The sequence below is a fragment of the Eleginops maclovinus genome, chromosome 18 (genome assembly GCF_036324505.1).
Source record: "Eleginops maclovinus isolate JMC-PN-2008 ecotype Puerto Natales chromosome 18, JC_Emac_rtc_rv5, whole genome shotgun sequence".
NCBI classification, from domain to species: domain Eukaryota; kingdom Metazoa; phylum Chordata; class Actinopteri; order Perciformes; family Eleginopidae; genus Eleginops; species Eleginops maclovinus.
In genome coordinates, this window is record NC_086366.1 from 14770146 (window position 1) to 14831093 (window position 60948).

The 60948-nt window shown below is 39.6% G+C and overlaps 3 protein-coding genes across 4 annotated transcripts; 1 reads left to right on the forward strand and 2 right to left on the reverse strand.

Annotated features, from left to right (window-relative positions):
• Positions 1-7636: 7636 nt before the first annotated feature.
• igsf10 (immunoglobulin superfamily, member 10) lies at positions 7637-18982 on the reverse strand. The gene is made up of 10 exons (XM_063906260.1): positions 18874-18982; positions 18278-18556; positions 16955-17084; positions 16239-16629; positions 15036-15806; positions 12965-14851; positions 11326-12855; positions 10210-11113; positions 9424-9790; positions 7637-9337 (listed from the first exon to the last, which is right to left on the reverse strand). The coding sequence occupies exons 2-10, from the start codon at positions 18478-18480 to the stop codon at positions 7805-7807; spliced, it is 7716 nt and encodes a 2571-aa protein (XP_063762330.1). The 5' UTR covers positions 18481-18556; positions 18874-18982; the 3' UTR covers positions 7637-7804.
• A 13716-nt stretch (positions 18983-32698) lies between these two features.
• Positions 32699-39315, forward strand: aadac (arylacetamide deacetylase). Its single transcript, XM_063906277.1, has 5 exons — positions 32699-33145; positions 34313-34541; positions 35074-35143; positions 36013-36184; positions 37431-39315. The coding sequence occupies exons 1-5, from the start codon at positions 33005-33007 to the stop codon at positions 38049-38051; spliced, it is 1233 nt and encodes a 410-aa protein (XP_063762347.1). The 5' UTR covers positions 32699-33004; the 3' UTR covers positions 38052-39315.
• Positions 39316-41653: 2338 nt separating this feature from the next.
• Positions 41654-44337, reverse strand: LOC134879828 (succinate receptor 1-like). Of its 2 annotated transcripts, XM_063906356.1 has the most exons (3): positions 44236-44337; positions 43694-43762; positions 41654-43420 (listed from the first exon to the last, which is right to left on the reverse strand). In XM_063906356.1, the coding sequence occupies exons 2-3, from the start codon at positions 43694-43696 to the stop codon at positions 42464-42466; spliced, it is 960 nt and encodes a 319-aa protein (XP_063762426.1). In that variant the 5' UTR covers positions 43697-43762; positions 44236-44337; the 3' UTR covers positions 41654-42463. The 2 variants fall into 2 exon arrangements, with proteins under 2 accessions (XP_063762426.1, XP_063762427.1); XM_063906357.1 differs by lacking the exon at positions 44236-44337 and having other exon boundaries at positions 43694-44141.
• Between the last annotated feature and the right edge of the window lie 16611 nt (positions 44338-60948).

Below are 60948 nucleotides of genomic sequence, written 5' to 3' on the forward strand. Positions count from 1 at the left end.
TTTTTTTCACCGTGTGGCGATGACGTAGCTGACGGGTGAAGGGGGAAAAACTTAATTTCCTCTTTGCATGTGGGGTATTAGCTTTAGTAGACCTGCTTTGTTCAAAAATAACCTGTCTTTACATGGCCTTTGGAGAGTATTTTTTTCACAACAGTGAATATGAGGTCTTGGAAAAGGTTATGGAAAGAAACTCTGGTGTTTGAAGGCAAACATCAAGCTAAAAGCAGACACAGAGCTGTAACAGCTGTGGTCTGAAAAGCATGTTTGATGCAGCTGAACTGTGACCTCTGACCCTTACAAACAGCCAATGGTTGATTATGTTGTCATTGTGACAGATAGGAAGATCTAAGACTTGTTGAAACTTGTTACCTCACAGCGCGAAAAACGTAACCAGGGTGGTCCTTGTGGTTTGTTTGTGGCTGTCTTTGTCTTTATGTGTGAATGTTTACATGTGTACATTTCCATTGGCAGGCTTTCAAATTAGCTTCCACTTGGATAGTTGAAATGCGTGGGCCACACTTTGTTTTGACAGTGTAAGGTTTCCTTGGCTACTGCTGCTGGTGTGCTGTTCAGTGTAGGTTCCAGCGAGTCTGCCTCCCATATGGTTGTCCATACGGACAAATCTAAAGCAGCTCGTACAGTGTGGAGGTGAAGGGGGAGATAACCAAAAAGTAGTGTGAGCCACAGTGATTCTATCGTTTATTGAGGCTGAAACCACATTTACTGTCATGTACCCTGAGAATGTAAAGCATTATTCAAAGCCGATGATAATAGTGTATTGAAATGGTCTATCTCCTACTATAGCTCTTAGTTTTACTTCTTTAGGGGCGTTGTGATGACTTTACATTGGTAACTGCTGACTTACGTACATTCCTTCATTTCTCATGAGACCCCCATGTGTCCAGTTTGGGTGTGCGGACCGTCTGCATCAAAACTGCAGACACCTACACGCACCCAAACACGCACACTTTCAGACCAGAACACACACACAACTGGCGTCTCAGCTTTAGTTTCTACCGGTGAATGATGTAGTTGATTCCATCTTGAGCTCCATTTTTATTGCTCACATAGATGTTTTCCTAGCAACTGCTTTTATTTGGGCAGTGCTACAAATCACTGCTCATCTCTTCTGTCTGGCATATCCATTCAGTGAATGACCTATAAACTCTACCTGGCCTACACAAGAGAACTTTTCACAAATGTATCCCTTCAGTTTGAAACAAGATTTAGTGATAATTTATTTGAACTGCATACATGTTTGGTGCAAGTTTTTTTATTTTGCAAATATTAAGTTGGACTAATCACAATTGATCAAATCACTATGCAATATTAAAAGTCTCATACAGTTACTAACACACCCTATCACCTAATTTCACAGTCCTCCTCAAGAGTGTTTTAGGGTTTTTCCGCTTATAGTTTTGGTGTCATAAGCCACAACTTTAATCTGAGTGATCTCATCTTTACACTACCTGTCAATGCGACAATTGTCATAGGAATTTGTGTGCATGTGCAAAACTATTTTAAAATCGTAAATTAGCTGAAAGCACAACCACCCTGTGGTGAGGCAAGGGATGATCACCTTGGTAATAAGGAAAAACTTAATTAACCCAAAGCAGGAACAGTTTTGGAGTGCCTCTGGCATTCCTCTTTTACATTCTCATCCAGGGTGCTGATGTTGTTTTATAATCCTCCACCCTGCAGCCAGAGAAAGCAGGATTCAGAGCTGTAGCATGAATATTGGGAAGGAAAGGGATAACAGCTCCCTTTGAGGGGCTGGCCAGTCTAGGATACCAGGCATATTTGACAGGGTGGCTCTGTTTGCTCAGCAGATAACCATGTGCACACAGAGGGGCAGCAGATAGACCATAGGACAAGGGCACATGTTCAGATTTGGCTGTTAACTCATGTGTGAAATTTCAATGTCATGTACAGCAAATCTAGAAGATAGGAACATACTGTGAGTGCAATTTCAGAACCCATCAGCGATTGATTCGATGAGAAATAAGGGGGGCTTGATTTTGAGGGTTCTGAGGGATATCTAACTGTAAAATGGCCTAGCAAAATTTTGTCTGTACCCTGCCTAATTCAAAATTAAATTTGATTAAATCAAAATATGTCAGGAAATGGTGTGATAGAAAACTGCTTTAAGGAATATCCGAAGCAACTTCTATGATTCAAGAAGCAAACATGACTTCATTCACAGCCAGCTGTAATGAGGGCGGATTTTTCCTATGATATCATCGCACTGATCACATCTGAAGTTGGTGGGTGCCATAAAGACATTCATGTAAAGCAGGCAAACCGCAGCAGGTGGTTTAAATTATGTCATGTAAATTGACTTAAATGTGGCACTTGGTGTGAAAATGTTTTGAAGACTTTTACATTTCAACTCTAATTCATTTTGAAATACAGTTTAAATGTTAGAGCTCTTGATGCCATCTATTGGTTCTCGTCGGGATAACAGGATATGAGTGATCAACTTGAAAAACAAAATCTGAGTAGACTCTCATAGAAATCTATTTTTATTGTGTTCTATTTATATAAATGCTTAATGTGTGAATATATAACAATAGTGAAAATACATTGTTATTTAAAGGTTAAGAGATAATTACATCACAGCTAACATATTTATATTCATTATGGAAAATACCTTTCTACAAAATTGTCTATATGGAAAACCAATACACGAGTATGAGAGAAAGCTTTTACGCAGTGCTGTCCAAGTCTAAGATTATTGCTCCTGTCTCGTTATTTTATTTATAGGTGTTTAGTTTTTCCTCAGCGGTGTTACAGCTCTTCCAGATTGCATCTAAATTACACATTGACTTTACTGGAGAGTGGTAAATTAAACTTTATTTCCAGAAGCACAGAGGAAATGCTGACCCCGTACGTGTCTGGGTGAAGGAATGTAATTTGCAAATTCTTAACTTTCTTTTCACAACAGACCTACAACTTGGGCTTTGTGTTCTTGTCCTGGAAACAACAACATTTCCAAAAAGTATAGGAAACTGTCAAACAGCAGAAATACAGAAGACCTACTTTTCACAACCAGGGGAACAGAGAGGTGAATGACATTGTTCCCTCATTTCAGTAAAGATGTGCAAGCCTACATTAATAAAAGAACTCATCCCACTTAGCTTTACTAATTTATCAGTGAACTTCGTGTCCTGGAAAAGCTTAACCTGTCAGACTGAAACATCATTCTCTTCTGTAAAGTAGCAGTGCCACAGTGTTGATGCAGCCTAATTTGGTGAGCTGGCTTGTTTAAAAGATTTTCCCCCCTTTGAGACTCAATCATTTAAAAGAGCTTTGATGTTTTTAGTTTGGTGTTTGTGTGACTGAAGTGAGGAAGGTTAGGTATATAGCAGTGGGCTCCAGCAGTCAACTTGGTTACTCTCTTGGGTCTAATGGACCACATCTGCACCCAATCACTTCTCACAACCCCCACTGACGTACTTCGACTGCCCTCAGGACAGAAACTGAGGGTTGTGGTCCAATTAAAAAAAGTTATCCCATACTTACACAACCTGTGTACCATGTTGGACCTTTCTTGTTATTTTATTTACTAGGCCCCTCTTAGATTTAATGGTTGCAGGATCCATTTACAGTTAGCTTTGGAGAATTTTATGGTTAACATTGGTTTGATTTGTGATCACACCTTTGTGTTTGTACCTGGCTCATTTACCTGGCTTAAGGTTCACTTTCAACACTAACAGAGAATATATGAGGAAGACAAACACATTGAAGGCTTTCATTAAAAGACTAAAACTACTATTTAACAATCATTTAAACGCAATTGGAAGACGTTGACAAATGATGTACAAACCTTATAGTCAATGTGTTGTACTATCGGTAAATCTGCATTCCTCTCCTGAGAAGAAATGGTTTTAGAAACTTGGATTCACTATCACAGCATGATTGATCCAACCTGGGAGAGAGGTGCAAAGATGAATCTCTCTCTTACTTGTGGGTAGAAGGTAGGTGTGTGGATTCTGAAAAGCTGGTGTGAAATTCCAGCATCACCAGAGGTACTAAAGGAGACACCGATCAACTGTACAAGCAAATGTGTGTGTGCATCAACAAGAGCTGGGGTGTATCGGAAAACCCACTTAGGTTATTTGAAAATAGTTTCTCAGACTTATAGGCTTGGATTGCAGCAAAAATGAAGTAAGCGCTTGACTTCATTTTTTGGAGGATTTTACTAGTTGCCAAGTTTGCAGCATCAAAATAATAAGACAGACTCTCTGAGCTCACAGAGAAGCACTGTCTCAGACTGCTGAGCTCCCAGGCATCCTCCCTTGAGATCTTAGTTTCCATGTTCAGACTGCTCGCGTTCAGGTTTAAGTATGCAATTGATACCAAAGAGTAAGAAATACATCTCACCTTCTCTTGTTTGCCTCATCTACCAACTCTATCGTTCCTTTTCACTTTTTCTCACTCAACTCTAAATCTTCCTCAGTTTGTCATTATTGATTCACGTATTCTCTCTGACCCAGATATACGAAAACATAGATTGCACGTTCAATTTAAGCAGGTATGAATTCCTACATTTCAATATCACTATCAATCTCAAAGGTCAAGTATCATATTGACAACTAATTCAATTCCGACTGAGAAATAAGGGCAATGACAGAATATCACGTATAAGATAAAAACCCTGGCACACTAAATAAATATATAAATATCACCAAAAATAGTTGAGGAGAACATATTTTACTTGAATCACTGACTTGAGTGACTATACAGATGTGGCCTCATCTTGGTTCCTGGAGTGGAGATGGACAGCCTTGCTGTTGGATGGAAACATGGAGAGTACGAAGGCAGGAATTGCTGTTTGAACAAAGCATCTATTGTTACATTTTCCCTGCAGTTTGAAGAATAGTGTAGAACGTTTTTGAGGCTAAGGTAAAGGCGTTCTAAAGTTAAGTTGACATCTGAATCGAGATAGGTAATAATGTGAAAATCTACAAACCGCCTCCAGAGATATTGCTCAATTTGATCTCTGTCCCTTGGAGAGTGAATTGTGTGGTAATGAGGACAATCTTCTCAGCAAGAAGGCATTTGATTATGTGCAGATTTGGTCTGTTTTCCACAATCTTCGAGGTGGCCAAAGATTGGCCACAGTTTTGCCTACCTCATCTGCAGTAAAAACAGGTTTTGTTTATTCATCTTGTGAAAGGGTTGTGGAAGTGCAGCTCTTAATATTAGCATGTCTCACTTTAACAGCTGCGACCAGAAATGAGGTTCAGGAGAACAGTTTATTTGACCTGGTAAAAGGGACCTTCATACAAAACACATATACCATTCATTTCAGCAGCCTCTTATAAAACCATATTTTAAATAATATGTGTTGAACTTCGACTCTTTCACTTTAAAGACCCAAGGGGAAAGGAGCAAATGGAGAATACTTACAAATCCTCATAAATATCCAAGTCAGTGGACATATCCAAACATGAACTGCAAAACCAGAACCAAACAAATAAACTCACCATCCACAGAGGGCACATGGTGTAAAGAATGAACTGTCCTTCAGATTGAAGACCCCTATAGAATATAGTGGTAATTAAACATTTGTTTAATTTGTGTGTAGTTGTCACACATCCCCCTTACAAAAGCACTTTTCTCTTAAATCATTGAGTAGGAGTAAAACTACATTCCTAAGTTTATGGAAGAAAATTCCCTCTCTCCCCATATCTATCTTGGCCATATCACACTGTTGTGGACTGCCCTAAACTCTAAAAAATTGATCTATTGAATAATATACACCTGACTGAGGACTGTCCTGTGCTTTTCAATTAAAATGCAGCTGTTAGGTTTATGAAGCTACTTTAAATTAAAAACCTCCTTTAATGACTAAAGCTGTGCTTTATACTCCAGCATCGTAAAAGACTCTAAAAAGCCTTCTTTAGCAGAAAGTTACAATATGGCCCACAAACAAGTATAAATAATGTACTTAGAGAATTACATTTTATATTCATTTAAATCTCAACAACATTAAGACATTCTTTAGCTGATTCAAACGCAAAACTCTATTTTAACCTATGATTTAATCTCATGGGACACAGAATTGAGAAATGATCTAAGTTTAGCTTTTTGGTTTTCTCTCTTGTTTTCCTGATTAATGCAAAAAAAATAAAAATAAACTCAGTACAAGACAAAGCATAATTGTTCAGGCTTTGCAAAAAGGAATTTGTTGCATTATTTAAATGGGCACCATTACAGGAGATTCCCAATTAGGGCAATTTACTAAGAAATGGGTTCCAGTTGTTGACTTAGGCATAGGAGTGTATTTGTCTCATGTAATGCCTTTAAAAAGGATTTTAGTAGAGAGGAAAAATTGCTATATTGTAAAGCATCTCACTTTCACCGAATGTCAAGACCATTGATTTATATTTATTAATTTCATTTTTAGTTTTTGTGCTGTATTTAATCTATTTATATATTTTCTCAAAATATAGCTTTTCTAAAAAAGGAGTACATATCTTCCCCCTTTCTGTCTCAAACGCTTCCATCATCACGCTGTTTAATTTGTAGGAGGGTAGTAAAATCAACACTCAGTCATAGAAAATCAAAGACTCCCCTGTGGGTCTTGCTGAATGAAGAGCTGGGTAAAGAACTATTTTAACAGCTGGGGAGTTAAAACTGTTTGTGTATGGAAGGTTTATACTGCTACCAGAGCCATGACCTTCTTCTTGTAGGGTGAAGTGCAACTGGATTATCCTAATGACCTTCATTACAACTGCAATGCTAATAGCATACAAGTACCAACAGTCAGTTCTGTGCACCTTTTACAGGGATGTTTCATATATATGATGCATGCCTTATTTAAAGGTTGATTGTTTATCAAATAATGAAATAAAAACATTAAAAAGACATGAACCTTGTTTTCTTTAGAATTTTATTTTGTCTCTCATACTGGTAAAGTAGATACTACAAATAGGTACATATACTGTATCATTACAAATTAGCATAATGTATAACATTACTGTATATTCTTGTGTACAACACAATACATTGATATGAAAGTGTGTTTTTGACCAATACACTGCACTGTGAAAAGAAATAGCAGATTTCTGCCTTGAACCTGTCATCAAAAAGTATAATGAAGATATCTGATCTTTTAAAAGTCCATGCAGTTATGTATCCAGTGTAAAACAAGCCTCCTTTTCAACACATCTGTTTACTTCCTCTGTGAAATTTGATGAATAGCTCATGTAAGATGCTTTACCATATACAGTTCTCCTGCCTGTCTTTTTCATTTGATGCTAAACAACAAATCAATGTGTCATGACAGCAATGACATCTGGCCAAAGTCTGAAGGGAACAAAAAGTCTCTTGGGATCATTTTTACCTTTCCATCAATCTCTTACACACTTTCTCCCTCTCTGTATGTATTGTAATAGTATCTCCATGCACAGCCAGCAATGCCTGGTCAGAGAAGTCACTTTAAGTTTGACTCATTCACTGCTCGTTCTGTTCCCATGAGAACCACCCCAAATGAGGACCTCCTATGGTTTTCCAGATTTCCAGATCCAAAATTACAATAACAACTTCCCTGGCTGCCCTGGCTGTCTTTTCACAAAAAGCGTGTTTTTTTCCTATAAAATGTCTGTTTAATTTCTCTGCTTGAGTTCTGTTTATTTTTTTCATCTAAATTTGTCGCTTTTTTTTTTTTTACAATGTTCCAGAAGCCGTAATCATCATTAATCCACATGTGAAAATGTGCAATGTTCCTCAAAGACAAATGCCTTATTGTCCGGTAATGTTGGTTATGCCATAGTCCTCCATTGGTCTTGTCTTTTTCTCACAATATTCGCACATATGTGACCTTTGAGTCTGTACCCAGGCTGTTCTTGGCCAGGCACTTGTATGTGCCAGAGTCTGTGGCTTTGGGCCTCTGAATGATAAGTGTGCCCTGAGGATGAAGCAGTTCGCTACCCATGGGCCGGCCCTGTTTTGCGGTTGACAGAACTGAATGATCGGGCAACTCCCAGATAATCTCTGGCTTGGGGATCCCAATGGTGGCACAATTGAGTTGAATAGGTGTCCCGGTCACTCCCATCACACTGGGCGGTGGACCTGTTGTGATCCGCGGAGGGTAGGCGATGACAATAACAGGAACAGTGAGCACAGCCTCTCCAGCACTGCTCCGAGCCTTGCAGATGTAGTTCCCTTGGTCATGGATAGTTGTATCCTGAACAATTAAAGTACCATTCTGTAGTACCTGGAAGCGCCCAGAGACTTGAGGCTGAGTAAGAATGTGGCCACCAGGAATGGTCCAGTAAATGTGGGGTCTTGGACTTCCATCAGAAAGACAATGGATGAAAAGAGGTTCTCCAGCAACACTGCGTATCATGCCTCTAGGTCTTGTTAGGATGTAAGGCTGCCCGACATCCAAAATAATTAGCTTCTCTATGTAGCCCATGAAATTCTTAGCACCACAGCGGTACTTCCCAGCATTCTCTTTGCCAGGGTTGTAGATAACTAAAGTCCCGTTTTCACTCACTTGGGGGTGACCTCTAGTCAACCGTGTTCCATTTGGCAAAGTCCAACTGATCTCTGGCATTGGGTACCCATCAGCAGAACAGTTTAGAACTGTGGTTTTCCCAATCCGAGACACAATGCGTTCGTTGAAAGGGTTTTTGAAGATTGGCCTCCTGAGAATACTACTAACCTCGAGCTGCACCACCATTACTGCCTCTCCTCCATCATTCCTGGCCATGCAGATGAACTCAGCTGTATCAGTTGGCCGCACATTACGAATCTCTAATGTCCCATTATGGTGGACATTAATCCTGCTGCCAAAGTATGGAGCTTTTATAAAAATGTTATCAGGCATAATCCAAGTGATACTAGGCGTAGGATCGCCATCAGCCTTACAGTCTATTAATTTCCTGGAGTATTTGGCAGCGACTTCTTTGATTACTGTCCTGTTCTGCCGGTAGCCATTAATGACTGGTGGATTTCCTTCCATATCAAGCTTGTATACTTTTCTATTTTCTCCAGCAGGGTTTCGAGCCATACAGATATACTCCCCAACATCAACAAGCTTCACATCCCTAATATCCAGGGAGCCATTGACATGCATTAGGTAGCGTTCATTAGATGCTGCAATGACGTCGTTGGTGGGCAACATCCACAGGATTTTGGGTTTGGGCTCACCGAGTGCTTCACAGTCAAAGCGGATGTTCCCTCCAGGCTTCACTCTTGCATATGTCTGGTCAGTTGGACGTATTCTTGGGGCAGCAGTCACCACGGTTATATGTAAATGCATCTCATCCTTACCCACCTGGTTCTCAGCATAGCATGTGTAATCCCCTTCTTCTGACATACTGACCTGGAATAGCATAACAAAGTGATGTAAATCTTTTGGATGTATTTCTTTTATCAAGAAGTACTGTAACATGACATATCATTGCATACCTGGTTTAGGTAGAGAGTTCCATTGTCAAAAAGTGTATAGCGCCGTGCTCTTCCTTGTCCACTGCTAGCATCAGATTGAAGAGCGCTGTTGACCACTGTACCGTCTGGTAGACCCCAGGAGATCTCTGGCTTTGGTGCACCAGAGGCTTTACAGTCGACCTTAAAGTCGTTACCATAGGGTACATTCTTCTTTCCATAGTGCTTCGGCTCTATCTTGGCTGCCTTCATTGACACACTGACCTTCATAAGATGGAGATCATCACCAATCTTGTTTCGCGCCACACAGAGATAGTCTCCAGCATCTTTATCACTCATAGCGGTTACAATAAGAGTACCATTTTCCAAGACCTGAATTCTGCTGCCCATCCTGAAAAAAAAAATGACATAATGAGTACCAGTCACTACAGAGCATGGCAAGAACAAATAACACATCCTTTTGCCACAGTGTGAGTATCTTTTCTGTAATAAAACAGGATTTTTTAAATTACAGAACAGTATCAGTAATCTTTCATTCCTGGGGTATACTTTATAAGAATTATGCTTGGACAAATTTAATATTTCGCTGTTTGTTGTTACCAGCTAAATAGAATTGCCAATGCCATGAGAAAAAAAAATCAAATCTGTTCAATACAGAATCATATCCAAAATAAACAAGCCTGCTTTTCAAATTATGGATCAAAAATGTTATGTCTTTTTTAGCTTTTAGGTCTAAGTATGATGTACAGGTACATGCTATTTTTTCTTCTTCTTTGCTTTACTGCCACTGATCGACAATTTATTTTTTACCTGTGCCACTGGTCCACTATAGCTTTAGAGGGCAGCCTCCATAGGACTTGGGGTTTGGGGTCTCCTGTAGCTGAACAGTTTAGTCTCAGCTGGTCCTCAAAGAACAACACTGTCAAACGCTGGGATGTCTCCACTATTTGAGGTGCAGACTCTTGCCTCTCTACTGTCAGGGTCACTACTCTCCTCTCTGAGCCGGTAGAGCTGGTAGCAATACATTCAAACTTGCCACTGTCTGTTGGAGCCACATCCTTGATGTATAGTGTTCCATTTCCATACACTGATATCCTTGTGTCACTGGCAGGTCTGTTATATTGTACCATTGTTCCATCATGGACGACCCAGTGGATAGTAGGCTGAGGGCTGCCTTGACCAGTACAGGGTAGCCACAAATGTTGGTTTACACCTGCTTTTACCTGCTGCCGTTTGTCCTCCACAATACCTGGGGGAGATGCCACCACCTGCAGACGGACTGTAGCAGTATCAGCCCCAGCTGGATTGCTGGCAATACATTTGTAATGACCTCTGTCATAAACAGACACCTCCTCAATGACCAGAGTCCCGTCAGCAGAAACTGATACCCTTCCCTTCTCTGTGTTTTGACCCTTGACCTGGGTTCGGTTGGCAAGGATCCAGGATAACATGGGTGAGGGGCGACCCTCTGCTCTGCATTTCATCTCAACAGTGTTACCTGCATGTGTCTTTATCTCACGCATTTTTGGCTCCAGGATGCGTGAGGGGTAGGCCACCACAGACAGAGTCACAAGAAGTTTATCTGATCCATAATCATTCTCAGCTAAACAGATGTACTGGCCACGATCCTTAATGTTGGCATTCTGGATAAACAGTGTGCCATTGATCAATACTTCAAACTTGCCCATCCTCCCTTTAACAGTAACGGTGTTTCCTGGAGGAGAAAGAAAGATAATTTATTATAAGTAACACACAAACTTAAGACAATTTCTTTTTAAAAATGACATTTAAATTGTTGCACCATTAATGACATGGATACAAATTCAAAACACACACATAAAAAAAACTATATATTCACTTTAAGGTAACATCCAAAATGTTGTTTTCACCTCAATTTCTTTTCCATTACTTTAATTGTTTATGTACCTGTGGTTGAGGAGAAGCGTTTCCAAGATATAGCTGGGTCAGGATTTCCAACTGCCTCGCATGGCAGGAAAGCATCAGAGTTGGATAACACGGTGAAGCTTGCTGCATTGCCCCCAACTATCTTAGGTTTGTTGGTCATAATATTTGTAGTGGGTTCAAAGCCAGCTTCATTGCCAGTGACATGTTCATGAGCAGTCGAGATCTCATAGCGTGGGCCTATGTTGTTGTACCGGCCAGTATTGTCAGGAAGTCCGTGTTCCTCTGTCAGGATGGTCATTGTGTCAAGTTCTTTATCTGCAATGTCACCACTACTCTGCACAGTAGGTCTTCTTTTCCTCACTGGTGGTCTAAGAGTGGTGGGACCAGTGTTCCTCTGTGTTGGTGTTCGGATGGTGCTGTGGACTTCGTTTCCAGCCGTAGTGTAGGGCCATTTTTTTGTGGTAATTGGCATAAATGAGGTGGTAGGGCTTAATGTGGTTGAAGGGATCAAAGGGGGCCTGGTTGTAGTATAGGCAGGTAAACTGCGAGATTTGCTCCAATCAAATTCCTCATAGAAGTCAGTCTCATCCGTTGATGTTTGGTCAGCGGAAATAACTACTGGAGTTCTGTCCTCTTTCCTAGATGGTGTGTAAAGGGGGTTGTAGGGTGAAAAAGTCAGTTTTGGCAGTGTTGTTGTCTGCAATGTAGTTTCCATAGTTGTAGTTAAAGCCTCAGTTGTGCTAGTAGGGTTCAATTTAGTGATTGCAGGTTTCTTGAAGGGCCTCCTGCCTCTGAAGGGCCTCCTTCTACGCCCTGGTTGTCTTCTTGTCCCACCAGGCGTCTGTCTGAATACAAACAAACTATCAGGTAGTCCCCCAGACCCAGATGATAAGTCTTCATCAGGATTTTCAACTAAAGGTGGTTTGACAGGAAGGGGGGAAGTTAGTGTCTGTGATGTGGGTGGTGTTTCAGCAGTGGTGGCAGACTTGGAGGTATAGTATGGGCCGGGAGTAGTTAGATGGTGAAAGCTAGGTTGCAGTGTTGTGAATTCAAAGACTGCAGAGGATAAATCTTCATAGTCGTCATCTAATGAGCCCTTTTTGCCTTCTGCGTGTCTGGTCCGGGACTCTGATAGGAAGTTTGCAGTAGAGGGCGGCAAAGCATCAGGGGTTGTGGTTGTTGTCTCCATTGTAGTGTCAGTTGTAGCTATGTTTTTTTGGGTGTTAAGTGGCCTCCTAAGCCTGCCAAGTACATTTTCTCGCTCCCTGCCTCCAAACAGCCGGTTCCATGGTATTCTTCCAAGGATGACATTTGAGGCAGTTGTAGTAGTGGTTGAGGTGGAGATTGACAAAAATGGTTCTATTGTAGGGTCAAACTCAGGGACAGAGGTTATGTAACCACTAATGTCATATTTTGTGGTAGAAGCTGCAGTTCTTTGTGTAGAGGAAGGTCTGTCGGTCCTGTGTAAAAATGAACCAGATGGAGCTGTTGGTTTAACCATCTGCAAATCAGTGGTTTCAGTCTTCTTTTTGTCTTCATCACACTCAAACGCTGGGGGAAAAATGAAGAAAACATGAAAAGATATACAAAAGATCAGCTCAAGAAGCAAATAATACTGCATACATTTAATGATGACACTTCACAAAACAAGGTTCCTCACCTGTGGTCAGTTCAATTCTATATGGCACTGTGGAGTTCCCTTCCTTTTTTATTGAGGGCTGTTTCACTTTATTGATGAAGGACTGTATGTCTGTGATCCTATTGGGTTTAATGATCCTCCTGCGGCCATGAAAGGTCCTCCTGCGCCCCCCACCTCTGCTGTTCTTGTGTGGGATGATTTGAATCTGCTGACGGGAGATGATGGTGGATCCTGGTGGCAGGCGGGGGGATTTGATGGTTTGGGTAGTGTGGAATGTTATCTCATCTTGCTTTCTCTCTGTGGTGCTGACGGCTATGAAGGTTGTCTGGCTTTCTGGGTCTGTGGATGTGTGAACAACGAGCTCCAATGGTCCTGGACCATCCATCGTGGGAGTAACATGAGGGTCTGTGGTAAATGAAAGCAAAGCCCCAGTTGACGTCTCTGACTCTGCAGGTTGTTCTCCTGAGAACTGGACGTGAGTTTCTTGTGACGTGTCCGTCACAGTGAGTTGGAGTGTGACAGGGTGCCGGCTTGAGCCTTGCTTGGTAGTACTTTCCTGGGCATAGAAATCAGTAGTTTCATCCAAACTTGAAGGCCCTGTGTTGAAAATTGTGCTAAATGGTGTTGCTGCGTCACTCTGAGTTTCCCTGTTTTCTGATGGCTTGTGTGTAAATGTGGACTTGATTGGAGTCAAATCTGACTGCATATATAACTCTGTTCTAAGTGTGTTTGTGTTTTCTATCACTTGACTTAAATCTATATCATTGCTGACAGTGGTTTCCATGCCAAATGTTTGATGTGCCCCCATTGTTGCTGCATTTCTACCCTGACCTGCATGAGTTATTGTTATAGTTTCAGGCTGCCTGTTCTCTTGTCCAATTATCATACCTTTCTTTGGATTTTCTGTGGTTGCCTTCACTATTCTTATCAGATGATCTTCACTATGACCCTCACCAGAGCCAAATTCACCATCACCAGAAAGAACAGTATTCAAGTGATCATAGTTTACCCCCTCTCCCTCTGTACCAGCCTTTATTCGCAAACCATCTTGAGCCTTTTTCATGAATACTGCAAATTTCTGCGGGTCCACTTTCCTGGAAGATTTATCAAACACCCTCTTACTCCAGATGCGTCTGTTGCTGACTGAGCCCTTCCTTTTCTTTCCGAGTCTACCTCCAGCACCTACCCCAACCTGTGACCTGATTCTGGGGTATGGCCGATCTGAGGTAATGGTCCTGGATTCCTGACTTGTTCCATCTGAGGGACTGGAAGAGGGGATCTCATTGAGGGTGTCTGGGTTTTCAGTTAGGCTAAGGTAAACCTCGTCTTCCATTTCCACCCCGGATCCATCACTGTCCAAAACTGTCACCTTTTCAGCTGTTTCTCCAGTCACTGTCACCTGAGAAATGAGCAAATCAAATCCGAGGTGGTTAGAAACTAAACATCTATAAAATCCACTGTCCCTTGCTGTGAGACCATTAACCAGCAAGGTGCCATTATCATACACTTTTCTGTTCCCATGAGATCTGCCCACTACTGAGTGGTCAGGGAGTATCCATTGGACGAAGGCGTCAGGGCTTCCTGAGGAGCTACATTCAAAAAACAGATTTTCTCCAAGTGGCTGTGAGAGTTGGACACCGTTAACCTCAGATTCTTCCACATCAGGGGACAGAACTGTCACTCGAAAGACAAGGACATCTGCATCCAGGTAGTTTGTGGTTATGCACCGGTAGAGGCCAGTGTCTGAAGCATCTGCACCCCGTAGAGTGAGCTTCCCCTCAGCAGTGATTATGATCCTCCTGTCATCACTGGAGAAAGGAGCTCTGACCTTACTTCCATCTGGTAAAATCCACTCCAACAAAGGCTTTGGCTCACCCTGGATTTGACAGCTCAATTGCACCACACCACCTACGTCAAAATCAGATGAATGTTTTATATGAACAACTATACTTCTTATACAACACATTACATCTTTTAAAGTTATTTTTTGCCGATTGAAATGCTCAGTAGATTGATATGAAATACTTTCATTATAAAGATGAATTGAAGGTCATGTCAACATAAGCTAATTTATATAGAATGAAACTCTTACCTGTAACTACAGTGTGTTCAGTCTGTGTTTTATTGTCTCGCTTGATCATGGTCCAGGAATATCGGTCCCTCTTAGGAGATGTGTTTTCCACTCGTAGGTTGACCACAGACTCGTACTTAATGTGCAGAGTAGAGAAAGTGGTAGTAGTGCGGTCCAGCTGGAAGCTCACCTCTCCCTGCATCAACCATGCAGGTGAGGCTTTAATCTCAGCCTCAATGTTTGTATACATCCCTTCCTCTTCCTCATTTGTTTTCTTCATCTGACTATACCTGTACACCATTTCTGGGCTTCTCGTCAGCATTAAGCCCCTCTCCAGTCTCATGGGAGAGTCACTGTAGGTGGCAAGCATCTGCCACAGCTGCTCTATGTGTTCATAGTCAATGTTACAAACCAAATATGTACTTATGCTAGCAGTAAGCATAGTGACATTGTTTCCCTCCTCCTCCTCTAAGGTATGTGTCAGGTTCTCGAGAGCAGAGGGCCTCTGGACAGTGCAGGACAAACTGGCATCACTGTGTAACTGGTCAGTCAGCTTCAATTGGATGGAGCCTAATGGGGCAATGAAGTCCTTAGGGGAAACTGGAGTAAAGTCTCCCTCGTCCAGGCTGATGTTTTTCCTCTTTAGATGGGGTTGGATCCATGGTTTGGCACAAGTGAAGGCATCAACAGGGAGAAAAGATAGAGGCCTGTTGTGGTGAGGGGCAGGATTTTCACAAACAGGACACAGCTGGCCTCTGGGATATCTCCTGTCTCGCTTGCATTTCAGCACACCTGGAAACATTTAATTCGAGGTGAAAGTGTTTAGTTTCTGGCATGTAAGGAAAGAACATTTACAATTTTCAAGAAATTTGCCAACTAAACCAAAACAAATCACTAAAACTTGTGAACCCAAAAAAGATAATTATTATAGATACCAGGTATAAGATGTATGTATTTTATCCTCTTAGAAATGCCTTTCGTGCTTTGGATACAATTCCATGCACTATTACCGCTAATAGTTAGAAAAAAACATACCAATTTATGTCTCAGTAGAATAACATACTACTTGTTACCAGATGTGTGTTATCAAAGCTGCTAGCAAATGTAGCTTAAAAAAGTTTAGATAAAGTTTTATTTTGCATGTTTGCATGGGAAAATGGTATACTAAAGAAGGAGGGGGTTCTCTTGCATCTCTGCTTTCTAAAGCAAGCACTTATTCCTCACCTGTATTCCTTTGTGCCCACATTGAGAACCACTTCATACGGCAATCACATGTCCATCGGTTGCCATGAAGGAAGAGGTTCTCCAACTGGCTGCAGCCTGAGAAGATACCCTCAGGCAGAGTTGTGAGGAGGTTATCCGACAGGTGGATGTTTCTAACGGAGGATATCTTGAACACTTGGCTGTGTGTAAGTGTGATGAATGTGTCTGGGTGGAGCTGCTGGAGGTGGTTACCCTCGAGATGGACCAACTGTAGTTTGGTTAGGCCGTAGAAAGCCTCTGGGCTGATGAATTCAATGTGGTTGTGGTCAATGTGGAGTCTCAGCAAACTGTCTAGGCCTTTGAACGTCTCTTTCTTGATCTCCTTTACTTTATTAAAGGACACCTTCAGGACCTGTGGAACCATGATTGAGAAAGAGTGTTGACTTAAGACTATTATACAGTTTTTCTTTATTGTCATTCATAAATGCAACTTGCAACAAACTGGAATAAACTAAATAAAAATATTATAACTAAATGTTAAACTTTATAAGCTGTGGTATCAAATATGTTTTATGGCTTAAGACAGAATGTATTTGATGGAAAGATGATAAAAAAGGCTTTTTTTGATATAGGGGGTCATGGTTGGTGCATTATTCAAGTACAGGAAAGTTGTATTTCAATATTACATGATAGGATTATAATGTGTACTCAATGGACTAAAAAACACAACAGTTTACCTGTAAGGACTTGAGGTCTTGGAAGGCTCTGTCATCAATACTGTGGATAGTGTTGCTATGCAGCATCAACAACTCTAAGTTTCCAAGTCCTGAAAGATCATTTTCTCTCAAGACAGTTATGCTGTTGTACCTAAAAATGAAAAATGAAAGAAAGATTTGAATTTATCAGCTCAAATGAAACACATTCTATTTATGGAAGTAAATTGACAATGTAATTAAAGTTCTGCACTTCCACTGAAGTGTTAAAGATGAGAGAGCTATGCTGGTACATTACTGATATGTCACTATAATGCATGTTTTTACAAGTTCTGTTATCACTCCCTGTTTCATACTAATTACTAGTCATGTATTACTGTTTTTCATATATATGCCTAAAAAATATATAATTGTTATTATTTCAATGATGTTTTGCGGGAAATAATTTATACGTATTTTAAACATATATTTTGCAAGAAGACCTCTAATGATTGAACCTCTCCTTAAGTTTAACATGTGTGGGCTTAGGAAAATCACTTTGAAATAAATATCAGAGGGAACATTGGATCCCTCAGTGTGCAAGCTATTGATTTGTATTACATTTATCACTACAGGTGATGTGCAAATTAAAAATGTTCCAAGTGTTTTCCTCCCTGACAGGGGAAAAGAGAAAGGAATAAAGCACATGCTTTCCACGTTATGCACCCACAGTGCTGAATATGTGATTGCAGCAGATTTCTGAAAAAGTCAATCAGTCTGAAAAGTTCTGGTTGTGAAGACACAAGGTGTGATCACAAAAGAAAAATCCGCATAACAACCAGTAGGTGTGCATCACCTTAAAAGGTAGACACAATTAGATTTTATTTTGATATAATGTCGTTAACCTGAAGAAACACAGCAACAAATTTGATGATTCATACCTCTATCACTTGCAGGTAAAGGTCATTTAAATTATATTTTGTTATATGTAGTACAGCTTGGATAAACATACTTTTGGCAGGCTAGCTAATAGAGGACAAAGAGTGGCTAATGGGCCACAGAACAGAGCAGGACTTTAGCTCTGCCTTGGTTACAGGAAGAGGGCCATTTAGCTGTGACAGTTTTCAGAAGCTGAGGATACAGTCATGAAAAGCTGACGTTACGTTGTGAAATTTGCATTAGTACTTTTGACAAAAGTTCAGGCTAATTTTAAAGGCATAGCTGTTTTAAATTAAACTCTCGAAAGGCAGTAGCGAACATTAGTTCCTTTGTGCTTATACATCTGCAGTTTAAAATCACACATTAAAATGAGTTCTTCTTCCCAAGAGAACGCAATCTGTTGAGTCTCCAAAGAAAGCGAAAGCTCACCCGAGGTTAATTCTTTCCACAGCTGGCTGGATGTGGTCAGGTATTGCGGTCAGGTATCTGAAGGTGCAGTGCACTTCAGTGGGAATGTGGCAGGCGCATGATTTGGGGCAGTCACCGCTCGTCGGCAGCACAGCAGCCAAGAACAACAGAGCACTCAGCAGCCACCTCCGCAGGTTCGGAGCGCTGCAACCACACACACGCATTGTGCACGAAGAGTGCACTTCAGCTGCACGGACAAGGGGACTAGACTTTCTCCTGAAACATTAATAAAACCACCACCTGGAGAGAGATGCACAGTGTGTTGTAGCGTATCTCCAAATTTAAATAACAAACAAACATAGAGAGATAGATAAAAATAAATTAACTGGTAAACGTTCGGGGATTTTTTTTTCTCCCATCATTCCATCTTTGAAAGTTCATATTCTTATGTGCATATTGATATATAATTATTATTCACACGTATTTATTATGGTGATGAAGTCAAACATAAAATAATTTCGTGCAAAGATACGAAATATGTTCTCTCCAGTCTAGCTACATATAATTGCAATAACTAGCAGAAAATACAGGTAAAAAAATGTTTAAAAAATACCTACGATTTCCTTTTCAGCAGTTGAACAGTTGCTACTGCACTTATAATGCAGAAATCCAAATAAGATAGTAAATTGTAAATATTCCGTTTCAGTAGTTCTCCACTTCGAGTCTTCAGATGAGTCCGCTGTGTCTGAGGCGCAGTGGGACGGGAGTCATTTCTCTGTGAGCGCCTGCAGTTGAGCATTGGTCTCCTCCGCCCCCCTGTAATCTGCTGTAATGTAATCCTAGAGTAACTGCGACCATGAAATACTCAGAGACATGGTCTGCTGCAAATGACACGCATGTGATATACTTTTAAAAACTTCCTCTAACAAATGTCTGGCTATACGAGAACGAATAAGGCTACTGTCAAAACAATAATATGATTAACGTGATACATTTGAAAAGTAGTTTTGCACAGAAGCGTATTTGAGAAGAAAAATGCAAACGTTATTGATGTGATGCATATGGATCCTGAAATAATGTGTGCATGATATTGGCTCTAATAATAAGTGATCACATTTGGAGATGTGTCAGTAGTGCCTAAAAAATGACAAACTATTTTGTGTCAAATGAAAGAACCATTCAGTCACGACGTCCAAGGACAAATGTGTTTCAGATTAGTTTAATAAGCCTTTTACTTTCTTCTCTCACACCAAATGGAACCTATGAATCACCTTTTTATTTTTGTGTTTTGCTTATGATAAAACCACAAACCAGCCATCAATCCAGCCATTTCCCCAAAAACCCTATTCTTTCAATGGTTTGTTGAATTACTCTGCGGCCACAAATCAGCATATGTAGAGGCCAAAGGCTCTTTCTTAACATGCTCCTGCTTTACAGTGCTTGGTTTCTATTTACAGAGATACATTTGACATGACTGTATTTTTTTGAATATGGTGAATTTAAAGCTAGGAAAATGAAAACAAACATGTTATGTAAAGCACTCATGAATCCCTAAGGTGTATAATTTTAGAATTTGAAAACATACTCATCTTTAGCATAAATTCTTTATGTAGTCTATCAGAATCGGAATTTCTGTTCATCCCACAGTGGAGTAATGTTACAGCAAAGGTAGCTCACAGTGGCTGTCACCATCAACTTGTCAGTCGTTAATTGTCAGCAGTATTGATGACATAGCTCAATGTGTCTTAAACCATATCATGTGTGTTTTTGCCTTCCAATTCTACATTCCTTTCAGAAAGCTGCTGGTTCACCACATCCCACATCTACACTATTAAACACCAACAAACATGCACACACATAGACATGCACAAACAGACACACAAACACGATCACAGGCTTATTTTCTTGAACATCTGGACACCAACACATGTGGACACCACCTCTTCTATTTCCTGTTTTTTTTTTTTGCTTCAATTTGTGCTATTTCTCACCCAGAAACCACTGTTACTCTTATTAACAGTGATGTAACAGTCAATGGGGTTAAGACATTCTCGTAAACGTGTAACGCTTGATTTACCAACAGTAATGAGGGGTGGCTATTAATCCTATATTGTCAGAAGTTTGTTTACAGCCACTTATCAACTCACATAATAGTTTGTGTTAGTCATTCCCTATGCTCCTCTATGCCACCAATCGCAGTGATAAGTGACTCAGAGGGGCGAGAGGATACGATTGGACGGGCATAGCTAGGTATTGTGTGTGTTGGCATGTGCATTATGTGGTCAGTCCAAAATGATTGTTTGTTTGTGATTCTACTGATCAGAAAATGTCATCTGTTTTTTTTCCAGCCAAAGAAACTGTTTCCATGTGGTTTTAATTTACTCCGGATGATGGAGTACTTCAAGAGCAGCTGTATTATTCTTCAAACTTCAAAAGTTAATGCTGTGGAGAAAGTCTAGGGATTCCCGGTGGTTTCTAAATTACTCTGATCCTGCAGCATATTGTTCGACTTAAGAACATTCCACGTTTGTACATACAGTTGAACCGCTCACTAACTTGACGACAGCTGGTGACCATAATCTCATATTGCTCTCTTCTTCTCTGTCCTCTTGGTGTTGGCTAAAAGGAGTGTGGAGGAACGATCCGGCTGTTAAAAGTCACAGCTAGTTGGTAGGCTCTGTGGAATCTGTAGACACATTCAGCATTGGCCTCATCTCCCACTCTTACTCACAGCTCGGGTATGAATGGGGGCCCAACTCTGTGGGAGGTGAATGACAGGAATAGTGGAAAAAAAATATCACCTTACTCTTTCAACATCCTTCACAGGTTTTCCCTCATGTGTGGAATTTTTTCGTAATGACTCAGCATTTTTTATTTTCTGTTTATTTCCTTGGCATGTATGTTTAAGTATTTGTAATCTACAGTATAAACTGATTTCCCAGGTAAGACAACTGTTTTTTTGCCAGCTCAAATGTTGATAGTTTAAGAAAGAAATTACAAAATGTCAGCCTGACAGAGATAGTGCAGTTTGTGGACAGATAGTTGTCAAATGTAATAGTCTTACGTTTGTGGTACCATGAGGATTCAGGAGAAGGGGGCAACAACAATTTGGTTTCTGAACTCTTCAGTCAACCTTTCCAGCCAAGCATGAGCTTAAAGCTCTCAATACATTTGATCTAAAGTGTAACAAATCAGTATGTATTTACAGATCCTTCGGAGGGATACTACAAAGTCCTTAAGGGATATAATGACTCTTGATGACACACACATTCACCAAAAAAGTACTGTATGTGTATATGTTTGTAATTAGTTGATTATGATTCTGTATTTCTTTAAGTAACACAGTGTAGTGTGTGTGTGTGTGTGTGTGTGTGTGTGTGTGTGTGTGTGTGTGTGTGTGTGTGTGTGTGTGTGTGTGTGTGTGTGTGTGTGTGTGTGTGTGTGTGTGTGTGTGTGTGAATTTGTGTGTTGGGTGAGTTTCAGAAAAACATAGTTACTGGAATTCAGTTCTGTGACTTCACTCCTGCAGTTGCCCTGACTCAGGTTTCATAGACTCTAAACAGCAACTATAATAGAAACCCAGCTCTGATCCATGTGCATTAGTCACACGTTAACAGCTGTTTGTTGTGAGTCTGATGTGACCTTTGCCCTCTCTGGTTCATGACATGACATAACAAACAAGGTCACTGAAATTTGGTTTCTGGCTGAGTTGAATAACTCTAGATTGTTTGAATGTATCTCATCAGCAGCATTAGGGTTTGTTACAAAGAAAGGATCATTATAAAGGTATCACGCATTTCAAAGCACATCTTAAACAAAATCAATTATATTATTTTCCATTACAAAACTTTTGATTTTGCAAGCTTTTATCAGATATTTTTACAGATATTTCACAACAAATGGCTGAATTTGTAAAAAAGTGAATACATACTCTAATTTTCAAGGGTTGTTGTTAACTTAATCACCCCACAGTGGCATTAATGTAGTTGCTTGTGAGCTGCTCAGTTAAAAATCAAAGCAAGGCTGTCTGGTTATTTGTGAACACCTCTAAGTCCTCTATCTGTGGGGCACTGACCTTTTGTTAGAGAGGTTGTGCTTCTGCTTTCAGTGGGTTTCAGATGCTATGATGAGACTTATGTGAGTATTTCTGTGGATAAGGCCCTCTGATGTGTTTCAGCAGGTCTATAGCGTGACTCATGTTTTGTTTGAAAATGTTTCACAACTACGTTTTTCAGGAACATATATTTGGTAAAAAAAATATCCTAGTTGGAATCTTCCATAATTTAAATTCTGATTTTAAAAGCATTAATGTGCTCTTAAATACTTACACTGCAGAGTAAGCCTACCACATTCCTATTCTGCTTTTGAATGTGAATGTCTCTGTGTGTTTGCTTGTTCATGACCACATATGTTCTTTCCGTGTCTGCATACACATACTGTTGGTGCGTGTGTGTGTGTGTGTGTGTGTGTGTGTGTGTGTGTGTATGTGTGTGTGTGTGTGTGTGTGTGTGTGTGTGTGTGTGTGTGTGTGTGTGTGTGTGTGTGTGTGTGTGTGTGTGTGTGTGTGTGTGTGTGTGTGTGTGAGAAATCCTCTGCCTGTAAGCCAGAGTCATTCATGTGAGGTTTGCTTTGAAGTGGCGAAACACATTGCGGTTCTTGAGGAAGCTGCTCACTCTATTTATATTTTGGATGTGTGAGAACAAGTTCATTTCTTTAAAAGATTTTCTCACAGCTATTTTAATCAGATGTAGTAGTTGATTGCTTGAACGAATAGCTTAATGATTATATGATGTACTGACTTAGTTATATCATTTAAATATTACATCACTTTAGTACATTTTATTGGTACACCCTTAATCTTAATTATTACAATGGAATCAAATCAGGGGTTTTATACACTCTATGCCATGCAGTGTGTAGATACACTTTTACAGTTTATTGCTTACATGGCTTTCTGCTGAGTCATAGTTAGAGGTTAGAATTTGGTGATATTATTGGTGCCCTCGAGATTCACAGGGCTATATGGGATTGACCTAGTCATTGGTGATTTACAGAAATGGCACTGAATGTCATCTGTCATTGAGCATATTAAACCCAGAGCTGTTGAAAATAGTTGTGTCCAAACAGAGGAAGCTTATGATGGTGAACAAAAGCTGGAGATTATTTATTGGCTGCCTGATGACTTCATGATGGATGTTTGTTTTCCAACACTTAAATCAGCAGGATGTTCTCATTGTAGTGACTGTGGTTGTTTGAGGGCCAGTAAGTATTCTAGTCTTCAAGACTAAACAATACCAGATGGTTGGATATTGGCCTTACAAAAGGGCCGAGGTCAGAAGAAAATATTCTATGTGGAATTTATAGCCTTTACACATTGGAACGATAAACTAAGAGATATCATATTTTTTAATGGGTTAATACTTTTTTGTTTAATGCAGAGCAACAGTGGAGACGGTTTATCAGTTATCAGATTGCATGGATGTAATGCATTTCGCAGTCAGTTTACTGACTAAACCAGAACTAATTCAAGAACCACAGATCCCAGAAGAGGCACTGACTCGTTCATAAAAAATCTGACCTTACTTGAGAAAGCTTTCATGGTTATAAAATGTGGTGGAAGATTTCTGCAACTCCTATATATTTATTACTGGTTTTAAATACTGGTCTTGACCCTGATTGATTGCAGATCTGATGCACATCCTAGGTTTTCATAAATACTTTTGACAATTATGATCTTTGTGTATGAAAATACACAACGACTTTGAGAGTAAATACAAAGCAGAGAAGTCCATAACTAAAAATAGTTGCTATGCCAATATTTAGGCCATGTTACTTTTGCACTTTTAGCAAAACACAGTGGGACACAATAATAGAGTACAATCATCAAACTCGCTAACATAAAAACCATTTGTCCTTTTTTTAACCCTTTTCTCATCTTGCCTTTTTTCGTGCATCTCATATTTAGCGCTGCCTGGAATTTGTTATTCAGTTTCTGATCAATTTGCTAGTCATTCCTACTGCAGGGGAAGAAATCTGATCCAATAACAGGCCGGAACAGATCTTTTCCATACAACTAATTCACCTTATCTTTGTTGCTGACCATTGCTGTTTCCCTCTAGTCATGATGTCTTTGACACCTTTAATCATTTTGCTGTGGTACAAGACTTCTGAAAGAGGCCTGTTGGGTCGTTGGTTGGTGTGCAGTTGTTAGTGCCTGCAAATCTGACCTCATTCTTGGTTTGTGTAAACATGCCAGGAAAACAGTCATTCTAGAGAGTTGTAAACTTGTGTGTTTACTGGTTTGTTTATCACTGCGAATGCAGTAGTGGGGTTACCATGGTACTACAGTAACCTCATCACTGCTATCACACATTTTTTCATCAATGTTTTCATTGGTCTTACGCTACAAAAAGTCAAATGTAAAGTTTGGCTGTGAAATGACATTAACCACAAGTGAGCCTCCAATGTTAGACCAACCTCTGTTGTGTAACTTTGTTATGTATTTGTATTATCAAGCCTTATCATGAAGCAAGACGGAATGATCATTTACTAGCACTGATATTGTTAATAAAAATTAACACATTCATGCCCCCAGTTATTGGTAAATACAATTTTCAATCACTTGTTTGGCTACAAATATTATTTAGTGAATCACTCAATCAATGCTCAGGAGCAAAGGTTGGCCCTTCCATACTAGTATATACGTTTATCTCTCTGCAGTTAGGGTAAAATAAAAATGAAAAAAATCACATATTTGTGAAGTAGAGCAAGTGATACACGGGACAAAGGATGTCACAAACTCGGGATCTGACTGGTGTAGCAGGACTCTGCGGTGCACATTAGTTGCCTCTTTTGGTCAGGGCTGAGTGACTCTGAAGTACAGAAGCACCGAGCCCTCTGCTGTGCTTCCTGTCATGTTATGCTGCTTCAACTGCAGGGATTCCAGAAGTTACAGCCATAGGCCTCGTTGACTGAAGACAAAGATCACATGCACCATATGTTTCTTATCTGGGTGACCCAGGACTTTGAAAATATGAGGGTCTCCTGCTATCCTTTATTTTTTAAATACCAATTCATATCCGTGCCTAGTGGTCCTTTGGGCCCTAATGGCCCCAATAAAAACAGTACATTCCATAAGAGCCATTAGAGGATATCAAGGCCCTGCTGGTAGTCCTGAATGTCTTGCTCTCTGTTTATTATCCTCCTCTTTCATCTGCACATATATAAAAGCACCACATTGAACACACATGTGTGACTTAATTCACTGAAGGAGAAAGCCATTAATGAAAAACTGCTTCAATTTCTCTCTTGCCAAATGAATACCATGATTGTGCTTTTACGCAGTCAATTTCATTTATTCATGGGATAAAAAGGAAGACGTGCACCTGATGGACAGCATCAATTTTAGGCTTTAATGACTTTTTTTATGCAACTGATCTCTCTGGTAATCACAGATTGGATTTCATGAATTATATTGAAGCCAATTTGCATTACATATGCAAACAAGATGTGAAATTCACTTGACAATGGCAGGATTGTATAATAATGAGTAGCTAAATAAAACATCAACACATCAAAACCAATTCTTGAGAATATGCCTGTTCCTCATTTTCTCTTAAATTTTACTTTGAGTACTTCTAGCCAATTCCCTGATGGCTTGCTGATTCCACTAGTTACTAGGCCTTATACGCCTACCTGTCACACTGCTGGATGGTCTTTTGTGTTAATTTATTGCTAACTCCTTGCAAAATTCCCAATGTACGCTGCTAAGATATTGTCTATATTTGATGACCTAACATTAAATCATCCTTCCACAGGCACTGTAATGATCCCTCAGTGTCTCAGGTAATGCCAAGAGGCAGTCACAATCAAAGATGTTGCTCAGTGATCTCATTCAGACCAAGCGGGACTTTTCAGCTTCTCTCTCCTCAGTGCTGGCCAAGTGATATGTCACTGGAACAAATCTGATCGTTTCACAATTTTTACTATCAGCATCCAAAAACCTTTACATTTTGAAGGTGCAGAAGTCTTAAGTAGGAAGAGATGAGTCAGAGTTGACCTCTTTGACCTGATTTCTTACTCAAAAAACTATCTTTCTTTTCACATTTTGAAATAAAACATTGTTCAACTCAAGATGTTTGACACAAAAAAGACAAAGTAACAAAAGTCACCATGCAGGGATGTAAGGAATAGTGCAAATCCTGTTGATTCACAACAATTTAGGAAATGCTGTATGTACTTGTTAAGTGTAGAGCTAAACTCTGAACTTAGCATTCCTAATTTTGTCTGAATCTGATTTGTTCTTAAAAAGTGATGAGTAAAGAAGATAGATTAGGAAAGGATGGATAGCCAGTCATGGGCTTGAATGTGTCCAATTTTTCTTTCCATATACCGTGAGCGGAGGAAGACGGTTATTTGTCTCGGGGGAGAGATTCTCTAAAACACTCTGATTCACCTCCTCTGTTATGGCTTGTATCAGCTAGTTGACTCATACAAGCTATTGTAGGTCCTCGGCCATTACTATAGCACATTTTTAAGTGAAAGCTAGAAAAATTGACATTGAATCGATTAGCTGTGATTTGTACAGTATATAAACAGTATACGATACTTTGCTTCTACCATCATGTGGTCAAATCTGTGAAATGTTGTATTATAATATAAGGAGAACTATGAACATTACTAATGGCAGCAGTAGTGTCTGTTTCATATTTGTCTCGCTTTTCCAGAATCATGACTCTGGTTTTTCCATCTGCTCAACTTAGACAGAGAACCAGACTGTGGAAGTGCAGCTACTGAGAAACAACATTCAAACTAATAATTTAAAGATCAATCAGAAGCGACAAGGGGGAAATGTTTATGGTATGGTATAGTCATTAACAGTAGCCCGTCAGTGTGTCACTGCATCTTTGCTCCATCACTCACATCCTTCCTTTCATCCGTTTTTCAGAATTGATTTGGGCATTTCTCAAATTTGTGTGATTATCAATTTGAAATATGACAAAGAAGATTAGTAACCTGACTTGTTATCTAATGTTGACTAGCTTTCTATTTCAATGACGATGACATACATGTCTGTTTGCAGTGGTGTAAAGTAACTAAGTAGATTTACTAAAGAACTTTACTTAAGTACAGTTTTGAAGGACTTGTACTTTACTTGAGTATTTCCATTTTTTGGTACTTTGTAAATCTATTCCACTACAATTCAGAGGTACATCTTGCACTTTTACTCCACTAAATGTATTTGATACCTTTAGCTTCTTTGCAGATTTGGATTAATGATATGAAATATAATCCACACTCAAATAAGACTTTAGTTACACTTTGAGTAAATTCGCAAGCTTGTAGTATACAATATATAATCAAAACATGCTTTGATAAACACTTGCATTAATAATTTGGATCAAAACATATCTTATACACGATACTGGAATGAGCAACTCTGCATAATGACTACTTTTACTTTTGGTATTTTAAGTAGCAAAAGTTAATGCTTGATGCTTTAGTAACACTTTGAATGCAGGACTTTAACTTGTATGTATTCCCACACTCTGGTACATTTAAGTACATGGTCTGAGTACTTCTCCCCGTCTGTCTGTTTGTGTATGCGTTTATGTTTGTGTACGTGTAATACTTAGGCGACAGTGTTAGGGGGTGATTTACACACCTACAGTATGACATTTGACCTCTAGGTGTCAGCAAAGCAACACACCATGCACCTTAGGGAACTTTTTAGGTCCTTGCCAGAGACCAGGAAGTCTGGATGAGTTGTGTGTATATAAACAACAACACTGACTAAACCGTGCTCTGGCTCCTAAAACTGCCATTGAAGATGATGGGAGAGAATGTGTTTTTGAACACAGATTTCTATGTAATTATATGTTTCTTTTTTTTTTTGGGGGGGGGGGGGGGGGGGGGGGATCAGATACACAGCTGGTATAGAGACATGTTAATGACGATAGCCTATGATGTTTAGATGATATGAATAGCTGGGGTCCATAAAGCAGTTAAGTGATCATAGAAATTCTGAAAAATCTATTAGGGCAACTATGGGCAGCCGAGAGCTGTATATACTGTAGGTTCTGGTTTGGTTAAAAAAAAGTGTGTTAAAATGTAAAACAAATGCACTGTATGGGCCAGAACACAGGACATGCCCTCTGCAGTGTGCACATGGCTTATCTCTCTTTTATCCAATTGATACAAAGCAGCATATACAAGTATAACAAGTCTGTCTACAAGATAGTCACTGTTGATGATGATTTGGTGGTTTGCATGTATCATATTTGTTGATGTGTTGAGAAATGTTTCATCATCCTAGGGTTATAACGACCTCTCTGTAGGATTCAGCCAATTAATAGTTATTGTGTCCACTTCTTAATAGTTAACATTTTGGAGGTACAAGCTCTTGACCTGCTGACTGAATTATGTTGCAAAGTATGAACATTGAAATCTTGTTTATTTAGGTCATACCACCACCTGCTGGAAAGTAAAGTGGACTGCAATTCACAATGAAGTCCTGCTTTTCCCTTCAACATGCTTTATACGTAAAGTTATTAAAGCAACACAACTGTTGGTATATTTCCCCCATGAGATAATACATGGTTGTTAATCTTTAAAGTGTTATTGACCCTGTAAACATTGGTGTGTGTTGAATTTTTTTGCTGAACAAATTATGTTTACTCATTTTATGCTACTTTGTAATTTTACTTTATTATATTTCTTTGAGAGTCATGGATAGACCTAAATAACAGACTAGAATACTATATGTTACAATGCAATACCACACATCTAATCCACCCACTAGTATACCAAGTGTATACAACTGGATCCACATTAATGAACTGCACAATGAATTTTAAATACATCCACATTATATAATCTAGTTAAGAATGAAAGGAGCCATGCAGAATGACTTATCTTCTGGGATCTGAGTAATTCATCCACCACTGGGTAAAGTAATCAAACGGCAATGTCACAACAAATGAATCATGCCAGAATTAGGATGACTCAATATGAGTAAGTAGTGTGGTGAGGTCTCATGGTAAAGTAACGGAAGATGGTTGTGGCATTTTAACCCTGTTAGCTTGGGTAGAGGCAAGAGAATGTCGATTGGCCCACTACTTCCAGAATGATTTAGGTTATACTGACTTTGGTGTTCCCCTGCCTGTTCCTCTAGTGTCAGTGTAAGAGTCGGTGGTTTGTTTAAATGTCTCTGAAACTGTTGTTTAGGTTTACATGATAATAAGTTCAGATATCTGTCTGTTGTATTGAGCACAGCTACTGTATGTGCATGACAGAATGCTGACTTTCTCATAGCTGTGCTTAAATACAGCCTAACATACTTTATCTGTCAATGTGTCAATGTGTAACCAAATCCAAATTACTTCTTGTATCCTTGTGTTTGGTGATAACATAGAACAAATTCACGTGGAAAAATGTGAGGGGCCAACATTCCTTATGACATAAGTGTTGCATAGGCGGTTACTGATCAAGAGCTTATCCACTACAGTTTCCTACACCCAGTCCCATGATCATGACGCACAGTGTGGGAATATTAAACCTCAAGATCCTTAGTGCTGTTTTAGTTACTAGTCATGTAGGGAGGATGTGTTGAAGACACGTGATGAAAAAAGTTAAACCCTTCACTAAAATTCTACAGTGCAAAGTGCCATGGAGGTTTATTGTCTTTCAGACTATATCTTCCTAAGCGCTTAGCAGATAAGAATACTACAAGTCTTAGAGAAATTAAAAAACACAATGTGTCCAACCACAAGGGATTGTTTGTGTTGGAGTATTTCGATTAGATGGTGTTGGGGAACAGTTTGTTATGGCATACAGTGATTGCTTTCTAAATCAAATACATACTTTGCCCTTGTGTTGGTTTTTGAATCTATTGGCACTTTTAGAGACATGACTGGCTTTACTCTATATCTTCTGTGGCCTGTCAAGTATATTTAATTTGAAGTCTTTTTCATTTTTAAAGCACTTTGTTATGTAAACCTCCAGCTTTAATCACTCACTGTATCACGTCAGCATACCTCAATCTCAGCTGTGCCGAGTGTATGCTTGTTGCTCTGGTGGATGAGGAGGTCAAAGCCTTGATCTTAAATATTTACTCTTTTTACATATATTTAATTTAAACAATAATCCCTTTGCTGTCTGATGGATGGCAAGAACACCTGTAGACTAAGGTTTTGAGTCTTTGTGGAATTTACATTACAAGGAAGGCAAGAGTCAAATTAACGACATTGAAAACACAATATAGAGTATAGACTTTTTCTTTGCCTTTTCTTTGACTAATTTTGAAAAAAAGTAACAGTGACTTTTTAAGGCGGAGTGTTGCATGCAAAGGGAGATCAATATTTGTCAAAATTAATGAGGTGGATTGCATATATAGGGAATATAAAACATATTGAGAAACTGTGTTCATGAAACTCATGTAGCCGAATATATCAGTTTACCAAAGCAAGCAATTGACCCAAAGCTATTTCTGGATTATTATATACTTTTTTTCCCCTTCGCATTCATCTCAGCATGAACCTAGAATCGAGTACCTTTACATGCCTCTTGTCATATACCCAATCTACCTCAGCAGGGGCCTTGTGAATTTAAAAGCTACAAAGCTCTCATTCTTATAATTGGCACTGCAGGTCTGGATTGATTCCTTCATTATTAAATGAGTTTGAGGTGCCTCTAAAAATGTGCATGCACAAAGGAATGAGACATGGCCAAGCACTCAATTTTTAACGCTTGAACACACATTCACACAGAACTCCTTTTTAAGTCTTCAGACATTTTCATATCTGCTCGAGCAACCCCCACATGCGGCATGGTGCTGGCCAGCCAAATGACATAGCACTGCACAGCATGGCTCTACCTAGATGAAGACAACATCTTCACCCACGCACGGTCTGACACCCGTCCCTCCTGCTGACAAGATGCAAAGAGTGGAAAGAGCTCCATGAAAGATTTACTAACCGACTGAGGTGGTCTCCCTTAGAAGCTGAGCAGAGGCCGGTCGTTTGGGGCAAAATGGAGGGAGGGGGGGAATTCCAGAGAGAATCCCGGAGTGTGTGAAGTATATTTCTGTATTCAGAGAAGAAATTAAGTATTCTACTGCTCAGCAGTGATCAGCCTCAGAGGCTTTCACTAAGCCTCCATCATACCCTGGTTCTTCAGATTGCATCTCAATAGAGTTTGATAGCTGATGGAAGGAGATGGTTTCCTGCTCCTACACACCAACCAATTACAAAATCAAATTTGACAGAGAAAGTTTGAAAGGTTAACATAAAGTCACATTTAGGCATATGGTTCTTATATGAAACCTGCAGACACATCAGACTTGTGTATCTACTTCACATTCTATGGTTGGGAAGTGAGTGTATCCATGTGTGACATTGATAAACTATGGATGGCACTAACAGAGTCCTTACATTGATCAAGGCTTTTTTCTGCAATCACTGCATTGTTTCTCCATCCAAAAACCTAACTGCCTGATGAGTGCATTGCACATTTTAACCTTCTAAAGACTTGACATAAATGTGGTCCTAATGCAAATAGCTGTATACTGTAACTTTTTGGTTGGCTGCTTAAACACTTTATATCATATGGGCATCAACCTAATCAATGCATCAGTTTCCTCAGTCTGCCTGTTTCATATACATGTTGTAATGACTGTTGAATCTCTTGCACAAATATGTGGAAATAAAACTGACATTAGTCAAACTGAAAATAATTCCCTGTACAGTGAGGAAAAAAAGAGTCCTGCAGACAACTTTTTTTGTCAAACTCCTGCATCATTGAATCAGTTTCTCATGCAGGTTCCTTTCAAAATATAAGAGCATAAGAGATATTGCTTTAACGCCTGCCAGGAAATTAAATATCTCCTCTAGCTCTGTCACCGATAATATAATTAGATTATGCTGCCTTGCAACCATGGCTGTTTAGCTGCACTACAGTCACTGGTAATACACCCATATACTGCAGGTTTCTTTGGTTAAAACGAGACTTAGGGTTAGGGTTAGAGCCACAGATCAGCACAATATATGGGCTCTTGTAGCTGACCGTTTTTTCATCAGCTGAATAGATCTGGAAGGACACCCCCTTTGGTGGTGGTGGACAAAGTACTCAGACCCAACTCTTACTTTGACATTGGCCCCTTTCAGAATAATATTTGTTATATTATTGTATTATAATTGTTAATACGTGCAACATTGCAGAAGTTTTGTTCTATTTGATTGTAATTTATTACTGTGATATGGATGTTCAAATAATGTCAAGTGCAGTGCAAAGAACAATAATTCCCTATGTGTTGTAGTGGGCTAAAGTACTGACGGGGGGCGGGGGTTGTTACATAAGCTATGATATTAAAGTATCATTTGCAACTGTATAGGCTACGCTTAAAAAGCACCTGAGGAATTTGCAAGGCGAGCCGAGATGGGACGGTTCTGCCTCGTGAGTAGAGAGTAGTTCACAGTTTGCACGCTCCTGTCTCGATATCAGTGACACTTCGATTAATTATCCGCCTCCTCGGGACGAACATGCATCAAGGAACGCGCACGAGCAGGAAGAAAAGCTCCAAACATGCAAGCCGATAACCATCAAATGACACCAAACACGTGCTGTCATATTTAGCTGGATTGGATCCAAAATTACTCCCGAGCGTAAGCTTTGTCCCGCACCGGAGAGACTGGATATCAGCCTGCTTGCGTTTGCACCCTGCAGTCAGTTGCTGGGGACGCACGTTGTAAAATGAGGTTTGGAAGCATCATTGCATTCGTCGCTCTCTGCTCTTTTACCGCTTATTATATTTATGAGCCCATTCCTGAGGAGATAGAAGAAAGATGGAAACTCATGCTGACCAATTCTTTCTTCAGAAGTCTCAGCAACCTGGTAAGAATTTTGTTTTGTGTATTTTGACAGTATGTGTGCCGTTACTAATAAATACTTAAGAAAAAAAAACTTGCATTTATTAGCATGCATGGCTGAGATATAGCCATATATCATATCTGAAAAGGTATAAACCTGTATAGGTGGCAAATAAAACGTAAATTGTATTTTGCTGAATTGGATATGTATGGTTCTTACACAAGATTATGTCAGATGATAATCCATGTGTATAGTCTTGCTCATCTGTTCTAATAATAGACCCTATTAAGGAAACTCTCCTCTGTTAATGTTTGTTAGAGCCTGTGGTTTACTGGAGCCAATAGTGGTGCCCTATATGAGTCTCTATGGGTTTAAAAACCTAAGGCATAAATGGCTGTAACCTTAGAATAACAATTAGAAGTAGCCTTTTTTAGAACATTTTTGTCACTTATGAAAGCTAAAACAAAAAAAGTCCATTATTTAAAATTAGGAGAAACATGCGCAGCCTACTGGCTCTAAGAGGAAATAGCTATTTTTACTATATTTTACAGTAATAATTTGTATAATAGCGCATGTAAGGCATCACTGTGAAACATTTATGTAAGACTTCATTGTTGAATTATACAGCCATATGTATGCCCTTCCAGCAGGCTCATTCATATTATGATTGATAATTTGTTCATGGCTGATTACAAGTTGTGTTTTACATTTTAATGGGATGGTTTTCTTGAGGGATAGACATTGATAGTAAGTGACTTATATTGCTTTAGTAAGCAACCACACTCTTTTAAAGTTAAATGCTGAATAATGTGCAGGAGTTTTTTTGTGGTCACAGCAGAAGAGCATCAGCCTCATGCAAAGCCAGTGACTGCCTACCTCAGCAAACATTATATAGTATGAGTCATGCTTTTATAATTTATAATTTAGTTACAACTTCTCAAAACAAAGGACTGCAGGGGGACAGTGGAATTATGCCAGGAAACAATCCCATTACTTTCCCTTCTTTTCCATTGTAAGGCAACATACAGCATTTCTGTTTTGAATATTATGAGTTTTGTTCCAGGAAATTGTTTACAAAAGATTAACAGCCTGCACTAGCTTTACTGCATGATGAAATACTAATGGCTCAGGTTTGATATATCCTATGTGTCTGTCTCTATCTCATGCTGTCTCTCTGCTTCTCTTTTCCAGGCAGACCTCAGTGAATTACTGGGGCTGAAGGACTACATGGGGGTAATGTACTTCATTACTCTGGCTGAAAAGATAGTGCCTGTGTCTGACGAGCATGTCAAGGTGACAGAGGAGCAATTTGATGGAGTGGAGGTGGTGCTGTACCAGCCAAAGCAGAGTGACGGTGGAACTAAGCTCAGGAGAGCTGTCATATACCTGCACGGTGGAGGATGGTGTCTGGGTAGTTCCCGTAAGTCCATTGGTTGGCCTGTCCCCTCATTTATCACACAGAATGCTGACTTCTAAGGATGTGTGGAAAGATGGATAAATGGGTAATACACATCGTCATAATGTATTCATCACACAGTAATCCTATTATTTTAATGGGAAACTATTACTCTAAGGCTTTATATAAACTACCTGTGACAGCTTTCACAACAAGATCTTAAATTGGGAAAAAATATGAAACACAAGTTACAAGGCGTTCACACTTCTCCCGAGGAAATAACACACCGTCTGCTGGAGCAGTTGGAGCCTCAGAGGGTGGTTACCCTGGCTAATCCAAAACAAAAGACATGACTGCAGTTTGATACATATCATGCTGTAGGCAATCTGTTAAATGATTGTAACAATTGCATTAACTGACCAGAAAGTCCTGTAGAGGAGGCAGCTTCATCTGTTCTACTTACTGTGAGATTACTGTAATGAATGGATGTCAATATTTATGGTGGTTTGGTTGCTTTACAATTCCTTCAAAATGTTTGTGTTCTCTGTCTCTACAGTTATGAGCCCATATGATCTTCTGGCCAGAAAAATTGTCACCGAGCTAGATGCAGTGGTGCTTTCTGTAGAGTAAGTAATTTATACTTTGTTTTTATTTGTATTATTCATAGTCCCACTGTTCCAACAACTCTTTCAGTCAGGTTTTCACAGAGTTTTTCTGGAGTCATATGTGCCTGTCCACCCTCATTAGTCACAGGGTAAAAGGAAGTGAGGATGCAGTTGAGTGACACTAACAGGTTTTCATAAGGGCTTCAACAGGGCTTTCACTGTCGTTGCTCCTCTCACTGTTGCTCTTTGGCACTTCCTTCTCTTAATCTTCCTCTCTGAACAGTAACTTTGTCTAGCTCTCTCTATTTTTACAGTTTTACAACTTCATCAATCAAATGAAACAGGTGAAAGACTACTACTCGCTGAGTAAATCAGACATGTTTTGTGTGTGTTATTTGGCGTTTGTGCTTGTTGACATAAGTATTTGACTTTGGGAAACTTTGGGAAGCAGACTTTTTCAATGTGCTGGTGTCCAATGGTTGAGAATATTGCCTCAATCTGCTTCATCCAATTTTCAGTCTGCAAAAAGCAATCAATTATTAAGCCCAGGATTGTACATTATCAAACCGGCCATGTGTACAATTTGGCATACTGATGGAAACTGAAAATAATTAAGAAAATAACATTTTTAGTGAATGTACGCTACTGACATTACTTTTTTGAATAACTTAGGTACAATTGGAAGTTATTGCAACACTCAGTCAGAACATCATGAAAAGATGTTCTATTGTGTTGCACTGAATATGACTCTTTATAGGAAAATCTGGTTATCCCCTTGTAATGTCATCATGTTTATTTTCCCTAGCTCATAATGTTGTCTGTGCACATGGCCCACAAAGGTCATGTCTATTTATTTCTCATCTTTAATCTGCCCCTTTCTGTTTTTTCAGGTACCGCCTTGCCCCTGCTTACCACTTCCCTGTCCCATATGAGGATGTTTACCGTGTGGTCAAACACTTCCTTGATAAGGGGGTGCTGGCCCAATACTCTGTGGATCCCGGACGCATTGCTGTGTCTGGAGATAGTGCTGGGGGAAATCTGGCAGCTGCTGTCTCCCAGCAGGTATTGCATTTTCAGCTTTATTGTTCTGGTTCACCTTTGGAAAAATATGTCTTCAGGTGACCAATAATGACCTTATATTCTATGGCCTATCCTGTATGCCTTTGCATACAAGTAGTTTGCTTTCAACAAATCAAAAACTACATTGTGAAATTATGAGGATAGAGCTGGAGGTGGTGGAATTGTGGAAAAAGTGAGTGAGTAGGCAGGTTACAGGGGAAGAACACATTTGTATTCCCCTTTGGGCATAAAACAATGGGATTTTATTGCTCACAAAAGTCAATGAAAGTTCATGAAAGAGTACAAAATTGAAAACAAACAGTAAAATTAGTGCAATGCCATTGGCAACGGTACCTGAAAATGGAAAATGACGAGGGTCCAGACAATGTGCCCTAACAAGGCAAGAACTTTAGCTTTAGAGAAATAATCTCTTTGGAATTTACTTGAGACACACATGGTGCATTTCCTGATACTATCCCTTAGCTTTAGCACAGTTCCAAACAAAGTCAAAGTACTTTGAAAAACAAGACTCTGCATTATTGACAATAAACACCACTTGTATCCCAGTAATGCAAACTGTATATTCAGGTATGCCCCTATAAGTCAATTCAGAATCTGTGGAACTGGCAATGTAAAGATACCAATCTCATCCAATCCATTTCTCTCTCAGCTATGATATTGCTTTACATGCCAGGAGTCTGTTTCTGCTGGCATGGGAGACCGAAACCAGCTATGGTCAGGATGAAACCCCATGCTTCATGCTGACATAATTGATAGTGACAAAAGTATCTCCCTGTACACCAAAAACATGAGAGCGATTCCATAGGCTACCAATGCAGGTTGAAGGCACTTTGCAAACTGTGCCATCTAGTTGTATTAGAGGGTGATAGACTACTAAGTGGTCAAGCTGGGCAATTAGTTTGTCTCCAGAAAAGTGTCTTCATATATTTTTCATGTTTTTAAAAACAGTGACTGCCCCCTTGCTCTTCAAGAACTTGCTTTAGAGCAATAAAGATACAAAATAATTGTCTCCTTTGAGCTGCACAGTAGTCTAAAGGGATATCGTCGAAGAGACAAACAAATACAGAACAATAGGGATGATGCAATTCTTTATGTACACAACTATGATTTGTACATGTGAGCAGATGATGCATTTTTACTGTATTTCTTAAAACGTTCACTGCCCATTTTATTGGATTGAGAAAAGTTTCTTTGAATACATGCCAATCTCACTGGTCTCTCTTCACAGTTGCAAAAAGAGCCTGGACAGCAGGTTCAGTTGAAGGCCCAAGCACTCATCTACCCCGTACTGCAGGCTCTGGATCTAAACACACCTTCCTATCAGCAGAATCAAGACATGCCCATTCTGCCCCGCTACCTTATGGTGCGTTTCTGGAGTGAGTACTTCACCAGCGACAGGGCCTTTTTCAGAGCCATGATGGCCAACACTCACAACAACCCTGAGTCTTCCAGCCTGCTAAAGTTTGTCAACTGGAGCGCCTTTCTGCCAGAAACATATCGTAGAAAATACAACTATAGTGCTCCAACTGTGGTGCAGGGAGAGGACGCATTTGGGAAGGGGGAACTATCTCGATCTCTCGCTGACCCGAGAGCTTCACCCCTGTTGGTTCCAGACTCTGCCTTGCACTCTCTGCCAAAGGCTTACATTCTGACATGCGAGTATGATGTTCTCCGGGATGATGGGATCATGTATGTCACACGGCTTCGTTCTGCTGGTGTTGAGGTGACACATGAACACTATGACACCGGATTTCATGGAGGGCTAATGTTCACAGTGTGGCCAACTGACTTCCTGATTGCACGTCTTATGACGGAAAACTATATCAAATGGCTCAATGAAAACTTGTAAAAAAACGCTTGACTACCAATTTTCATTCCAGCTTTCCCACACAATGCACCGGAATTTGGTAAGGGTTCAAAGATATGTTTTCTTCAAGATTTTGTTGTTCATTTCTTTTTCTTTGGTCAACCACATTTTCTGTTAATGTATCAGCTTCTTCTGTTTTCCATTCTTGTATTGTAATAGTTAAGATACCAGCACAAAACTGGATTTTTAAAGTACAGTTCTGAATTGTTCAAATAGGTTGGTTTGAGCAAAATGTATATTACATGAACAGTGAGTGCAGCTGGCACTTAAAACCTAAGATATTTTGTATGTGTTTGCAAAACTCTAACTCTTGCTTAACAATTCCTAGCATTGCATGAAGGATTGGCAAGTTTTATTGTGTTAAAAATAAGGAACAATAGCTCTTAGTTGTGTAACCTTTATCAATAAGGTACACAGGGAGATGCTTACTGGTGTAGTTGATGATTTAAAATGCAGTGTAAATGGTATCTTTATGTACATCGTAATTGCTTTGTAATCGCTGCACATCAGGGCTACACACAATGATATCTGATGAGCCACATTCCACGCAAAAACATTGTTTTTTAGAAGTAAATATGATACAGCAACAATGTGCATACACAGCAAACATTATTCACCCATTTCCTTTACACATCTTTGTGATTGAACTTAGCTGAATTAAATGTAGAAAATTAACAAAGACTCAAACAGCAAATCAAGAGTCTATAATGTACTGTACATGTGTTTGTGCGTGTGTGTGTGTGCGTGTTTGTCTTTGTTCATGTATGATTTCATTTTAGTGTGAGTTAACTGCTTAACATTGCGGTCGATTCAACCTTTTTGTTAACAATGAATAAGCTACTGTAAGTCCAAATAGAGACCTACCTTTGTGTAACGGATATGGGCAAATTAAGAAAAGGTGGCCAGGGTCAGCTTCATGATGAAATGTGTAACATTAACATAGTCTAGGCAAAATGATATTGCTGCCATTAGAGGTGTATGTTTCTGTGTAGGTATGACTTCAGTTTGTTACCACTGAGTTTCTGAATCTCTGCTCTAACAATATTAAAAAATGCTGAAATGTATTTTCCCTGTGGCCCAACAATTATATGAGGCAGCTTGAAACGATTCACTTGTCCCTCCTTTATCTTCTTGATATTTCTGTCTGTGGGCAGGGTAACCCTGCACACTATCGGCATAGCTATCTAAAAGATAACAGGGGGGTTACAGTGACTACACAAATAATCCAATAAAGAAACATCTCTGAGCTGTTTCTTAATGTCTCACAGTTTCTTACGCTTTACTTTTTAAAATGATCACAGTTGATTTCAAACAAATGGAAGACAATTTTTTCATCAATCAGAATCAAACGAGTAAAGTTAGAGTTTTTCAGGCGAAACTGAAGCACTGGTCTTTCATGGTTTGGAATCTTCCTGGACAACTCACTTAATTTCAATGTTATCTGTCAATAAACTCGCTTGACATGTAATTAGTGATCAATTGTGTATGTGTTTGCTATTACAATGTTTCAAGAGAGAATGACATACTAGAATAGAGGGAAAACAGGAACGCCATTTTTTGGCATGTTTCAAGATGTCACAAGATACATCAGAATATTTTGGATAGACTGACTCGGACACAACAAATCCTCTTGGAGCCACAGGTTAACCAGGACTATGTCCACAACGTACGACATGCATGAGTGCAAACAAATCATTTATAGTACGATATAAAAACATCACCTCATTCATCAGGTCATGTTAAGATAAGATAAGATGTACTTTTATTAATCCCCGTGGCGAAATTCAGGAGTTTCCACACAACCCTTTACGCCTCCTCGGTATACGGTAGAATGAATTATTTGTGTACACATACAGTGCATTACTATTAGTAATACTTCTGGAAATGCAATGGTGGGACTGTTTCTCTGAATTCCTCTCCTGCTGTGGAGGGCTAATAACATTAACGTGAAATGGATAATGACAAATATTTCCTTGAAACTGTTAATATTTAGTGGTTTTACATGGATTATACATACATACAGTACAAGTTCACAAACATTTACTTGCATAGAAAGTTGCGTCACCTGAGTAAGCTTTCACATACTGCTGATGCAAGCATGCTGAATGTTTTCTCAAAGGCTTGCTGCTACACTGTTCAGCTTGAAAATATATCATGTCATATTCAAAGTTCAAGTACTGAATGATATAACGACCAAAGATAGTCAAGGTATGTTTATTTTCTTTCTTTTACAATGGAGGTTTTCTTTTCATTCCTATAATAAAGCTTCTGCTGATTTTTCTCGTCTGCTCTGTCTGTGCAGCACCATATTTAGCTTTACCAATGCTTATTTTCTTTGCTCATTTGTGGAGGGATGCCAATGTAAATTAAATGAGGCACACATAATGTTTTGATAAGTTCTGGATGAAAGGAAGCACCTGATCCGGTCTGTTGTATCACAGCAAAGCCCTTTAAAGTGTGGTTGATAATCAGGGCCTAAATAAACCTTAAAGGTCACTGGGAGACCAATATAAATGGAGGCATTCATGAGAGCTGAGGAAATTCAGATAATTCCAACTGTAGATATAAATATTAGACATTGTACAATATATAATGTTTGCTCACAACAGCCAGACTCAAACCGTTCACTTTTCTACTGAAAGACTCAGACATACCTTGGATAAGGAAATTGCAAAACAAACCTTGTTTCTGTAAAAACAATGACAAGCTTATAGGAAATGAAATGAATACTAGGAAGCTACTATGGGGTAACTTTGAAAACAAGAGATCAAATCATGAAATGGTTTCTCTTGTCTGTCTTTAAGGGTGATCCTCTTTTAGTGTGTGTTAAGGAAAACTAATACAGCATTTTTGTATTTGAGTGGTAGAAAATGCCTTTGAAAAAGATGCAGATAGGAAAGATATGAACTGCTAAAAACAAAGGGGCTAATGTTAATTACCCAAATACTCCAATTTCTCAGAAGAACAAAACCCCCACCAGAGCATTGGTTGGCGGGGTTGAGTAACCACATATTTATAATGGTAAACAGTATTATTACGGATAGAGTGTGAAAACAATTTTGGGTTGTCAGTCAACATTATGCATTGTATTACCAGATTATTAATGTTAATGCAGATATTGAACACCTAGCTCAGCTCAACGGGAATGGTGGAGGGACAATAATGGGTTGATGTGATCGTATGCATCACAAACCGTTAGTCCTTTTTTTCAGAATTTGTGTTGCACTTATGTATTCAACACTTCTTATCTGAAGTCCATCAAAGTATGATTGACTTGTGTTGCTGACGACAAGGCCAGCAATCTAAACAGTATGGTGTCTTTTGAACAGTCGCTTTTAAATTATACGGCCATAAAACAAAACATATCGAAAATTACATTATGAGTAAAAAAGATAATTTTCCTTGTCAAATGTGCAGATCTAAGGATAGGGGGTGTCATATCCATATTTAACAAATGTAAAACCAGTGATATTGGGCTATTTTAATAAAACATATATTATGTATAAATATTTGATTGGTCGATCAATGGATTTTGACTGACTCCTCACAAAGAAAACAAAAATGCCTCGATGCATCTCCAAAGATATTTGATATTTTACAATTTATTCACCTTCCAAATAGTAAAATACACAATTTTTTATTTGTTTTTTTATTAGATTTTGAAGTAATACAGAAAAATGCTGACTTTAAAAACATGAACCTCCAGTATCAGTTGGAACTGGGTTTTTCCACAATCATTTTTCAAAAGGACATATTTCCATCCAACTGAGAAGCCGGATGCTTTGAAAGAGGTCATTACACTTCATATAATTTGTTAGACGCTTTTATATAAACTTACATTTATTCAATACAGTGGACAATCCCCACAGGAGGAATTCGGGGTGAAGTGTCTTGCCCAGGAACACAACGACATGCTGACTGCAGTGGGGTTAATCCAGTGCTCCCCTGATCTGAAGATCAACGCACTAGCTCACTGCGCCACAGCCGCCCTCCAGTTTACTGATCTTGTCTCTGCATCCCAATTTATAGATCTTATTAACGTTTTGGTCCCCCTAGCCAAAAGGCTTCAGACTATCTGAATCGATATCGATGCTAATAAAGAGTGTCCAACAAATCCAGATACCAATACAAACAGGAATCCATACACATCCTGTACATAGTTATACCTTACACAGCATCAATATAAAAATAGCAACAGGCTCGACTAATCAAATGCATTTACAGAGGTTGTCTTCCATTGCTTTATTTGTTCAACAATAAAATTAAATGTAATATGTGTACACCAAAATACAAGTAACCATATTAATTAAAAGCATTAGAAAATATTTGTAAATAAGAGCTGATTCACATGTTTGGATTCACTATGTTGATGTGTCTCTTATTTCGGGACTCTGTCAATTTTGTCCTGCTGGTTCTCTTTGCTGCTCTGTCTTTCTGACCAACTTTCTGAGCTTAGCCAATAGGAGCTTTTTGAACTTGTCCCCCATGAGGAAGTAAAAGACAGGGTTGATGACACTGTGCAAGAAGGCCAATGGTCTTGTGATGATGTACAGGCTCTCTATGTTGTTCATTGTACAAAGCTGTGACTCTGTCCAGTCCTGCTGAGATGCTACTCTGACATTTCTCATCACATGGTAGGGTGTGTAGAGAAGCAGAAACATGAAAGCGGCTGATACAGCAACCCTGAGAGGACGCTTGTACGATGTTGTTCGGCGCTGTACAGCCTTTTCCTGGACGTGGAGCAGATGTGCAATTTGGTACGAGAAACCACAAAGTCCAAGCAAAGGGAGAATGTAACCAGTGAAAGTAAGCCCTAGGCTGTAGCCCAATGTATGGACGTCTCCATTCATGCTGGCAAAATCCTTGCAGCTACTCCAGTTTCCTCTCTGGTGTTGGACCATCAGTAATATCATCGGACCAACTTCCACATTGACAGCTAGCCAGCTCAGCCCTGTGACGATCATGGCTATTTTTGGCCTCAGAAGGTAGTGGTTACGTGTAGGGTGTCTTATGAGCAGGAAACGGTCCATGCTAAGCCAAACCATAAATAGTATGGATGAGTAAAGATTGACATGCAGGATAAAGCGGTTGATAATGCAACCATAGGTATTCTCGTCTGATTGGTCATTTGCATAGAGGTACGAAAGGCGTGGCAGTGTGCAGAGGAAAATAAGGTCAGAGACTGCTAGGTTGAAGAGGTAAATATTGCAGCTCTGCCACTCCTGCAAACAAAATATGTAGCCAAGTACAACCAAAAGGTTGCCAGGGAAACCAACGGCAAACTCGATTGCATAAAACGTTGACAGATAGTACCTCTCCAGGCCATCCTTGATCATTGTACAATTGAGCACCTAGAGAGAAGACCGTAAGAGAAGAAATCAGAACAGAAAAACAGAGAAAAGGACAAGAAAGGGAATAGGAAGGGGTGTCAGAAGAGGGAAGAGAAAACAAATGGGTGAGGAATGATAGAAACAAAGCGTTTGATCTTAACTTAACATTAATGTTTTGAGTGATTTCAATCAATGTAAACTTTAAGAACAATTTCTAGTAATGAATTTCAATAGAAACTTGCATTTTGTTTAGAACTAAACACATTATGTTACATGTGATAGTATAAGACTTACCATGCTGTAGTTGTTGTAGTTGTAGTTACGTGAATAGAGAGTGCGAACATGAGCAGGTGCAGTCACTATCTGTAGAGTGGAAACAGTAAACACTGAGAAGCGAGGGTACTGCTGCCTTTAATATGACCAGGCAAGGAATACAAAAGGCTGTTAGACTGTGATTTGCATATTAAATATGGGAAAATTATGCAAATTAAACAAATTCTCCAAGATAACTTGGTAGTTTACTGAAACCTGTCAAAACCAAGCCTGGTCTGGTTACAGCTGGAGTTTTTATTTTCATGGAAAATTGTGTTATTTAATCTCTACAGGAAAAGTGCAACACTTAAAAACAGTTTAGATTTGTACTAAATGTCGAACTAATGTAATTACAATGCAATGTATCAAAACATAAAAAATGTAATATCTGTGTGTGTGCTAAAAAAACTGAAATATTGACTTTAATTAAATGTATTATGTCAACACATTTCACATAGCTGTATTAGGTTAGTTTAAAGGTTCGTTTTTTTAATTTAAAATGTATATTATTGTTTTCAACTAACCTTATACAGTTATGAGGCCAACTGTCCAAGTATGTTTTTCTTCTTGTTCTTCCAATGTTTATTTCTGTTGCACTGCTTACCATTAAGTACTTGTTGAATGATGGCACTTCCACCTAAATTTACATAGTATTTTAAGTTCTTCTTAAATACGCAATGACTCTAGCACTTCCTTTTGTGGAAACAACCACACAACAGTTTCTGGAACATGTTCACGTCACTTTCCATAATGCCCTTTATAGTTTCATTAAATAATTAAACACAAACATATATTTCTTCACTTCAGAGACATTAAGCCCAAGTGACTGCAATGTGGTCAAAAATAAATGAAATAATTTGTTTTAGGAGCAAAGATGTTTACGCTCAAAAGTAGTGATTTGAGTCGATAGTTAAGAGCAAGTTATGAAAGTTATAAAATCCACTTTTCTGGTATATTTGTTATCATTCACTGTTTTTAGTGTCTGTTGACACTGCACAATAAGTCTATTACATTTTAATCTTATTCAATTGCACGTGGTGGTTTGATATGCTGATTGAATCCATCTGAGAAATCTTGAAATGTTCTCTCTACCCAACGAATGTTATACAAATTACAATAGTTAGTGTAGCTCTTTTCACAACACAGACAGGTCGGTTCTTTGAAACGGGCGTTTACTGTTGGCCCTAATCTTGTATCCTCCCTCTTCCGTTACGCCGTGAGAACTACACCAACAGACAAGACACATACTGTATCTCACAAAAGTGAGTACACCCTTCACATTTAAAAAAATATGTTATTATATCTTTTCATGGGACAACACTGAAGATATGACACTTTGATACAGTGTAAAGTAGTCAGTGTACAGCTTGTATAACAGTGTACATTTTCTGTGCCCTCAAAATAACCCAACACACAGCCATTGATGTCTAAACCGCTGGCAACAAAAGTGAGTACAGCCCTAAGTGAAAATGGCCAAATTGTGCCCAAAGTGTCAATATTTTGTGTGGCCACAAATATTTTCCAGAACTGTCTTAACTCTCTTGGGCATAGAGTTCACTAGAGCTTCACAGTTTGCCACTGGAATCCTCTTTCACTCCTCCATGATGACATCACAGAGCTGGTGGATGTTAGAGTCCTTGCGCTCCTCCACCTTCCATTTGAGGATGCCCCATAGACGCTCAATAGGGTTTAGGTCTGGAGACATGCTCGGTCAGTCCATCACCTTTACCCTCAGTTTCTTTAGCAATTCAGTGGTCATCTTGGAAGTGTTTGGGGTCGTTATCATGTTGGAATACTGCCCTGCGGCTCAGTTTCCAAAGGGAGGAGATCATGCTCTGCTTCAGTATGTCACAGTATATGTTGGCATTCATGGTTCCCTCAATGAACTGTAGCTCCCCACAGCCGGCAGCATTCATGCAGCCCCAAACCATGACACTCCCACCACCATGCTTGACTGTAGGCAAGACACACTTGTCTTTGTATTCCTCACCTGGTTGCTGCCACACACGCTTGACACCATCTGAACCAAATACGTTTATCTTGGTCTCATCAGACCACAGGACATGGTTCCAGTAATCCATGGCCTTAGTCTGCTTGTCTTCAGCAAACTGTTTGCAGGCTTTCTTGTGCATCATCTTTAGAAGAGGCTTCTTTCTGGGACGACAGCCATGCAGACCAATTTGATAGTGTGTGGCGTATGGTCTGAAAACTGACAGACTGACCCCCCACCCCTTTAACCTCTGCAGCAATGCTGGAAGCAGTCAAACGTCTATTTTCAAGAGACAACCTCTGGATATGACGCTGAGCACGTGCGCTCAACTTCTTTGGTCGACTATGACCAGGCCTGTTCTGAGTGTAACCTGTCCTGTTAAACCGCGGTATGGTCTTGGCCACCATGCTGCAGCTCAGTTTCAGGGTGTTGGCAATCTTCTTATAGCCTAGGCCAGCTGTCTCCAACACGTCGCTCGCGAGCTACCAGTCGCTCGCCGCCCCCCTTCAAAGTAGCTCGCTAAATAGTTTACATTTAAACCATAGACTATATATATAAGATTTAAACACAAATTTTCATAATATGCCACCTGTACATAAAGTACCGCTCATCTTCTATCTGAAGATATGTTGCTACGATATTTGTTTTCACAAAATATGACACAGAGCACTGTTATCAACCGGTATTGCTAACAAGTGCTAACCCGAGGTAATTGCTAAATCTGTAAACAAGGCGCGTCCATCTTTTCCGACTTTCCGACCTCGAATGTGATGTCACTCCCAGTTCCGACCTCTGATGTAAACGCGGCAAACACCGAACGCGGCATTAGCTTGACCATGGCCGCTGAATGCAACAAGAGGCGGAAAACATACTTTTTTCACGAGAATTGGGAAATAGACTTTTGTTTCACAAGTGTAAAGGACAAGTGTGTTTGTTTGATCTGTTGAGTAAGCGTGGCGGTCGGTAAAAAATGCAATGTGGAGCGCCATTTCACCACAGTCCACAGCACCTTCTCACGGAACTTTCCCGCTGGTAGCAATCTACGAAAAGAAAAGATAAAGGACCTGAAAATAAAGCTACAACGACAGCAGTCTGTTTTTACCAGACCAGCACAGAAGGCTACTGCTTGTACGGAGGCTTCGTTTAAAGTGGCGCACATCCTGACAAAACGCAAAAAGGCCTTTACTGATGGCAGTGTTGTAAAGGAGGCCATGACTGCGGTGGCTGAAACGTTATTCAAGGACCATAAATGTAAGACAGAAATATTGTCTGTTTTTGCTGATGTACAACTTGGTGCAAATACAATGGCAGTTGGAAACTGACATTAACAGGTGTAAATGGTTTTCTATTCAGCTGGATGAATCTGTTGACGCGAGCGATACAGCCCAGCTGGCTGTTTTCATCCGCATGGTTTTTGATGATTTCACTGCGCATGAAGAGTTTTTGACTTTACTTTCATTGAAAACTACAACAAGAGGAGTCGATATTTACAATGCTGTGAAGAACTACTTCACGGAACAGAAGATCCCTATTGAAAAGCTGGTGTCAATAACCACTGACGGAGCACCAGCGATGACAGGTTGTCACTCTGGATTTATTGCCCGATGCAAAGCAGACCCGGAGTTTCCGCCATTTCTGGCCTACCATTGCATAATTCACCAACAGGCTTTATGCGCGAAGGTCATGGGATTTGAACATGTCATGGAGCCGGTTGTCAAGATTATCAACTCCATCAGAGCAAAGGCTAAGCAACACAGGACCTTCAAGCAATTCCTGGAGGAATGCACTGTGGCCTATGGAGATCTCCTGCTCCACACTGACATCAGATGGCTCAGTAACGGTAAAGTACTGCAACGTTTCTTTTCCTTGCTGGGTGAAATCAAGATTTTCTTGGAAGAGAGGGGGGAGGATGTTATCTGATGCAGTGTAGGTCCTTGATCTTGCGTTTTTGACAGATGTAACTGAGCGTACAGTTGCAAGGTAAAGAGAAAGACGTCTGCAACATGATCAGTGCTGTTAACGCGTTCAGCGCAAAACTGGCCTTTTTCATCCAGCAGTTGAAGGCCAAAAGATTCCAGCATTTCCCCTCTGTCACAAAGGTTTTGGAAACCCATGCAGGGGTAGCTGATGCTTTGAACACAGAAAAGTACTGTGACCTCTTGATCAAGCTTGGCCAGGAGTTTGCAGACAGGTTCAGAGACTTTGAGAGACTTGAGCCCTGTGTGACATTAATTGCCAACCCATTCATGAATGTGGACATTAGTCAGATTTCTGGGCAGATGGCAGACCTTTTCTGTATCGATCCTGTGGAAATGGAAATGGATCTTTTAAACCTCCAAAACGACATACAGCTGAAATCTCAACAGCATGCTGAACATTTCTGGAGCTTGGTTGAGCCAGAAAACTATAAGAATCTGTGTCAAGCAGCTCTGAAGACAGCTGCTTTGTTTGGGTCTACATACCTGACATGAATGTCATCAAATCTAAGTTCAGAACAAGACTGACGGATGAACATTTGAAAGACTCCATAAGAGTGAACCTAAGTGGGTATATTCCAGCATACAGCTCTCTTGTTGGCACCATGCAGTGCCAGGTATCTCACTAACTAAAGGTGCTTGACTGAATATGTAGGCTAGTGAATAAATTACTGAAAGTGTGATGTGGACAAAGTTAAGAAGTTATAATTGTTCAACATCAATAGAAGCCTATGTGATTTCAAAGGTGTGAGTTATGTTTTGACAAAGTGTCAGTGTTTTGTAAATGTTATGCAAAAAATGTGAGTTTAATGTGTTTTATAGTTTGAACAGATAAAGAAATGCATATGCTGATGAGTTCAATTTGGGCTATGTTTCACACAAAGTGTGAGTATTAGAGGTCAGTGTTTTGTAAATGTTATGCAAAAAATGTGAGTTTATCAGTGATAGCTGAAAAGAAAGAAATGCATAGACATGCATACTGATACATATTTAGTTACAGTTCTGTATTTTGAGTGTGAGTATAGGCTGCCAATATTTTGAAAATGTTCATGCAAAAAAAAGATGTTGTTGAAAAGAGAAAGAAATGTTTTGACGTGCATACTTTGAGTTTAATTTGAGTATTAATGTTCTTACACAAATAGTGAGTGTTGGATGTATGTTCCGTATATGCTTGTGCCAAACGAAACCTTATTCAGGGATTTAGATACGTGTGAATAAATGTTACACATGATATAAAACACAAGCAGCTCTCCGTAATTTGTTTTCTTTAGAGGTAGCTCTCAGAGGGGAAAAGGTTGGAGACCCCTGGCCTAGGCCATGTTTATGTAGAGCAACAATTCTTTTTTTCAGATCCTCAGAGAGTTCTTTGCCATGAGGTGCCATGTTGAACTTCCAGTGACCAGTATTAGAGAGTGGGAGAGCGATAACACCAAATTTACCACACCTGCTCCCCATTCACACCTGAGACCTTGTAACACTAACAAGTCACATGACACCGGGGAGGGAAAATGACTAATTGGGCACAATTTGGCCATTTTCACTTAGGGCTGTACTCACTTTTGTTGCCAGCGGTTTAGACATCAATGGCTGTGGGTTGAGTTATTTTGAGGGCACAGCAAATTGACACTGTTATACAAGCTGTACACTGACTACTTTACACTGTATCAAAGTGTTATATCTTCAGTGTTGTCCCATGAAAAGATATAATAACATATTTACAAAAATGTGAGGGGTGTACTCGCCTTTTGAAAGATACTGTACATAGCACAAATGTTAGCAAAGTGTGCTACATATACAAATATAAAACAAAGAACATGCATTGGTAAATATATAACACAAACTGCCTTTTAAACCATGCTATATTTTAAGTACTTTGATATTACATGAAATAAGTATTTATTTATTTAACTTAATTATGAAATGAATTATATCTTAAATGAGGCAACTTTGTTGACATTTACAGTTAGTATCAGTGAATAATGCATTAAAATCAACTGGTTTCTAACTCAATATGCTTCAACAATGTTGAATAAAAGCATATATGTTATTCACTTTGCTTTGGAACATGTGCAGTTCACATAACAACACCACAGTGTTAGTTTTCTTTTTTTTTCATCTAAGGTGTCATGTGCCTTTCCTGTGGTTGCATAACACACTATGATGATGTTGATTCTCAGAGGGAGCCTAGGTTATATTTTGGCAACAAAGCTTACAATGTTGGTCAGCCTTGGCAAAGCACATGATCTACTGCTGAGAGACATGTGAGACAAAGCAGGGGCAGCTTTTTTCATTTATTTTGTTTTTACCTTGCACTGCAGAGACAGCATTCTCAGTACAATAAAATGGACATGTCCTTAAGAAACCCAGCCTGGGATTGACAGTGATTTGTTTTGTTATTTTACCCCGGGTCCAAGAGTAATCTTTCAGCATTCCTGTGTTTAAGTAGTGTTAGGACTTAAACGCTGTTCTAGTGCAGGTCAACAGTAGGGCAATAATTATAGTCTTATTATGTATTATTGACTTTGGTTAGCCTATGTTAATGTGACATTTGGTTTATAAAGGATGTCTGATCATCTGTGCATACATAAATACAATAAGATTACACTTTATATGCCTTGTTGCAGATTGAACAAACCAATTTCTGTCCAAAGTCAAGCACGAACACACCCTCAGAACATTAGGCAGTACTCAGCTCGTGTGCCTTCTCATAGTTCAACACCGCAGGGTTCATGTGTAAGGCAGTATAGGCAGTATACTGTACACGACATGCCTCAAGATTAGGTGGATTTAATGACAACAATGTGCATTTTGTTACGTGATGAACATAATCTCTTGCTTTTTATTTCATGTTTAAATGTCAATTCTTACAATTCACAAATTATACTTTTCTTTGTTGTCTGTAAATACTTGGTGTGATTGAAATAAAGTTCTTAATAACAGAGTTCAGTCCGTCTAGGAGAGGACGGAGAAGATGTCTTTAGTTAAATCAGATACATAATCTAGTCACATATCTGATCATCCCCTGCATTTTGTATTGGTATTATAAAGATACATAACCAGTATATAAAATGTGTTAATATAGTGCTATTGTAAATGAAAATGTATGTAACGAGAGTGCCCTCTAGTGGATGACCACAGAGAAAATATATCTTGGCAGAAAGTGCGACGAAAAGCTTTTTGTCATTTTTCACACGTGACCCGCCTGTGCACTGATAGAGTGGAGTCTTCTGGATGTATCTATGGTTTGAACAATTCCCAGTCAGTAAAATCACCAAATGTACTCTATCTTGATCTTTAATCTACTCTTCAAGATAAAAGTACTAGTCCTATAGAATAAAAGGTCAAATTTAACTACATATTGTATGCACATTGACATAATTTGGTTACTGACAGTAAAGCAGTGCTGCGTTCATATTGAAGGTAAAAGAGAAAAACATACAGATACAACGGCTTTAGAAAGACACAAGATTTGAACTACCAAATAATGTTTTTATTTTATATATTTTATAAACCTGAAATTACCTTAATAATTTCTAGCCCTGCAGAGGGATTTTGGACACTGGCCAAGACATCATCCCCTCTAACACGCCACTACCTTATTTCCTCTTCTCTTTTTTAGATAAATAGTGCATGATTTCAGAAGGTGGATTACCCTGAAACTAAAATGTTGTGTGTGTAGATGTGTGAATTGTATTAATTTCTTAAGAATCAACAGTTACAACTGCAATTGTGTATGCTGTTTACTAAACCAGGTAGACCTCATCGCCATCATCACGAGTCATTCTATAATTTGGGGTAAATTCCATGTCCATTGATGATAATTATATTTATTCTAACTATTTTCTTCAAAAATATCATATTTCACCTATTATTGGAAAGCATGTTATAATATCACACAAACATTATGTGCATCCTATGCTTCATTTAGCTTGAAATGTGTCATGATGTTCTTAAATTGACAGTTTTTGCTACGTCTGGTTTTCAGTTGAGTGTCTTGGTTTCAAAATAATGAATAAAACGCATTAAAGTCAACAACAACTATTATTCATTTATTTCAAAAGTCTAAATACTAAAGAAAAATAATATTTTTTAAATTGATCTTAATATATTAATGTCCGCAGAAATTCTGTCAACTACTAACAGAACTCCCCCCTGCAACTCAAAAATGGTTTGTCCCAATACCATGTGACCAGCACCACATGATGCCAATTTCCTCTTTGGCAGACATTTTGAACACACTGTGGTGAGTGTCCTCATTTTTTTCAGTATGTTATGTATAATAGCACATTGTCAATGAGGATATTAATTGACCATCAACTATGTTACGTACATTGTTATGGTTTACAATTTTTCAATGATTTTAATTCAATTATATGTTCAAATTTGATGTTAACCTGTTCAAGAAAATGACGTGGTGATCCAGGCAAGGCCTACCATTGACATTATGGGTCAAAATACGGAAATTGCCAACTAGGTTACCTGTCAACTAAGTTACCCAGTAGTCTACTGGTAGACAATTTGTATGACATGTAGATGTCATCAGTCATCATTATCACATCATTATCATTATCCGTCTACATATGTCACAAACACACATTAGGCTATTCATATTGGCACACGTTCCCTTTCTCCCTCATCAATAGATTTAAAAAAAAATCCAATTATTTGAAATAGATGTCAGCAGCTGAGAAACAACGGAGATACATGGCTCGTCGGGATGCTGATCCTGCAAGAAGGGCAGCATATTTGGAGAAGCAGAGAGAGAAAACAGTGGCAGAGATGAGTAAGAGAGAAAAAACAAGCAAGAGGGCCAATTGGAGGAAAGCACAGCAGAGAAGATGAGAAAGACACCACAGGCTTGAGAACTTAGCTACACCACCAGACAGTCCAGACAGCCGAGTTGTCCATCAACCTCAGGAAACAAGGTAGAGATTTATGATAGCAAGACAGAAACAGGTTTATGTATTCAACAGGGAAATTGTGTAACAAAGTAGAAGGTTTCTATTCATATATTGTATACACAGCACATTATCTGTAAGTTAATTCATTTTGTTTATTTCAGACAGGAAAAAGCTGGAAGAAAAAAGGTCAGAAGAGAAAACTCAAAATTACACAGAAATTAAAAAACTGAAACATTTGCTCAACAAACAAAAAAGAAGTACAGACAAACTATGCAAAAGACTCAAAAGACGCTGTGCGGTCTCAGAATTCCTGGCATCAAAAACAAGGCGACTGCTGCAAAATGTCCCTGTTTCTGGCCAAGTGCGGACATCATTACTTGTTAATCATGCCCTCATGTACAACATCAAGGACGCCTTTGCCACCACCAAAAAGAAAACAAACAGGCAAGTAATGTCACAAATTGTAACTGGGAGGATCCTTAAAAGTATGGATTACAAAAAGAAGTTCGTACAGCACTAAACCTCTCCAGAAAGAGGAAGAAGAATCCTGCTGAAGGCAATATAAAGTACCGAAGCCTATGCTTCAGAATTCAAGACAGTGTCATTGACGAGGGATGAAAGAAGCCGATTGACAGCAGGCAAAGCACAAACAATCACCAGGCGGAAGATAAAGAAACAGAAGAGGTTTTTAAATGATACCCTGAGAAACTTCCACAGGAAATTTCTCACTGAACATCCTAATTCCAATCTTTTCTACTCCTTGTTCTGTCGTATGCGTCCCTTCTGGGTAGTTAACCCAACACTTGCAGACAGAGAAACCTGTTTTTGCAAGGCTCATGAAAATCTTTCCTTTCTGGCTGAAAAGTTTCACACTCTTAAGTTCATTAAGAGCGTGGACATGGAAGACCTGACAACATCAATAAGCCGCAATCCAAATTCAAAGGACTGCATTTACAACGTGTGTCCCCACTGTGAAGGACAGGAGTTTGCCATAGCAGCAGAAGGTAACCTGCAGGCAAATGTCCAAATCACTCAGTGGTCAACTGAAACAGCCATCAGAGAAAAGAAAAACAATGATGGTAAAAAGGACAAGGTCCCCATGAGAATCATTGTGAAGAAGAAAAAGGACATAGTGTTGGCAGATCTGCTGGAGATGTTTCAAGGCCAATTGAGACATTTCAAATGGCATATATTCCAAATTAAAAGCCAGTTCACCCCCTACTGTGAATTAATCAAGAATGCTTGATTCATGTGGATTTTTCTGAAAATTACTCATGTAAGCTTTCAGCAGAAATCCAGGCAATGCACTTTGCCCCAAACCAGAAGCAAGCAACAGTCCACACAGGAATTCTTCATGTTGGTGGGACAGCAGAGTACATGTGCTTTCGCACAATTTTGGCATCAAAGGAGAAAGGCCCACCTGCCATCTGGGCACATTTGTCCCCCATCCTGGATGAAGTGAAGGCCTCATATCCTTCTGTCGAGGTGGTGCATTTCTTCAGTGACGGTCCGTGCACGCAATACAGACAGAAGGGGAACTTCTTCCTCTTCAGCACAGAGCTGATGAACCGTGGTTTCAAAAGGGGGACATGGAACTTTTTTGAAGCAAGCCATGGGAAGGGTGCTCCAGATGGAGTGGGAGGCCTCTTGAAGCGATCGGCTGACAGGCTTGTTAGCCAAGGTCATGACATCCCTTCAGCAGAACATCTCTACAGTGCTTTGGTCAACAGCGGAACAGTTAGGGTGTTCTACATCCAAGAGAATCTGGTGGATGAAGCAATTAACAAGATGCCAAGTCGTCCCAGCAGTGCCCTCAACTATGCGTATCCACCAGGTGGTCACAAGGGCACCAGGAGAGATCTTGTATCGAGATGTAAGTTGCCCTTGCACCGCCAGACAAAGTTAGGAGTGTCACTGTGATGACACTCATACTTTTAGTTTTGGGGTTCAGCCAACAACCCCTTCGCTGCCTCAAGCACTTAAAAGCAACAGCAAAGAGAATGAAATGCTGTGGGGTCCTGATTTGATTGGCCAGTGGTGTGCCCTGAAATATGATGTAGAAATTTACCCAGGAGTCATTCAGGAGGCCATGGAGACACATGTGCAGGTTAAGTGCATGTAAAGTGTCGGAGTCAACCGGTTCTTCTGGCCACTGAGAGACCATGAGAGGCTTTTGTACCTGTTTGAGGACATTTGAGAGTGATTCCTCCTCCACAGTCAGTGACCTCACGCCACGTGGAGATTGAGAAAGATATCTGGTCTAGTTTCTAAAAGGTCCCACTGAATGTTGCAATTGAGTAGTACTGTTCTGTTGAATATTGATGTTACTGTACTATTCTTTAATATTTAGTTTTTAGGTTAAGGTTAGGTTAAATGGTAACTATTTAGACTAAATGAATTCTGAATGTATGAATTAGAAGCACTTGTTCAAACCTTTCACCAGTTACTGATCAGTGGGAATGTTAAAATCGCACTGTGTGAAAACGTGTTCCTCTAATATGTTTATTTTTTGTTTTGCTTGTTAGTACATGTGATGTATTTAGTATGAATTTGGTGTTTCAAGTGAACTTTGCACTTATGCCTTGAAATAAACAGTGCTGATGGTTAATAATGTGTCCAGTCAACTATGTTATTTGCGTCAAATGTGTTACTTTCACTACTATGTTGCAACTTATTTTTTCAAATTTAAAATATGTAAAATAGTGCTTCTGATATCCTTTAAAGCAGGGGTGGCCAACCAGTCAGAGACAAAGAGCCAATTATTTGACTGTGTTACTGCAAAGAGCCACATCATACACACATCGTGGATGTATGTCCGCCCACTTCTCTCTTGCCCTTTCTCTTTTGCTCTCACCCTTTCTGTGTGCTCCAGGGGCATAGCTAGTTTTGAAGTTTGAGTGGGGTCAACTTCACATCCTCTAGGGGGGTCCGGGGGCATGCTTCCCCGGGCAGATTTTTAAAAACATTTTAAAGTGAATTGCATGCTTCTGGTGCACTTTGAGAGCAAAATTAAGAGGCTACACAATAGAACTGTGTGGTCTTGGTAAGGGGAGGGGGCACAACTCTCAACACTAATGTGAGACATAAAAAATATATATATATACATTTTTCTTTTCAATTTCAAAATGTTAATTTGGGTGGGATTTTTTTTTTTTAGGTGGGCTGAAGTTCACCTAAAATAGGTATAGCTACGCCACTGGTGTGCTCCCTCACTCTATTCCTCTGTGCCCCTCTCTATCTCTCACACATAGAAAATGAAAATCTAAAAATGTACAATAATTGACACACAGACACACACTCTCAAAGACACACACTCCAATAGTGACACACTCTGTCACACAGACAGACACACATACCTCTGCTCAGCCAGACTTCTTGTAAATGTCACACACCATGATATTGACAGAAAGTATTAAGATCAGAGGCCAGTTATGTTCAGCCATTAAGATTGTGTGCACTGCCTCACACACACTCTCACTTAATCATGTGAAAACTATTTTTGTATTACTATGCATGCTGGTTTTTTGAACTAAGTTGGCATTCATTGCGTTGAACACTCCTTTACAAATCTGGCTTACAATATTTAAATGTTTGTATTTAAAACAAACCCATGACTAAGGTTGGTTCAAATACTGCTTCATGACAGTTATTTAAAAATAAATTAAGTGTATTTTAGTTAATTATCCACTCATGATAACTATCTCAACTTTTACGTAACCCTAAGACGGGCAGAAGCTCTGCTTTCAGAGATGCACTTTCTCTCTTATTTATTTCGTTATCGCGATTCAGCAACTCGGGAGTCCTTCTGTGTTGGTGGCCAGCTTTCCGTGAACAGGCCCTCTCACACACATCTACAACTGCAAAGTATTACCGTTTTGATTTGACAACTTTGTATTGAGTTATTACGGTTTTATCTGAGTTTTATTTTTCGCCGTTCAGAGGCAGATCTCTCCTTTCCCTGTCACATCGCGAGTGCAGTAGAACCCGCCTCCTGTACTGCAGGATCTGCATTCTGATTGGCTAAAGCACTTCTGTGTCGAAAACTCTGTGTAACGATTGGCCTGGAACTTGTGTGTCGTTAACCCTTTTTGAACCTGGATACATATGCGCAAAAAAAACCACACAATTAAAATTCCATATGTACTGAGGAGCCACATGAGACTGGGCAAAGAGCCGCATGCGGCTCGAGAGCCGCGGGTTGGCCACCCCTGCTTTAAAGTATACTATACATCTACACAGGTTGGAGTGTTACATGACATCTCTTAAAACTATCAAAATGACCTGTATGGTAGTTTTATAATACAAAATATCCCTATCCTTAATGACAGTGCTGAACTATATCACATGAAAACATTATATACTTTATTAAAATTATGTTTAAAACTTTTTAAAAAATCATTGTATATATGGTAGAATCAGTAGCGGTTTTGGGCATGGGCGAAGCGGGCAGCTGCCCGGGGCGGCATTTCGTGGGGGGCGGCACGAGCGAGCACTTAAAAAAAAAAAAAAGTCATCTGGGCTGCGAAGCGGTTTTCTATCCATCATATCACTGTGTGGGGAATTGGCAATTCCTTGCGCTCAGAGGGGATCTCGCCCGGGGTGTAATTCCATGTAGAACCGCCACTGGGTAGAATAGACTCAAGAGCCCTTAAAATTGTATTTTACATGAAGTGCAGGACTTAATCAAATGATTGTAATGACTTCAAGTTTGTCCGTAACATAGTTGACAAACTGAGTAGTGAAAACATCCTTTCCCTTTAAAAAATTTAATAATAATAATAATAATAATAATAATAATAATAATAATAATAATTGTGACTCCCTCCCAAGCACAGTCAGACACCAGTGGTTTTCTTATAAACGGGTTTTATGAAGTCTTCTCCCCATCCAACCGTGAAAACTCTTTGGCTGCATGCACAGAAAGGAAATCTTCTTCTTTTATAACACTTTTCTCCTTCAAAAGGCATTAACTAATCTTATAATGACCTCTTATAACTCTTAAACGTGTGTGTCACTACAGTACGTACATCTTCTCTGTCTCTATCTCGAGCTCTATCCTGGCTCCGCCGAGGCTTCAAAATAAAAGTCCTACACATGAAATCATTTACTATCGGAAACCCTTAACAAATTATACAGCAACAGTTACACTCCCACCAAATCACACAACCATACTGTGAGATTTCCTTACACATATTGTTACACTTTGACCTTTACATTAAACATTTCCTGTTATTAACCACAAATATGGAATGTCAGAATAAACATTAAACATTTCCTGTTATTAACCACATATGGAATGTCAGGATAAACATTAAACCTCTTGCACAAAATGCAAAGATAAACATTATACTTCTTACATATAATGAAGATAAAAATTAGAAATATTAAACCTGTTCTGCTTCAAGCAGAGTGACCAACTTATGCACAGGTCTCTCTAAGAAAACTGTCTTAGTTGTGGATTTACCCTTTTCATTGAATGTAGTGTCACTAACTAACAATCTGACCTTTCTAACCCTATCATCTGACCCTGGATAAACTTCTGTTACTCTGGCCAGCTTCCATTCATTACGTGGGGCTTGATCATCTTGCAAAAGCACAATGTCGTTCACTTTTAGGTTTCTTCTGTTCTTTTGCCACTTCTGTCTTGGTTGTAAACTCAAAAGATATTACTTTTTCCATCTAATCCAAAATTCATTGGCTAAATATTGGACTCGACGCCACCTCTTTTGAAGATAAAGATCTTCCTTGATAAATTCTCCAGGTGGAGGAAGAATGATTGTGGACTTCATTGTAAGAATATGATTCGGAGTCAAAGGTTCAGGTGAGGATGGGTCATTCAAGTGCTCAGCGGTAAGTGGTCTGCTATTAACGATCGCCATCACTTCATACAGAAAAGTTCTGAGAGATGAGCTATCAAGTCTTTGCGCTGACTGGTCAAGAATGGCAGTGAGAACACTTCTTACAGTTCTGATTTGCCTCTCCCAGACGCCACCCATATGACTTGCCGCTGGAGGATTCATCCGAAATTCACATCCTAGAGCCTTTACTCTGTCTTCATCCATTCCCTTCATGAGTTCTGCAAACTCTCTCCTTGCACCAATGAAATTGGTTCCCTGATCACTTCGAAGTTGGCGAACATTCCCTCTTATAGCAATGAATGCTCTTAAGGCATTGATGAACGCGTCAGTTGTCATGTCATCAAGCATCTCTATGTGTATGGCTCTTGAACATAGACAGGTAAGTAAAAGTCCATACCTTTTAATGTCTTTTCTTCCTTCTTTGATATGGATCGGACCAAAGCAGTCAATGCCAGCGTAGGTAAACGGAGGACTTGTTTCCATTCTATCTTCAGGTAAGTTACCCATTTTCTGTTCTTCAGTACATCTTCTGTACTTTCGACACTTGACACATTTAAAGATGTGTGATGATACTGCACTGCTGCACCCCAGGGTCCACAATCCATTAGCTCGCAGTTCATTAACAGTCATTCCACGTCCCTGATGATGAACTCTTTCGTGGAAGTGCTTGATAAGTAAGTCTGATATGTGACTGTTTTTCGGAAGTATTGCTGGATGCTTCACATATGGGTGTAACGTGGCTTCAATTAAACGTCCTCCCACTCTTAGGATCCCTTCCTCATCCAAAAATGGACATAACTTGTGCAGCTTGTTGTGCTTTGTCTTACAGATCACTTTCTTTACTTTCAAGCTCTTCATCTCATCTGGGAACGCTTCTTCTTGAACTAACCTAATGATAGCAATTTCCGCTTCTTTCCTTTCTTCTAAGCTTGTACTTCCACTGGTTCTTTGTTTGTCAGCTCTGTGTTCTTTAACTCGTCGTTTCAATCTGGCAACTGCTTGCACTACCCTTGTCCAGTCAGAAACTTCTCGAGGCGGTCCAACAATGATCTGTTCTCCCTTGCCTTAGTGCTCAATACAAGAGCCTTGCGGAGCTCAGGATCATCTTTCGTAACTTCTCCCACCTTGCATGCTCTGTTAGGTAGGTCCTTTTGCCAAAGAAACTTCGGTCCAGAGAACCAGTTGGAAGACTTGAGTTGCTCTGCAGTCAATCCTCGGGACGCATGGTCGGCTGGATTATCCTCGGATGCAACGTGGAACCATTGTTCAGGCTTTGTACTTGACTTTATTCTTTGTATGCGGTTGGCTACAAACACTTGAAATCTTCTCGCATCGTTGTTTATGTAGCCGAGGACGACTGTGGAGTCCGTCCAAAAGTATTCTTGCAGGTCTTGAATTTCCAATTCATTGCGGAGCATGTCACTGGTGCGAACTGCAACTACTGCTGCAGTGAGCTCCAATCTTGGAATTGTTGTCACTTTGGTTGGTGAGACTCTGGATTTTCCCATTATTAGAGAGCAGTGGACTTCGTTGGACTCATTGATGACTCGCAGGTAAGTACATTCACCATATCCGGAGGAGCTTGCATCGGAAAAGTGATGAAGTTCATGACCCTTAATGTTGCCAAAACTTGAAGGTAAGTAGTATCTTTTGACTTCCATCTCAGCTAGATTGGGTAGATCTCTGATCCAGGACTGCCACTGGGGCTTCAGGGTTTCAGGAATTTCATCATCCCAGCCAATCTTTTCTCTGCACATTTGTTGGAGAATTTGTTTTCCGAGAAGGACGAAAGGTGCCATGAATCCCAACGGATCATACACAGAGGCTACTGTAGAGAGCACACCTCTTCTGGTGAGTGGATTGGACTTAACTTGAACTCTGAATCTGAATGAGTCAGAAGTAATGCACCATTCAACTCCAAGCACTCTCTCCATGTGAGGTAAGCTCAAGGCCATGTCTTGCTCTTTAATTGTGGCACGTTCTTCTTCTGGGATGGATGCCATCACATTGTCGTTATTGGAGACAAACTTGTGGAGTCTTAGCTTGCCAGTGGAGCAAAGTTCTCTTGATTCCTTTACAAGCTGAATGGCTTCCTTCTCAGTGTGAACACTTGCTAGACCATCATCTACATAGAAATTTCTTTGTATAAAGCGGATCGTGTCTTCACTAAACTGACCTTGCCCTTGTGCTGCCAGATGTTTCAGGCCAAAGTTGGCGCAGCCAGGAGAAGAAGCCGCTCCAAACAGGTGGACTTTCATTCTGTAGGTTGAGGGTGTGGTTCCCAGATTGCCATGCTCCCACCATAGGAATCCTGGTCTTCCATTTTCACATGAAACTGATGAAACATCCTTTCGATGTCACACATCACTGCGATCGAGCCTTTTCGGAATCTACACAGGACACCCACTAACATGTTTGTCAGGTCAGGTCCGGTGAGTAGATGATCGTTAAGAGAAGTTTCTTGAAACTTGGCAGAACAATCAAATACAACACGAATTTTCCCTGGTTTTTG

Excerpts from the sequence above, each read along its gene's own strand:
- igsf10 (XM_063906260.1), bottom strand. The coding sequence starts at position 18,480 with ATGCGTGTGTGTGGTTGCAGCGCTCCGAACCTGCGGAGGTGGCTGCTG. Across the intron at positions 12,856-12,964 it reads TAGAATTGAACTGACCACAG|CGTTTGAGTGTGATGAAGAC; the intron begins GTGAGGAACCTT and ends TTTTTCCCCCAG. Across the intron at positions 11,114-11,325 it reads ACGCTTCTCCTCAACCACAG|GAAACACCGTTACTGTTAAA; the intron begins GTACATAAACAA and ends TTTCTCCTCCAG.
- aadac (XM_063906277.1), top strand. The coding sequence starts at position 33,005 with ATGAGGTTTGGAAGCATCATTGCATTCGTCGCTCTCTGCTCTTTTACC. Across the intron at positions 34,542-35,073 it reads ATGGTGTCTGGGTAGTTCCC|TTATGAGCCCATATGATCTT; the intron begins GTAAGTCCATTG and ends CTGTCTCTACAG. Across the intron at positions 35,144-36,012 it reads GCAGTGGTGCTTTCTGTAGA|GTACCGCCTTGCCCCTGCTT; the intron begins GTAAGTAATTTA and ends CTGTTTTTTCAG.